The following is a 72,089-nucleotide window of genomic DNA, read 5'->3' as shown; positions in this document are numbered from 1 at the left end:
CTCAAGTCGATGCTGCAAATAACAAGAAAGGAGGAGGTACCAATCGTAAGGATTTTGTGCTAAGAACAAGAGTGGCGGAATGCTCGAAAATACGGATGCGCCGTTGCAACGCAAGTGCACGGTTAAGAAAAATTACAAGTAGGTAAGTGAGCTAAATGTGCAAAAGGACCAATAGTGGATGGGAAGATATGGGAATGTCGACAAGAATGATGATATCGACAGAAAATGAAAGGAAAACTTATGGTAAGAAGTTCTGATCTATTATGCACAGAATCGGAAAGAAAGATGAGGAATGGAGGATAATCAAGGATGAGAGTATTCGAAGATCGTGACATATAAGGAACCCCTTGAAAAGGGGGGAGGGAGAATATATTATATTAGGCCTCAAGTCCAAGGAGGAAATCTATTAGCTCGGAACCAGAGTTTAAAACATATTGGCATATAAAGAGAATACATGAAAGGAGTAGAAACGAATTGATAATGAGTGTGCCGTGAGGTCGACATGAAGGAAAAGGATGGAAGACCCCTTAAGAGAATGTCTCACGTCAACATGAGTTATGGTAGGTTTAGAACAAGGTCTGGGACCCTCATATCGGACAAATTTGCGTCGTACCTAAGTACGCAGCAACATATTCTGAAAGGTAATAAAAGAGTAAGAAAATGCCTACAAGCTAAGCTTACGAAGAATAATGGAGAGAATGATAAGACTCAAAGGATATTTCGGGTGACAACGACTATTGTACCTATATTTGGCTTGGGATTTCTTGAAAGAAAGAAAGAACACATCGTTGTGAAAGGGCGAAAAGGATTCGTCGGTTACTAGAAGATAGTTCATGGCCCAGTGACTGTGTGAAATATGAGAAAATACGCTATGAAAGTATATGAATCATCGACGTGAAATGATACTCAATCATATTTGTAAAGAATCCACATTGGAGAGTCAACAAAGAATAACTATAAAAAGGACCCTCCCGAAGTATTATGACACCCCATAAGGTCAGTTGAACAATCGAGGATGAATGTTTTAAAGGGGGGAGGATGTTATATCCCGCATTTTGTGCATTCAGATAATTCAAGACAATTGCAGGAGGTTGAGAGAGAGCTTATATTTTTAAACCTTGATTAGCACACAAGTTGTTTATAAGAGTTATGGATGCAGAAATATCGAGGAAGGTTAGGGGCAAAATTAGAATTTTGGAAAATGGTTTCATGAATTACAAGAATTAGTCACAAAATAATTGGGCTTGAAAATAAAAAGAAACAAAAAGGCCCAACCATTGGGGTGGCCGGCCATGGCCCAAAACAAAGGACCCAAGCCTATGTAATTCATCCATGTGATGAATAAAGAAATAAAAGGCCACATAATTATTAGAACATTCAAGAGAAATTAGTGAAGGAGAGAACAAAAGAAGAAGAGCAAGAAAAGAAAGGTCATTCGGCCAAGACCCCCAAAAATTAGGTCCTTGAAATCTTGTTCTAAAAATTATTTTCTTTGGGTATTTCCACTAATTCAAGGGTCCTCTACAACGTGGTGTAGTTATTTCGGAAGATAAGTCGCTTGTTTCGTCGATTTAGCACCTTGGTCAAGTGAAGAAGCTAGGGAGAAAAGGTAAGATTTAATTCCTTTTTATATGTTATGAAGGTTTTGTTTATGTTGTGGAATGTAGAAAGGGGTAGAATTCATGGAAATATGGAAGTTTGCATGATGAATATATATATATATATATATATATGTGTGTGTGTGTGTGTGTGTGTGGCCGTGTGCATGTGTTGTTGTGTAGGCAAAGATGAGTTAATTTTATGTAGTATTTTAGTTGTGGTTGTTGTGAACTCTATATTGGAAATGAAAGTTTAATGGTTTTGGTTGAAGTTGGAAATGTTGGAAGGTGGCCGAATGTATATGTGTGGTGTGACATATGAACTAAGTTCTATGCAATGATTTAGTTGTTTTTTATATGCATTCTATGATGCAAACGAGAATATGATGATTCTAATGAAGTTGTAATCTTGTTTTGGAAAGTTGTTATAAAAAGCTAATGCGACTTGTATATAGTCTTTTGCATTGATGGGAGGTAGTGTGATTAGTATGTGAAAGTTAATGTAAATTATGAAATTGGAAGATGAAAATGTGTTGTGAATGTTTATGTCGAAGATTGAAGGTCTTGGGCGAATTATGGTTTTGGTGGAACTTTTGTATATTTTATAGAATAATGTGAAATGCTTTCGAATTGTATTTGAATGGTCTTGAATTTAGTAAATGAATATGAAAATGTTGATATTAGTTTGAAAGTGTGAAGTTGGAATAGAAACTGTTGCACTATGTAGAAAGGAAGACTATTTATGCTAGAATGTGTTTTGTAGTGATTGTTGATGTTGTTGGTATTGTTGTGGGTGTTGTTGTTGATATTTTGGCCGAGTTAATTCTCAGGGATGTTGAATTTATAGGGGAGATGCTGCCCAAATTTCTGTAGACAAGTATGGGTTTAAGATTTAATTCCTAAAGGCTTATAATTGATATTTGGTAATTATGACAAATTGTAGATTTTGTGAAGCGTGGAACTTGAGTTTGGATTGGCGTAAGGAGCAAGTAAGGTATGTAAGGCTTTACCTTTCCTTCTTTTGGCATGTCTTAGACATAATAGGTTTGGATACGAGCCTCGGGGACAACTCTATTTCTAGAAATCCGAGTTTGAATTTGACCCTTTTTCATTCAATAGAATTGAATTAAGTACTTCGTGTCTTGTTGAGACAATTGCCTAAACATCTATAATTTGCCCCAAATGGAACCGGATTACACTAAAACTTTCATAAGTGGCTCCATAAAGCTTTATGTACGTAATTTGTGTGAGCCACCTCAGTTGACCCGAGGTGGGCCCACTATTTCCAAATCCTCTCCTATTGTGCTATTGATTTGTTTTCAAGCAAAATTTAAAGGAAATCTTTAGTTATTGTTCCGTCTACTAAAGCACAATTGTTTTAACTATTCCGTTGAGCCCTGTGATCTATCTTGATATGTATAAACGATCTCAGAAGCTTTGCTTGACATAATTTGTCGTAACATCCGAAAAGTACGTACTATGACTATCGTTTGGTTCCTTCTCTAAATGATTTACCGTTTGGATTATTTTATCGAATCATTGTAAATATTTTATGATGTATATGGTTTCGCACTACTCTGCTCGTGCGTACCCCTATTATGTCGTTTGCCAAGTCCCGGCCGTTATGTTATTATTCGTACTATGTTAAGTTTGGCCCTAATATGTATGTTATGAATAAGTATATTATATGTATGGATCGTGCTGCACCTTCCGCAGCAGTATATAATATTATGGATCGGGCTGCACGTTCCGCAGCAGTATATTATATGTATGGATCGGGCCGAACGTTCCTCGGCAGTATATATTATATTATGGATCGGGCCGAACGTTCCTCGGCAGTATATTATATGTATGGATCGGGCCTAACGTTCCTCGGCAGTATATATTATATTATAGATCGGGCCGAACGTTCCTCGGCAGTATATATTATATTATGGATCGGGCCGAACGTTCCTCGGCAGTATATTATATGTATGGATCGGGCCGAACGTTCCTCGGCAGTATATATTATATTATGGATCGGGCCGAACATTCCTCAGCAGTATATATTATATTATGGATCGGGCCAAACGTTCCTCGGCAGTATATATTATATTATGGATCGGGCCGAACGTTCCTCGGCAGTATATGTTATATGTATATATGGATCGGGCCGTACGTTCCTCGACACTGCTATGTTATATATGGATCGGTTATATGTATATGCGTAGGGTGACGTATGATGTCAGCACGTATGATCTGTGTTTGAAAAGTAAGTATTTTGGTACTCTGGATGATTTGCTCATTTTCGGTACTTTAGCTGACATGAGACATCGGTAAGCATGATTTACATTTGGTAAATAAGCACCTTGGTATTCTGACTAATGTACTTACTTTCTTGTACCGTTGTTCCGGTTATGTTTCTATTTTCTGTATTCCATGCTTTACATACTCAGTACATATTCCGTACTGACCCCCTTTCTTCGGGGGCTGCGTTTCATGCCATGCAGGTACACCCAGTTGATGTGAAGTTATTATAGAGGATGTTCCAGCAGAGTTGGCAAGCTCCATTTGCTCCTGGAGTGCTGCCGAGTCAGAGTTTATATGTATGCTTCTTCTGGATTGATGTTAGAGACTTTGCAGACAGAGTCGTGGGTATAGTATGTCAGTTGTGTATGCGGCTTCATCAGCCGATATGTCATTCTGTATTATGTGTAAAATTTTGTATGATCATAGATTCTGTTTGATTTGGAAAGCATCGAACAAGAATATTTTGAGAGTTTATTATGTATTTTATCTTTATTTGATCTAAAAAAGTCTATTAAGATTATGTGTGTCCTAAAGGTCTGTGGGTTCGCTCGGCTTCGGATGTGGGGACGGGTGCCCATCACACCTTAGCGGAATTAAGGTGTGACAGAAACCAGACTCGATGAACTTTATTTTAGGCTTTTGAAACACCTTAAAACTCCTCATATACTAGGAGATATGCCTCCAACAATATGGGCTAAAAATCTGGTTCGAGATTTTACTGAAGTTGTTCCGATTCATTTCGTTTAGATTCGTTTAACATCTAATCCTCTTCCAACCCTCATGTTACCTCTTATACATATATGTACATACTCATATACATCCATAACAATCCATACACGTGTCTCGAAGGGTCCGTAGAATCACAATAAACTTAAACATAACTAGAGAACTCACAAAGCATCAACGAAACTCCAATCGCAAAAGTATATTCATATCTTTTTTCCATCTTCTATATCATTACTAATAATCTCAAATACTTTAAAAGGGCACTCACATTACCTCGTATACGTACTCACAACACGATTTCAAATCCTTTAGGTTGCCATGTCACCTCGGGATACTTAAGGCAACCATATATATATAACGATATTCTTACTAACTCGATTAAATTTCCTTGAACTTTCTTAGATCGTTCATTTTGTCTTAATTCAAGTAGCACGGACTCTTACGAGGTGTAACATTGACCCTTTATAGGTGGGTAAAGTCGATGACACTGTAGCAGTTACTGTAGCAGCGCGGCTACTGTAGCGCGCGTTTCTACTCTGTTAGCCTAACTTGTAACGTCCATAATTCTCTACTTCGATGTTGTATCGATGAGCGGTTTGTTGCGTTGGAAACTAGACTCGACGAACTTCATTTTAAACTTTTGAAATACCTTAAAACTCCTAATATACTAGGAGATATAGCCCTCCAAAGTTTACCCAAAATTCTGTCAACTGTTTTTCCCAAATTTTTGACAAACTTATTTTCTTCGATTTTCTTGATCCCGAATCCTTTGGATACTTGCTTAACACTTATTAAGAGAATTCATTAGCCTTATAAGGTTTCCATGACCTCTCCGAGCTTACGTTAGTTTACTTACAACGCAAACAATGCAAAAAACAAATAAGGTGTTACATTATGGACCTCATGAGTCCCCCATGGGTCACGTGGAACCTACTACAGAAGAATGTGTATACTAGTGCATATTGGCCATTGTATTTCATATCACTTTCATTCCATACCATTCACACTTGATTGTATTGTCTTATTGAAATTCTTATATGAATATTTGGAAAGAAATAAAATTTATGACTCAATTGAATTGTGGATTTTCTTATGTTAAATGTTTATAAACTGTAAAACTTAATACTAATGAAGTGTGGAGGTGAGTATCAGAAGGACCAACCCTCGTCATCGTTCAATTTAGGGTCAATCAACGATGTTGTTGAGTACACGTATTTCCTCGTACTCATTCTACACTTGCTGCACCTTTTGAGTGCAAGTTCTGACCTAAGTTTGAGTAGAGGATGAGATATAGCTAATTGTTGAGGCGTGCTTTGGAGTTTAGGGAGAGTTGTTGGCTGCTCCGCAGCACTGGACTCCATTTCTATCTTTTATCTTGTCTTTATCTTCCAGACAGTATTACCCGCTTGGTCGTTACAATCCTTCAAGCATTTTTTGACCTTTCCTCGATCTTGTTAGCTCAGTTTTGACCCGAGGGTACTTTTGACACACTTCACCAGGTGTTCGGATTTGATTTGGGTGACTTTTTGGGAAAATTTGGCTTTAAGCGAAAAAGAGTTGACTCAAAGTTGACTTTTGGGTAAACGGAACTTTTTCAGCAATCCATCGATTTTGAGAGGTCTGGATGATCTTTTAGAACTTGTGTGCATATCTGGTTCGGGTCTCAGTGCACACAGGTGCATTTTGGAACTTGGGTTAGGAAGTTGGAATTGAGGCATCGGGGGTTGACTCGGTCAACGAGACCTCCGTTGGAAATTTTGAGGCCACGAGTGCATTCGTAGCATGTTTTGTATGTGTCTGTCTATGTGGTTTGTGAGCAAATAGCCTCGGGTATTAGTCAGTATTTCGGATTGAGATTATGATCATTTTGGGGGGAAATCTGGTGCTCGTGCCCGATTTAGCGGTATTGCCATTGGGGTTAGATGGGCCGTCACAACGGCCAAAGGAATTTTGGGCTGACCGTCATGACGGTCTGAGGGTCCATCGAGGCATGACAGCTGCAGCTGTCTCGCTACCGCAGAAGCAGTATCCGGCTGGTTATTTCATTAATTGTGTATTAAAAGCCCTAAGTCCCTCATTCTTTATTATTTCTGTTACACCTCGGAAAACAAAATCCTCCATTGTTGTCCAAGTGAATGGACCCGCGAGGAGTACGAGTATCCGATGTTTTCATGAGTAAGAAAAAACATTTGACGACCCTAAGTAAGATTCCGAAGGAAATTGCAATAAAAGATAGGTTATGCTCCATAATGAATAATTATAGGTTTTGGAAATGTGAAAAAGTTGCAGGTTTGCATTCTGGACAGTTGGTTGTAAAGTGAAATACGGACCGTAAAGTGGTATACGGTCCGTAAACTGCCATGTCATATTTTGTCTTCCAAAAATTCAACTTTCTGCCAAATGATCAAATGGCTAAAAACGACCTGGAATACGGACCGTAAAGTGGTTTACGGCCCGTAAACTGAGACCGTAAATCACTATGTCTTCAGCCTGCCTTTTTGGATTTTGATATGCTTAAATACGGTCACAAAATATGGTCCGTAAATTGGAATACGGACCGTAAACCCAGTTTACGACCACTGTACTATTTATTCCGAATCAGATTTGAGTCATTAAATAAGGGATCCAAGTTTATTATTTCATTTCCACATTTCATCACTTCTCTCTAAAAACATCTCTCTACATTTATTTCCACAAGTTTTCAAGGTTTTTTAGTGATCAACAACATAAACCAAGTGAATCAAGTGTAAGAAAACCCATTAAAATCATTCAAGTCAAGAAAAATCATCAAAGGGAAAACTAGGGTTTTTGCTCAAGTGGAGTATTTTGACCAAGGCTCGTTCCTACGACATCTAAGGTAATATTTATGGTATTTATATGTTATTTAAGGTATTTGAGAGTTAAAATTCTTGGACATTAGGTGAGTATAGGAAAATGGGTCATGAATGATGAATAGTGACGTTTTGAGAAATAGTTTGAATTGATTTGTGGTTCTGGTGGTGTTGTGATATGAATGTGTTATAGTGATTTTAAGATCATGAAAATGGGCATTGTATATGAATGGACGAAGTCGGGTGATATGACCATGAATATGGATGAATTGGGAGCGAATTGAGAAATCTAGATAATGTGGTTAATGTAAATGATTAATGGTCATTGTTATGGTATTGTGAATGTATTGTTGACGTTTGGGAGTTGAATTACGATATGGAGGAATGTTACATAAATAAAGGAGATGCTGTCCGATTTTCTCTAGCTTTAGCCATGTGTGCTAGTTGTCGATTCTAATGATAGCATGATTTTAATGAAGGTAGACACATAGGCTTCGGAGGAGAACAAGCAAGTATAGAATAATTGATCGGAAAGGTACGTAAGGGTAACCCTTCTTTCATAAGGCATGTTTCTTTGGCCAAACGTCTAAATCTTCTATGAGACTATGATATCTCTCAAATGATTTGATCTTCCGAGCTTGTAAGCTCACGATTCTTGATTTGCTACGATTGTACTAAATCCCTCATATGACGAGTAAGCCTATAGAGATAGATGTGGTGAATGACGATAATAGTGATAATGATATTGATGATAATGGTAATAACGATGACGATAATGATGACGGTTATGATAATGATGTTAATAGTAAAGAGGCTTATGAGCCATGATGTATATATATCTATGTACGACTATTATGGAACCCCAAGCTTATGAGGCCGGGTATGATATGTAAATAAGTATGTATATGATTACGTAACGCGTGCACACCTCTGCATATGGTACGGACAACCCTGACGCCTTGGTAGAGCCAGGTAGATGTAACCCTGAAGCCTTGGTAGGGCCAGGTATGAGTAACCTTGAGCCTTGGTTGGCCAAGTATGTATGAAACACCGATCCTACGTGGTCGGGTATGCTATGTAAATGCTATGTATATGATATGATTATGTATATGACGTGAATATGAATATGATACGACTATGTATATGATTGTGAATAAGGGCATGTATTCGAATACGAGCACAATTATGGTACGGGTACTATTATGGAATACGGATAATGATGTATGTACACAAATACGTATTTGTAATGGAAAGTTCCTATGAAAGACAAGTAAGTGCATATGACGATGATATTGCCATCTCCCATTCTATGATATTTCTTATGTTGCTACTTATGCTTCTATATTGATATTGATCATGTTTTACATACTCAGCACATTCTTTGTACTAACGTCCTTTTGTTTGTGGACGCTGCGTCATGCCCGCAGGTGCACAGGGAGACAGGCTCGATCCATAGCTGTATTCTCAAAGACCACATAGCAGAGCTCCATTTCATTTGGAGCCATAGCTTTTGGGTACTTATTCTTTTGTGTACATAATTATGGGCATAGCGGGTTCTGTCCCGCTTATGTGATATGTTATACTCTTCTTAGAGGCTCGTAGAAATGTGTATGTGGTTAGATGTGTTTGGCCTTGTCGGCCTATATTTTGTATACCATTTTGTTGGCCTCGTCGGCCCATGTACATTGATATGGCATAGATGCTTATGCTGATATAAAGGCATTGTTGTCCAAAGGGACCAGTATGATTGATGGATAGAAATGTATGTTTTACTATGTGGCTCACCTAGATGTAAGCATAAGTGTAAGTTAAGGGGCGCCCGGGTGGGCTAGCACCGGGTGCTCGTCGCGGCCCTCTAGACGGGTCGTGATAAAAGTGGTATCAGAGCAGTTCAGTCCTAGGGTGTGTCTACGAGCCGTGTCTAGTAGAGTCTTGGTTATGGGTGTGTTGCGCGCCACACTTATGAATAAGAAGCTGCGGACATTTTAGGAATGAATGACCTTCTTTCTTCATAAGAATCGTACGATAGAGCTATGATATAAGAAATTCTTGTTTCTTAACCCTGTGTTATGTATTTCAGAAATGCCTACCAAGAGAAAGGCTACAGCAGCCCAAAAGGGCAAGACGGTGGCTGAAAAGCGGGCTGAAAGAGCACCGCCACCGGTAGTAGAGGAAAGTGAGTCCTAGAATGTAGCTCAATCCCAGTCCTCCCAGACAGTGCCTATTACTGAGGAGCGTGAGGGAGCCTCAGCCCCAGCTCCAGCACCTCCGGCTCCTCCACCGGATGCTTCAGGCCACGACGTAGAAGAGGCCATACATTTGCTTACTTAGTTGGTTGCTACTCAGACTCAGCGGCAGAGTACAGAGCAAGGTGATAGGGCTGTTAGTGCGAGGGCCCGTGATTTTATTACTTTGAACCCTCCGGAATTCTTTGGGTCAAAGCCAAAGGAGGACCCTCAGGACTTCATTGATGGTATGTTGAGGACGCTTCATTTGATACATGCTTCAGACACCGGGTCGGTAGAGCTGGCGTTATATAGATTGAGAGATGTCTCGATCCAATGGTATACGGTTTGGATAGCTTCACGGGGAGCCAATGGACCTCCCCCGGTATGGCAAAAGTTTGTTGATGCTTTTCTCCGACATTACATGCCTCCAGAAGTTCGGCGAGCTAGAGCCGATAAGTTCTTAAATTTGAGGCAAGGTAGCATGAGTGCTCTAGAGTATAGTCTCCACTTCAATTTCTTGGTGACCGGGTACACCGATTTGTGAAAGGCCTGGGGCCACATTTGATGGATAGATGCTTGACTGCGTCCCTTCAGGACGGTATGGATATTGCGCGCATTCAAGCCCTTGCTCAGAACTTAGAAGAAAGCTTGCAACAGCAAAGAAATGAACGCGAGCAAGATAGGGGCCATAGCAAGAGGGCCAGATCTTCAGGTCCGATGAGTGAGTTTAGAAGCGGGCACAGGCAGGAGATGTCCAGGCACTCAGGCTATTCTATGTCTAGCGCGCCTCCACGGTCTTTAGGCCATAGATTCGACAAATCTACTCATTCCGAGCCGAGTCAGAGTTATTCGGGGTCTCAGTTTAGAGATGATTCGGGTCAGGCAAGGCCACCCGTACTATGATGTTCCCAGTGTGGAAGGGTCAATGCCGATTGGGTTCGGATGTTTGCTATTCATGTGGTCAACCACGTCATATCATGCGTGATTGCCCTCAGTTCATGGTAGAGGTAAGACCCAGCCTTCAGGGTTGATAGCTGGATCTTCAGCATCTGTACGCCCTATGGGGCCAGGTTCACATGTGCCCGTCGGCCATGGTAGAGGTAGGGGGAGAGCTCCCAGTTCCAGCGGTCCTCAGCACCGTGTTTATGCTTTGGCTAGACGCCAAGACCTTGAGTATTCCCCTGACGTGGTTACAGGTATAATATCGGTATTCTCTCATGATGTATATGCTTTGATTGATCTGGGCTCCACCTTGTCATATGTTACTCCGTATGTTGCGGGTCGATTTAGAGTCTAACCGGAGTCGATTAAACCTTTTGAGGTGTCTACACCCGTGGGTGAATCGGTAATAGCTAGCCGAGTATATAAAAATTGTGTAATTATGATTTGTGATCATCGTATCATGATTGATTTGCATGAGCTAGAAATGGTGGATTTTGATGTTATCATGGGCATGGATTGGTTGGCTTCCTGCTATGCCAAAGTTGATTTTAGAACGAAAATTGTTCGTTTCCAATTTCCGGGAGAACCAGTTTTAGAATGGAAGGGGAATACAGCGTCACCAAAAGGTAGATTTATTTCCTATCTAAAGGCAAGGAAAATGATCACGAAAGGTTGCATCTATCATTTAGTTCGGGTTCAAGATGTAGAAGCTGAATCGCCGACTCATCGAACAGTTCCCGAAGTAAACAAATTTCCGGATGTGTTCTCGGAAGAGCTTCCAGGCCTTCCTCCCGAGCGGGAGATTGATTTTTCTATTGATGTGTTGCCAGGCACTAAGCCGATATCTATCCTCCTTATAGAATGGCTCCCGCAGAATTGAAGGAGTTGAATGAGCAATTGAAAGACGTGCTCGATAAAGGCTTCATTAGGCCTAGTTCATCCCCGTGGGGAGCACTCGTACTGTTCATCCGAAAGAAAGATGGATCCTTGAGAATATGCATTGATTATCGGCAATTGAACAAGGTGACGATTAAGAATAAATATCCTCTTCCAAGGATTGATGACTTATTTGATCAATTGCAAGGTGCCAAGTGGTTTTCAAAGATTGATTTGAGGTCCGGGTATCATCAAGTGAGAGTTAGGGAGAAAGATATCCCTAAGACGGCCTTCAGGACAAGATATGGTCATTTTGAGTTCCGGGTAATGTCGTTTGGACTAACAAATGCGCCGGCAGTGTTTATGGATTTGATGAACGACGTGTTCAGGCCCTTTCTGGATTTGTTTGTGATTGTATTTATCGATGATATCTTGGTGTATTCTAGATCCGAGGCAGAACATGCGGATCATTTGCGTACTGTCCTTGGAGTTCTTCGAACTCAAGAGTTGTTTGCAAAGTTTTCCAAATGCGAGTTTTGGTTGAACTCAGTGGCATTTCTGGGGCATATCGTTGCACCCGATGGTATTCGAGTGGATAGTCAAAATATTGAGGCCGTGTAAACTTGGCCAAGGCCCACAACTCCTACGGAGGTTCGTAGTTTTCTTGGCTTAGCAGGTTACTACAGGAGATTCGTTGAAGGTTTTTCTTCTATTTCTGCACCACTCACAAAGTTGACCCTGAAATCGGCAAAGTTTCAACGGACAAATGCTTGTGAACGTAGCTTCCAAGAGTTGAAAAGTAGGTTGACTTCCGCCCCCGTCTTGACACTTCCAAAGGGATTGGAAGGATACGTTGTTTATTGCGATGCTTCTGGGGTTGGGTTAGGCTGTGTATTGATGCAACATGGTAAAGTGATTGTGTATGCCTCAAGGCAATTACAGAAAAGTTGACTTATGAAGAAGTGCCCATTGCCATACTAGATAGGAAAGTACAGAGGCTTAGAAACAAAGAAGTGGCCTCAGTTAAGGTTTTATGGAGAAGTAGTAAACGAGAAGAAATGACATGGGAAGCGGAAGAAAGTATGCGATCCAAATACCCTCATTTATTTCAGCCCTTGGGAAAGATTCAAGATGAAACATTAGCGGTATGAGGTATGTATGATTTCCTTTTCATGTTTTTGGTCGTGTGTGGCCATAGATATGTTGATATTGTGACGTATCCCTAAGAGGCGATGATATTTTGGGTTGTTGTGACAGGATGGTAGTGCCATATTATAGGGGAGACTCTAGCGAAATTTTTATAGAATCCCCGAAGACTTTAAACATTCGAGGACGAATGTTCTTAAGGGGGGGAGAATGTTACACCTCGGAAAAAAAATCCTCCATTGTTGTCCAAGTGAATGGACCCGCGAGGAGTACGAGTATTCAATGTTTTCATGAGTAATAAATAACATTTGATGACCCTAAGTAAGATTCCGAAGGCAATTGCAATAAGACATAGGTTATGCTCCATAATGAATAATTATAGGTTTTGGAAATGTGAAAAAGTTGCAAGTTTGCATTCTAGCCAGTTGGTCGTAAAGTGAAATACGGACCGTAAAGTGGTATACGGTCCGTAAACTGCCATGTCGTATTTTGTCTTCAAAAAAATCAACTTTCTGCCAAATGATCAAATGGCTAAAAATGACCTGGAATACGGACCGTAAAGTGGTTTACGGCCCGTAAACTGAGACCGTAAATTACTATGTCTTCAGCCTGCCTTTCTGGATTTTGATATGCTTAAATACGGTCACAAAATATGGTCCGTAAATTGGAATACGGACCGTAAACCCAGTTTACGACCACTGTATCGTTTATTCCGAATCAGATTTGAGTCATTAAATAAGGGATCCAAGTTTATTATTTCATTTCCACATTTCATCCCTTCTCTCTAAAAACATCTCTCTACATTTATTTCCACAAGTTTTCAAGGGTTTTTAGTGACCAACAACATAAACCAAGTGAATCAAGTGTAAGAAAACCCATTAAAATCATTCAAGTCAAGAAAAATCATCAAAGGGAAAACTAGGGTTTTTGCTCAAGTGGAGTATTTTGACCAAGGCTCGTTCCTACGACATCTAAGGTAAGATTTATGGTATTTATATGTTATTTAAGGTATTTGAGAGTTAAAATTCTTTGACATTAGGTGAGTATAGGAAAATGGGTCATGAATGATGAATAGTGACGTTTTGAGAAATAGTTTGAATTGAATTGTGATTCTGGTGGTGTTGTGATATGAATGTGTTATAGTGATGTTAAGATCATGAAAATGGGCATTGTATATGAATGGACGAAGTCGGGTGATATGACCATGAATATGGGTGAATTGGGAGCGAATTGAGAAATCTAGATAATGTGGTTAATGTAAATGATTAATGGCCATTGTTATGGTATTGTAAATGTATTGTTGACGTTTGGGAGTTGAATTACGATATGGAGGAATGTTGCATAAATAAAGGAGATGCTGTCCGATTTTCTCTAGCTTTAGCCATGTGTGCTAGTTGTCGATTCTAATGATAGCATGATTTTAATGAAGGTAGACACATAAGCTTCGGAGGAGAACAACCAAGTATAGAATAATTGATCGGAGAGGTATATAAGGTTAACCCTTCTTTCATAAGGCATGTTTCTTTGGCCAAACGTCTAAATCTTCTATGAGACTATGATATCTCTCAAATGATTTGATCTTCCGAGCTTGTAAGCTCACGATTCTTGATTCGCTACGATTGTACTAAATCCCTCGTATGACGAGTAAGCCTATAGAGATAGATGTGGTGAATGACGATAATAGTGATAATGATATCGATGATAATGGTAATAACGATGACGATAATGATGACGGTTATGATAATGATGTTAATAGTAAAGAGGCTTATGAGCCATGATGTATATATATCTATGTACGACTATTATGGAACCCTGAGCTTATGAGGCCGGGGATGATATGTAAATAAGTATGTATATGATTACGTAACGCGCGCACACCTCTGCAGATGGTACGGACAACCCTGACGCCTTGGTATGGCCAGGTAGATGTAACTCTGAAGCCTTGGTAGGGCCAGGTATGAGTAACCTTGAGCCTTGGTTGGCCAAGCATGTATGAAACACCGATCCTACGTGGTCGGGTATGCTATGTATATTATATGATTATGTATATGACGTGAATATGAATATGATACGACTATGTATATGAATGTGAATAAGGGCATGTATTCGAATACAAGCACAATTATGGTACGGGTACTATTATGGAATACGGATAATGATGTATGTACACAAATACGTATTAGCAATGGAAAGTTCCTATGAAAGACAAGTAAGTGCATATGACGATGATATTGCCATCTCCCATTCTATGTTATTTCTTATGTTGCTATTTATGCTTCTATATTGATATTGATCATGTTTTACATACTCAGTACATTCTTCGTACTGACGTCCTTTTGTTTGTGGACGCTGCGTCATGCCCGCAGGTGCACAGGGAGACAGGCTCGATCCATAGCTGAATTCTCAGAGACCACATAGCAGAGCTCCATTTCATTCAGAGCCATAGCTTTTGGGTACTTATTCTTTTATGTATATAATTATGGGCATAGCGGGTTCTGTCCCGCTTATGTGATATGTTATACTCTTCTTAGAGGCTCATAGACATGTGTATGTGGTTAGATGTGTTTGGCCTTGTCGGCCTATATTTTGTATACCATTTTGTTGGCCTCGTCGGCCCATGTACATTGATATGGCATAGATACCTATGATGATATAAAGGCATTGTTGTCCAAATGGACCAGTATGATTGGTGGATAGAAATGTATGTTTTACTATGTGGCTCACCTAGATGTAAGCATAAGTGTATGTTAAGGGGCACCCGGGTGGGCTATCACCGGGTGCTCGTCGCAGCCCTCTAGACGGGTCGTGACAATTTCGACTTAAGAGTTCTTGGGAGCTGTTCAAGGATATTCTTGGTGGTAAGTTCTTCTAATTCCATTACTATTCCATTGTCCTTAATCACCTTAGAATCCCGTTATCTTGTTAGTTTATTAAGTGGTTGAAGATTTAAAAGAGGATTCCATGAGTTCTTCTTTCTAGGCTTCTAAATCATGATTTCTTGGTTGGGTTAGCTCTATTAAGCATTGAATTGATGACTAGAACCTATAATTGCATGGCTTAATTTATGAAATTTGAAGTTAGGATTTAGACCCAAATTTGGAGGTTTTGCCTAGAATTCAAAGTTGAGTAAATTGTTAGTTATTCTAGCTTGGTAATAATGGGAATTGATCACCTAGAGCTTTAATTTCATGTTGGAACCTCTAGATTCCTAATTTCACCCTTCTAGTTCATAAACTCTATTCCATAGGTTGGAGAATTAGGTCTTGAATAGAAGTAGGGTTCGTTTGATGTTCTTCTTGATTCAAATGTGCCTAGACTTTCTTTATCTTGAGGCTTAAAGGAAAGGGAAGTCTAATGAGTGATTGTTGGTGATATTGTTTTTCGGCCTTCCAGGTAGGTTACAGTTTACCCTATGGTGAGACTTCGTTTAGCGAAGCATATATTTAGACGATATTGTCAGAGAAAGAATGTAAACCTTCGGGTATGAAGTTGGGTTGGCTATTGTCTTAGGTTGGGCCCCGTTGTGTGATTAGGTTTAGCCACCCCGTTGTGCTATGAATTATCTTGTTCTATTGTTGTTGGCTTGATGCCACATGGAGATAGTAGATATTGGAGACTATTGATATATCTTGATCATGATATTGTAGTATCTTACTTGTTGACATTTGATACGAGGATACAGTTCTATTATGGCTTATTGTGTAGCCTTTTCATGATATTGTTGGTGTGCCCATGCGTGGTACTTGTGATATTGATTTGATTATTGACATTGAACTCATACATTGCACGCATTCTTATCCTTCATGATATACTGTTGATACATTGATGATACTTGAGGAAACACTGTTATAAGCTAGGCTCAGTTGGATGAGAGTGACGTGAAGACTGATGTTCGATAGTTGTCCCAGAATCGAGGATGTGTGTAGCTATTGCCGAGGTTGTTGCGAGAACCATAAGGTACATGGACTTCATGGGTCCCCCATGGGTTGTGCTACCGAGATGTGATGTCCCATCATCGGAGTACATGTGTACATAGCATATGCATTGCATTCACATTTCATACATTATTGCATTGCATTGCACTATGGCTTCTATTGTGATATTCGTGTGATGTACTTGTGATATACGGATTCTAATTGAGTATTTTGAGACTTGGCACAATTAGGTTTAGATGCTAAACATAGGTGATGACGCGTACTTGGATTTTGGCTCGTGTTTGACTTATACTTTGTTGATTTACCTGTTTGTCTTACTTTATTGACTTGATATGTGTTAGCTAAACTTAGTTGGCTTATGATACCTACCAGTACTTGTTGTTTGTACTAACCTGCACTTGCTGCATTCTTTTACAAATGCAGAGTTCCAGTTAGGATCGACCTTTGCTTCTCGTGGCTGATAGTGGTACGAGAGTGTTACGCCTCTCGTTTTCGTCATAGTAGAACTTATGGTTTCTAGTTGGGTATGCCTTCAGAATAGAGACCCGTGCCCGAGTTTTAGAGATAGAAAGTACCTTACCTCGTGTACAAAGGTACTAGCAGGTATTCCTGGTAATTTTTAGGATTAGAAGCTGAACGAATCGAATCGACGCAATCTAAACTGATTCAGGGAAATCTGTAGATATCAGTCAGCGTCGACGGGCCGTCAACATGTCGACGGACCGTCATTGCGCGTTGTCAATAGGTCTCTGCAGCTTCTGATCTGCAAGCGCAGATTGACGGACCGTCGACACGTCGACGGGTCATCGACCCGCTCGTCAAACCGCATTGCTCGAAGGTTCTAGTTCCAATAATAAATATAAGATCCCACGACTCATTTCCCATTTTCCTCATAATCATACCACAGAAAACCCTTAAATATTCCTTTTAATACTTTCTATTGATTTAGTAAGATCCGAGCCTGTGAACCCGAGCTTGTGAATAAGAAGGTTGTTCCTAGGGTTTTTGTCACGACCCAACAAGGGGCCGTGACGGGTACCCGGGGCTAACCACCAAGCACCCCTCGTTCTACTACTTATCATGCTCATAAAACGTTCTTTTATCAAAATCAAACTCAAATTATAAGAAAATCATCTTTCATTCGGAAACATAAATACTTTTATATGCATAAGCCTTTTGGTCATTAAAATAATATATATATATATATATACATAGTAGCAACCTCGTGAGAGCATACCACCCACACTGCGTATCTACGAGCCTCTACTGGAGTGCTAAACATATGGACGGGACAAGACCCTGTCGTGCCCAAATATACATGTACATATTTACCAAAAGTATAATCAATGGCACCTTCGGAAAATGGAGTGCTCTTCAAATCAGCTAACAGCTCCTACGAATCTGGATCAAGATCACCTCCCTGTCTACCTGTAGGCATGAACACAGCGTCCAAAGAAAACGGACGTCAGTACGAACATTGTACTGAGTATGAGAGGCATAAACAGTAATGATACGTCAATGAAATAAATGAAGCATCAATAAGGAACATCTGTATCTGACTGTCAAATATAAAGGAAATGATGCATGCTGGCTTACTCATAATCATCATTATATCATACATGAAAAATGTATAAGCTGCCCGTCCGTATCGATCGGTGTGATAATCATTAGCCTGCGTCCAAGCCTCCCGCATCCGGGGTATCATCTCATGCCGCCCACTAGTGGTGTCTGCCCATGCCATCTAGCCATGGTGTATACGCTACCCGCCTTAGCGGTGACTGCCCGGCCATATAGGCGCGGTGTTATATCATCATCATAATATGCTCATCATAGTGCATGCATAAAGACTCAAGGATAACTATACTTTATCGGGGTGACGTAAGGTCGTGATCCCCCGATTTCATTATGGAGCACTCATTAACATTCTGCCTCACCTTGAAGGGAATAGTATATGAGGTGAGTGTAAGCAATAAATGACATCATTAACGTTTTAGGAACATCATATCATGAACATCTAGAATCTCTATACTTTAACACATCATCATCATTATTGAGCTCATAACATAACTCTTACCTTGTGTAGCTATTCATGAACACAGGCTCATAGTTTTCCGGAATTTAAGAGATTCATGAAGAGGAAGGAAAGTCATGCTATAGGATTCATGACATAAAAATAAAGGACTAGCCTCACATACCTTTGTCTTTTAACTATTCTATCGCTTGGTCGTCCTCCTTCGTTGCTCGCGTTTCTACCTTCAAGAGGATTCGCATTAACATTAGTTACTCGGCTATAAGAACATTTTACTATTTTTAGGGAAAATTGGGCAGCATTCCCTTTGTTCCTACTACTTTTCACACATTCTATATCAACTCCCAAACGTTCGTAACAATATTCACAATATCGCAACAACAATCATCAATCATCCACATTTCCCACAATTCATCATATTACTTCAATTTCTCCACAATTATGGTTATAGCTCACTATCGTGTTTTCTCATATACAATAGTTATTCTGTGGTCTAAGTGTCATTAATAGCATATTCACAATCACGGCATGCCAATATTCATAACTCACCCCAAATACTACTCAACAATGACACTATTCACTCATATTTATGACCCATTTTCTACCTCCTTCTACAATCCAAGTGTTTCAACTTTTCAACACCTTAAACAACATGTAAATACCATAAAACTCACCTTGGATGATGGATGAAAAACCTTTGAGTGGAACTTCTCTTCTTGCACTTTTACTAGGTTTCCTTGGTTTCACACACTTAATTTCATGAGTTTCCTTGGGTTTCCTTGGTTTTACGATTTCATAACTTCTCTTCTCTTGAGTTTCCTTGGCTTAGATGAACTTTTACTAGGTTCCACACACATAATTTCATGGTTTTGGTGTAGTTGATCATGGATTTCCTTTGCTTTCTTGTGGGTGAATGATGGAGAAGGTTCTAGAGGTTTCTTGAAGAGAGGAGAGTGGAATGAAATGAAATAAAATGAGGGAATGGTCATTATATTAAATCATGAAATCAGTCTCGACCGAGATATACGGTACGATCGATGAAGCGTCGATCGGATCGACGAAGTCATTAAATTTCCAGTGAGTAATCTGTCGTTTCATTTCATTCTACGGTGAGAAGGACGGTCTGTCGAACTGATCGATGGAGTGTCGACCCGTTCGTCGAATGGTCTTCGCTCTAGCTCAATTCTACGGCACAATCGACGAAGCGTCGACTTGTCCGACAGTACAAAGAACGACCGTCGAATCCCCCTTTCGCAGAACTGCGGTGGAGTTTCATTTGACGAACTTCTCTCCCTTGCGTCTAACTTCTTTTGAATCTTAATTAGAATTATTAAACATCCCTTCTGACTTGTATAGACATCATGTACACCTTAACTTACGTTAGTCCATTCGCCGCTCAGCAACCCAAAGTTCCGAGGTGTAACATTCTTCCCCCCTTTTTGGAACATTCGTCCTCGAATGTTAAGTACTCGGGAATTCTACAAAAATTTCGCCAGAGTTTCCCCTGTAATATGGCGCTACCATCCTGTCACAACAACCTATAATAATTCTGCCTCACAGGGCTACAACACAATAAAACTATAAATTGGCCACACACGACCAAAAGCACAAAAAGTAAGCATACATACCTCAAAATCTTGGTGTTTCATCATGAATATCTTCTGGGGGTTTGAATAAGTGCGAGTACTTGAAATTCATACTCTCTTCTGCTTCCCAAGTCATTTCTTCCCGGTTTTTGTTTCGCCACAAGACTTTGACTGAAGGTACTTCCTTATTTCGAAGTCTTCGTACTTGCCTGTCTAGGATGGAAATGGACTCTTCTTCATATGCTAGCTTTTCTGTCACTTGCACATCAACTATTGGGACAATTTTCATGGGATCTCCAATACACTTGCGGAGCATTGAGACATAGAAGACTGGATGAACCGACTCAAGCTCTAAAGGCAAGTCCAATTCATAGGCTACATGACCCACCGTGCGGATAATTTTATAAGGTCCAATGTATCGAGGACTTAACTTCCCTTTCTTGCCAAATCTCATCAACCCTTTCAGTGAAGACACCTTCAAAAATACCTAATCATCAACCTGAAATTCCAAGTCTCGCCGGCGGTTTTCCGCATAAGACTTTTGCCAACTTTGGGCTGTCAGCAATCGATCTCGGATCACTTTGAATTTTTCTACTGCTTGCTGAACCAATTCGGGGCCTATTAACTGTACTTCCCCTATTTTGAACCATCCAATTGGGGACCTACACTTTCTTCCATATAAAGCTTCATACAGGGCCATTTGAATACTGGAATGGTAGCTATTGTTATATGAAAACTCAATAAGGGGTAGGTGATCATCCCAACTACCACCGAAATCCAGCACACATGCTCGGAGCATATCTTCCAAGGTCTGAATAGTACGCTCGGCTTGGCCATCAGTTTGCGGATGGAATGCTATACTAAGCTTCACCTGGGTACCTAGACCTTCTTGAAAGGACTTCCAGAACTTGGTTGTAAACTGTGCTCCTCTATCTGTAATAATGGATAGTGGAACACCATGAAGTCGCATAATTTCCTTGATATACAACCTTGCATAATCTTCAGCTGAGTATGTAGTTCTAACTGGAAGAAAATAAGATGCCTTTGTTAATCTGTCCACAATTACCCATATAGAATCACACTTGCCTCAGGAACGGGGTAATCCTACAATAAAATCCATATTGATAATTTCCTATTTCCATGTAGGAATTTCGATCGCTTGCAATAAACCTCCTGGCTTCTGATGTTCGATCTTTACTTGTTGGCAATTTGAACATTGAGCTACAAATTCTGTTATGTCTCTCTTCATGCCATCCCACCAATATATCGATTTGAGATCGTGGTACATTTTTGTTGCACCTGGGTGAATAGAATACCGAGAATAATGGTGGAACTGACATATTATCAACACACGCTCTCTTCTCTCTCCTCCCATGCAAACCCTAGCTTGAAACCTTAACAATACTATGGCCACTCCAACCACTGGCCAGCCACCGCATCTGGTGGTTGGTTAGGCTTTCTCTCCTCAAGATTTCCCTCCCCTCCCTTCTTCCTCCTTCGTCCAGCACTGCTCAGCAGTTATAAACAGTCCCAACGTCCACAACACAGAATTATCGTCAAACTTTAATGCATGAAACTGGTAAAGATCCCATGCACACGTGTGAATCCATTCCTATGAAGATGGTTGAGATTATAGATGGTAAACACGTTGTAAGATGGTCATCGTCTGAAGTACTACGAATGGAAAGGATTGAAAATCTATAATATGCCATTGTTGGTAAGTTTTCGTATGGATGGCCTGAACTAGAAGAGTTGCGATCTATTATACCTCTTCAGTGTGGCGTAAAGGGTAACGTTCGTGTAGGCTTTTTGAGAGATAGGCATGTATTTATAAGATGTGATCTGAAGGAAGATTTTATTAATATATCTTCAAAGAGCTTCTTTTGGTTGAAGGCAAAAGATGGACATTCTTATCAAATGAGGCCATTAATATATGATTCTAAATTCAGTGTGGAAAAGGAGACTTCAATTGCTATGGCTTGGATTTCGTTTCCAAACCTTCTCCCTACTTTTTTTGTCAAGGAATCCTTGTTTGCATTGGCTTCTGCTATGGGCAAGCCAATCCAGCTAGATGCTGGTATAATCAACAAGACCAGACCAAACTGTGCAAGAGTGAAAGTGCAGGTTGATTTGCTTGCAGATTTGCCTAAGTTTGTGTGGATGGAGATTGAAGATGATATTACAAAGGATATCAAGTCGATTAAAGTTAATATTCAATATGACTACTTACCAAATTATTGCACAAAGTGTTGTTTACAAAGTCACTCTAATGAGGAATGTTGGGTGCTACACCCAGAACTGTTGGAAAAGGAGGTGATATATATTGGGGAAGGGACTCAGAACAAAGGAAAGGCTGCAGTTGTAGTAAATGAGCCTGGAACAAGTAAGCAAGGGCAAATCCAACAAGCAGGATATAGAAGGAATAGGGGGTGGAAAAAACCAGTGCAACAATACTTACCAAAGGTATTATCCAGTGGTACTGTGGTAACTTATCCTGGAAACAAAGGGCATGTCAAGAACAAAGTGAATACAAATGGGCGGAATGATGGAAACAAAGAAGTTATGGTATCAAACAAATTTGAGTTACTTAATCAAGGAGTAGAGGATGTTGATATTAGTAGGCTCAGTAACAATCAAGATGAGCATTATATAGAACAAGGGGTTGCAGCTGACTATATAGATGACAAGAAGAATCATAGCAAGGAGTGTGCTGGTGTAGATGCTGCAAATTTGGGTATGGATGAACATCAGGCTACAAATGGAACCAAATCTATAGAAGAGGGTGAAGTCTATGATAATGATACTGCTAAGGTGCACAAAAGTGAAGCTGTTAATTACAGTGTAATAGCTATTGGTAGTCCACAGCTGGATGGTAATGCAGATTCTATGGAGGTTGAAGAGGTTTATGGTTCAAAGAAGTCTAATAGCTATCAGGACGATGAGAATACTGAATTATCTGCAGATGATCAAAAGGCTGAAATGGGGCAGAAAAGAAATGAGGAAGATAATCACCAACAAGGAGTTGAAAATACTGGAAGTAGGGATGCAGATGCAGATGCTCAATAAAGAATTAATAGTAACATGAGTCAAGATGGATATGTGGCCTATGAAAGTTCTTTTGAAAATCAGATGTCTGAAAGTACTCAAGCAGGTGATCTGTATTTGAATGAAGGTTGTGTTTAAAATATGCAAGACATGGATGTTTCCATAGATCAGAAGGAGTCTACTCAAGCAGTAATTCTGAAGGATGTTACTGATGAGGAGGTACATAGCTCTAACTGTAACTTGCAGCTGATTGGTTATTATCCTGAGAAAGTTGTTGATGCTGAGCAAAGGAATTTAGCCTTGGCCATTATTCCTGATATTAGAGATATGCAGCCTCTGAATGTTGCTATAAGGGTATCACCTAACAAGGTGTTACATGATGTAATCTCTCACAAGGTACAGGATGAACATGATAAGGTGAATTTGATCACCAATAAGAAGGAAGATGTTGAGGGTGATGCTATTGATATGAAACTACAGCAGATATGTGTAGAGGTAGGAGTATCTCCAAAATCACAAGGCAAAGGTCCAAAGAAAGGAAGAAAGCAAAACTCAGAGGTTCCTCAAACTTGGAATGCCTTATTCTAATTCCAACTGTAATGGAAAAATCTGGTTCTTTGTGCAAGATAATGTTGATGTTGAGGTTCTATTGGATACTGAGCAGGCTATTACTGTAAAGCTGCAGTTTCAAGATTTCAATAAAGAAATAGTGGTTACAATGGTGTATGCTAAATGTTCAGATATGGAGAGAATGCAGTTGTGGGATAGTTTATACCTCTTGGCTAATAATATGACAGCTGCTTGGCTGGTTGGAGGTGATTTCAATGTTATACTGAATGAAGAAGAGAAAATAGGAGGTCTACCAGTTTTGCCACAAGAATATGAAGACTTTGCCTTTTGTCTGAATTCCTGTGAGTTGCATGAGATGCCTTTCAAAGGGAGTCTTTTCACATGGTGGAATGGTAGGGCTGCTAATGACTGTATATTTAAGAGATTGGACAGGATTATATATAATGATGCATATCAGAATTGGTTTGGACAATTAGAAGTGGAACATCTGTCAAGGACTGGTTTTGACCATGCACCATTACTTGTATCATGTGGAGATCAAAGGGAAAAGTTTATCAAACCATTTAGATTTCTCAAATTCTGGGTGGAACATGATACTTTTCTTGATTTTGTTAAACAGCAATGGGAAACAGCCTTAACAGATGATGTATTTCTGTCATTTAAGCTCAAAATGAAGAAACTGAAAATAGCTTTAAGCACATGGAGTAAGAATACTTTTGGGGACTTTTTTAAACAACTTGTTATTAGAGAGGAAATAGTTAAGATTAAAGAGCAATTGTTTGAAGAAACTCCATCAGCAGAAAATAGAATGGTCATGCAAAGGGAACAAGCTGAACTTAAATTGTATCTTCACTATGAGGAGGAATTCTCGAGGCAAAAAGCCAGGATGGATTGTTTTTCAGAAGGTGATAGGAATACCAAATATTTCCATAGTCTGGTAAAAGGAAGAAGAAAAAGAATCCAGATTAGGAGGATTAAAGATGATGCTGGAAATTGGATTGAGGATGTTGATAGTGTTGCTGCTCAAGCTATCAACTTTTTCCATAACCAATTTACTCATGAGGGGGTTAGTGACAGCTCACAGTCTACATAAATCCTAGGCAGATAATCGGCGATGCAAGTTGGAGTTTGAGGTAGGCGATTGGGTTTTCCTAAAAGTTTCACCTAAGAAAGGAGTGATGAGGTTTGGTAAGAAGGGTAAGTTGAGCCCTCGATATATTGAGCCATATAAGATCATTCGTACCATGGGGTAAGGTGGCATATGAGCATGAATTGCCTTCTGAGTTGGGGTCTGTACATCAGGCATTTCATGTGTCCATGCTTCGTAAATGCATCAGAGATCCTTCAAGAGTTGTACCAGTAGATGATATCCAGGTGACCGAGTAGTTATCATACGAAGAGGTTCCAGTGGCTATATTGGACAGACAGGTTCGTCGATTGAGAACTAAGGATGTAGCGTCTGTTAAAGTTTTCTGGAAGAATAACAATGTTGACGAAGTGACTTGGGAAGCGGAAGAGGCAATGAAGATTAAGTACCCGTATTTGTATCCGGAATTTCAGGAGGTTCAGTCTGAGGCATCATCTCCCCCAAGTATTATTTCATTTTCAGTTACCCTGATCAGTCGTGTAAGGCCACGGTATTGTATATTGTAGTATGTGGCCCTGTGTGGATCTATTTTGGGTTGCTGTGTGCAGGTTAGATTGGTATATTTACAAGGAAAACTCCGCCGAATTTTTATAGCCCATGATTGTTTGAACATTCAAGGACGAATGTTTCTGACGAGGGGAGAATGTTATGCCTCTCGTTTTCATCATAGTAGAACTTATAGTTTCCTAGTTGGGTATGCCTTTGGAATAGAGACCCGTGCCTAATTTTTGAAGATATAAAGTGTCTTACCCCGTGTACAAAAGTACCAGTAGGTATTCCTAGTAATTTTCAAGATTAGAAGCTGAACAAATCGAATCCACGCAATCTGAAATGATTCAGCGAAATCTGCAGATATCAGTCAGCGTCGACGGGCCATTGAAATGTCGATAGACCGTCATTGTGCGTCGTCAATAGGTCTCTGTAGCTTCTGATCTACAGGCGTAGATCGACGGAGCAAGTCGTCGACCCGCTCGTCAAACCGCATCGCTGGAACTTTCTAATTCCAATTATAAATATAAGATCCCACAACACATTCCTCATTTTCCTTATTATCAGACCATAGAAAACCCTTAAATCTTACTTTTAATACTTTCCATTGATTTAGTGAAGATTTAGAAAGATCCGAGCCCGTGAACCCGAGCTTGTGAAGAAGAATGTTGTTCCGAGGGTTTCATTAAAGTTGTGAAGCTTGGGGAGTTGGAGTTGAAGTTGATCCTTGGAATCTAAAACCCCTCAAGGTATATAAATGATTTCTACCTTTGTACTTAAGTTAATCACTAAGAGTTTTAGTGGTTTTAGGTAAAGAGAAGATAAATATGAAAGTGGTAAGTTGGTAGAGGGTAAGATGGTGATTTGGGGCTGTTTTAAGAGATGATTGGGAATGGATTTGATTACATCTTGATATGTAAGTGTTATCATTATTGTTATTGATATTGTGGTTGAGGTTGGATTGAATTGGAAGTGGAAGGATTGTTAGGTTTACAAAGGAAATGTTGTCCACAATTGGTTAAGCACTTTTTGTAATTAAAATGGTCAGTAAATGAGGTAAATAGTCTAATTAAGTCCTATGTTATCTTGATTGTAGACTTACGAGTTCGAGAAGTAGAAGTTGGACGATTAGATACACTTCAAGGTATGTTAAGGCTATTCTTTCTTCACTTTGGCAGGATCCAATGTTATGAGCCAACAAGCGATTGAACGAGCTTCCATATTACTCTACTCTTAGACGCACTAGGAGTACTTCAGCCTTTGATGTTCCAATACCCGGTATAATTGTTCCTTCTGTTAATGGGTCTACAGGTTTCTTATGTTGATAATGTTAGCTCAAAGGTTGTCCATCAGAGGTAATATGACCTTGTGTAACTCCGATAGTTCTATGTATACACTTTAGCTATGCATTGCATTCATTTACATATGCATATTGACTCATGACCAGGAGGTGTTACATACGCGTGTATTATATGTATATGGGGTATGGGGAAAGGGATAGGCGTTATATACGCACGACCACCTGATCATTTGGTGCACCTTGATGATGATATATGGATTGGACCGTACGTTCCTCGGCATTATTATATGATATATGGATCGGGACGTATGTTCCTCGGCACTATTAAATGGGATATGGATCGGGCTGAACTTTCCTCAGCACTATGACCTATATTTATGTATATGAGCATGATTATCATTGAGAGCATGCATATGATGCACCCACAGAGGCATAGTCAGTTATACAGATTTATGCAAATACTTACAGGCACTCGTTCATACAAATGCATGCAGAGTTGCATAGATATGATCATATATTCAGCCATACACATGCAGTCAGATGGTCATTTCAGCTTATGAGTTTCAGATTTCATTCATGATGCTTATTTATATGTTACTCTTATGCTTTACATACTCAGTACATTATCCGTACTGACTCTTCTATTGTTCAGGGGGCTGCGTTCATACCTACAGGTTTAGGTAGACAGACAGGCGGTCTATCTTAGTAGGACCTCTATCCAGCGGTGGTCGGTGCGCTCCATTTGATCCGGAGCTGTAGTCTATTTTAGGTATGCTATTCTTTTGAGATGTATATGTATATGGGTATGACGGGGCCCTGTCCCGTCCTTTCTACAGCTTTTATTCCGGTAGAGGTCTGTAGATAGTTGTATGTATTTGTCAGATGATGTAGCCTTGTCGGCTTCTATTCTTTTGTGTACAGTATATGTAGCGGCATAGTTTCCTTACACTGTCCTTTCTGTATGTATATGTATATACAGATTATGCAGAGTTTATGATATCACCCCCTCCATGAGGCAGTATGAGATCAGTTTAGGTCACTTATAGGCCCTTGATGTTCAGTATGGTTCAGATATGTGTATAGGGGTGTTTGGTCAGTAGAGGTCAGACATTCGTCACGACTCATCGGTTTGGGTCGTGACAGAGAGTTGCTGCCTATTGTCTTACAGGGTAAGCACGAAGACGTCCGCCGTCTAGGAGATTCTTCATTTATTTTATGTCTTACTTGATATTCCGAGACATATTCAGACTATTGATGTATTATTAATATTTCCAGACTCGTACATTCTAGTTAGTTGCTCTTATATGACTAAACATATTTCTGGGGCAGTTTTGATATATTTTCGCATATTCTATCTATTATTATGTCAGACTTACGTGTTTCTATCTCTTCTGCTTATTTATTTATTATTTCATGTCTTTGAGATTGTTGGGATAAGGGTTCGCCTACCGAGGTGGGAAGGGTAGGTGACCGCACGACTTAGCTAAATTGGTTCGTGACAGTTGCTGGTTGTTCCGCAGCACTGGACTCATTTCTATCTTTTATCTTGTCTTTATCTTCCAGACAGTATTTGTAGTATTGTAGGCTTGAGTTTCGAATTTGGTATCTCTTATACTTATGACTTTCATGTTTTGGGGAGATGTATATATGACTTAGAATTAATTCATAGAAGGTATCACGATCGCAAAGCTCTGGCTTCGGTGGGCTTGCATTCGCGAAGGGCAAATAGGGACTGGGCCAGGTCATGCTAGCACATCGCGATCGTGATGGCCACATCGCGATCGTGATGGCCATATCATGTTCATGATGGGATGGGTCGGGTTGGGTCACTGTCGCGAGCAGGGTCTCGCGAACGCGAAGTGTATTTTACCTGCACAGAATAAAAAATTCCATTCCGAACTTCATTTTTTTAAAATCAATTTTAGGAGCTAGAGAGCTCAGATTTAGGTGATTTCAAATGCATTCTTCAAGATTCGACTTGGGGGGTATTATTCTAACCTTAATCTAAGTATTTCCCCATGTTTCCATCCATCAACTAGTGATTTCTTCCATGATTCAGACTTAGAAATAAGGGTTTTTCCATGGGAATGAGTTTAGTGTAAATGATCAAATTGAAGGTCCAATTGTGATTCGATTTCAATGATTTTTAGAATTCTTACTTTATACTATGGATAAAATGAATTTACATTGAAATTACAATTTTGACCTACGGGATTGCATTCTTATGTAGATACTGTATTTGAGTAGAATGGTCTTGTTCGGAAGCTCAAAGGAAGGGCAAAGCCGTGGATTGACTTTTCATGCTCCAGAGTTAAGACAAGTTGAGACTTTCTAGACTCTTTATTCAACTTTTGTGTTGGATAATCTAATTAAGGGGTGTAATGGGGAGTTGAGGTCCCGTACTCATGAGTTGACAAGCACTTTTGCGGGCACCAGTGTATTTGTTATGGATAATTAATTAAAAATGGAATATTCTTTTGAAGGGGATAAATGTTGAGCCTAAGGGTATTGGTGGTAGTGTTAAATCTATTGTCTTGGTATGGTTGTTGATTATGAGGGATTATAATATCCATGTTTGTTTAATACTTGTGAATATTGATTCATTGTGCATTCAACACTCCACATCTCGTCTAAAATTATGAAAAAGGAAATATATTTGACATTGAATTGATATTATGCAATTACATGTACGCATATCCATTTCATACATTTATGATATTATTGGCATGGTATTGATGCATCATAAGGAATGGTCTGTAGACACCCGATTGGATATGGTACATGATTGGAGTGATGATGACATGATATCCTATTGGTTTTACCTGATGTGATTTGGAGGATCTAGCATTCCAGGTGTGTATATGATATGATAGTCTATTTGTTTATACATGATGTGATCTTGAGGATCTGGGATTATGGGTGAGTATATGGACCTCATGAGTCCCCCATGGTTCATGTGAAACCTACTGCGGGAGCGTGTGTATACTGGTGCATATTGTCTATTGCATTGCATATCACTTGCATTTCATAGCATTCACACTTGATTGTATTGTCTTATTGAAATCCTTATATGAATATTTGTAAAGGAATAAGCTTTATGAATTGATTGAATTTTGGATTTTCCTATCTTAAATATTTAGATGATTATAAATTGTAAAGCTTAATGCTAACAAAGTATGGAAGTGAGTATCGGACGGACCAACCCTCGTCATCACTTCAGTTTAGGGTCAGCCAACAATAATGTTGAGTATATGTGCTTCCCCGTACTCACTCTACACTTGCTGCACCTTTTATGTGCAGGTTCTGACCTGAGTTCGAGTAGAGGACGAGATCCACCAGATTGTTGAGGCATGCTTTGGAGTTTAGGGTGAGTTGTTGGTTGTTCCATAGCACTGGACTCCATTTCTATCTTTTTATCCTGCCTTTATCTTCCAGACAATATTTGTAGTATTTCAAGCTTGTATTCCGGATTTAGTAGCTCTTGTACTAATGACTTCTAGGTTTTGGAGAGATATATGACTTAGAGCCCGTTTGGATGGGCTTATGGTTTTTGACTTATAAGCTAAAAGCCACAAGTTAGGAATTCTAACTTATTGCTTTGGGCTTATTTTTGTTATTTTGGCTTAGAAACATATGCTTATAATCACTTTTTTATTTTATCCATACACTTCAAAAGTTCATAAAAGCTATTTTGACTTGAAAGCACCTAAAATAAGCCAACCCAAATAGGCTCTTAGACTTATTTTTTGTTATGAGTCATGAGACTTATTATGGTTTGTTTTCTACTAAATTCTGCATTTAATATATGTTGTAAGACTTACCTATTATTTAGGACTTTATAAGAGCTCTAGGTTTAATGGTCTCATAAGTACAAGAGCAATGTCTAGTAGAGTCTAGCGTATCGGTACGATGGCGTCCCTACCTATCTTCGAGAGACTACAGGGCATTTAGGAAATTTCACTTCTTTCAATCTTATCGTGCATTCTTGACTTTATTGAATTCTAAGTTTCTTATTTTACTGTTTCTCACAGATAGTGAGGAATAGAGCGACCGCAGTTGAAGAGTAAGACCCTGCACTGGGGCTCACTTCTAGGCCTATTGTACAGGGCGGCGGTAGAGTTCGAGTTGCAGCACCCGCCCGAGGCTGGATGTGCTTGGGCGGTATCTCTTGAGTAGGATGTGATTGAGGAGGATAAGTCAGTTCAGGTTGAGAAGGTTGGACCAGGACAGGCACCTCCAGGTTTCATTGCTACACCTGTACTTTAGGATACCTGCATTCGCATATTGGGTTTTCTCGAGAGTATGGAACATGCGAGTATTCTACCGGCTACTTCTGATGGTTCTCAGATAGAGTTGGAGGACAGACTCTCGATGATATGGCTACTCTCGAATTTCAGACACTAGGGGCTAGGCCAGCACCTGTTATAGCTCCCCGTTTCTTGGGTGTGTCGTGCCTTGCTTTGCTTCACCCCCAGCTACTCAGCCCACGATGACTATGGAGGAACAGAAGATCTTTGACCAATTCAGGAAGATGGATCCTTCTAAATATATGGAGACCCATAGGATTATGCTTATGAGTTATTGATCAGATGTCATGAGAGGTTGCACAACGTCAAGTTAGTGGAGTCTCGTGGAGTGGACTACTCCACTTTTTAGATGATTGGAGACGCTAAGAAGTGGTGGATGTCGTTTGTTAAGACCAGGCCAGCAGGGTCCCTGTTACACCTCGAAAATTTTCCCGTTAGCGTACAGTGAATAGGCTAACAAAGGACATAGTATGTGCGATGTTTTGATGAGTAATGACGTCTCTTAGATTGGTATCGAAGTGTTGAACAATTGTTAAGAAGGTTCCATAAGGATCGGAGAGTTAATGAAGTGACAAAAATAATATTCAGTTAACTGGTGGATTATACAGTCGATTATACGGACCGTATAATGGTTTTACGGCCGTATAATGAACCGTAGAAGTGTCACAGAACGAAGTTGAGAAAAGGTGGGTTTTACGGTAGATTATACGGACCGTATAAAATTATACGGCCCGTAAAATGAACCGTCAAGTTGACACAGAAAAGGGAAGTCACTGGAGCAGTTTTACGGTCGATTATACGAACTGTAAAAATTTATACGGTCCGTATAATGGACCGTATAATGATATCGGGACAGATTTCAACTTTTAAATAAGGACCTAAGCTCATTTTAATTTATTTCACTCTCTCTCTCCACGACCCAACATCTCTCTAGAACCTTCCCAACTCTTCCAATACAAGAATCCAAGTGAAGAATTAAGATCAACTTCACCAATCCACCAAACCAAGTGTAAGGAACACATCAAGGATCATTTAAGTCAAGAAATTTCCATAAAAGGTGAAACTAGGGTTTTGTGCAAGTGAAGCATTTCAACTCAAGACTTGTTCAACTATCATCCAAGGTAAGTTTCATGACTTTATCATGTTGTTTAAGGTATTAGAAGACTAAGAAGCTTGAATTGTAGAAAGACATGGGAAATGGGTCTTGAATGGGTGAATAGTGTCACCATTGAATGATAGTGGAATTGAATCATGAATGTTGATGTGTTGTGATTATGAATACATTATAAATGATGTTTATATCATGAAACAAGTATTAAATGTGCGAAAACACAAAAATGAGTTATAAGGATAAATGTGGGAAAATTGGAGGGAATTGGTGGAATGTGATAAACGTGTATAAATAATGGTTGTTGATTGTAATATTGTGAACGTTGGGGAGTTTATATAGACTATGGGAAAGGTAGTATAAATAAAGGAAATGCCGCTCAATTTTCTCTAGAAATAGTGACGCATTCCCTTAAGTCGATTAGCTACGTTAATAAGGATTCCTTCGTGAAGGTAGCGACGTGATGCTAAAGGGGAGCCAGTGGACGATAGCTTAGCTAAATGACAGAGGTATGTGAGGCTAGTCCTTTCCTTCTAATGGCATAAATCCCATAGCATGAATTCCTTTCCTCTTCATGAGTTCCTGTATTCCGGAAAGCTAAAAGTCTATATCCATAAGTGCCCATATAACATAAAGAGATATGGTATGATGATGCCATGTTGATAATGATGTTATTTATTGCTCACACTCACCTTATGTAGTATTTATTTCAAGGTGAGGCAGAATGTTAATAATTGGTCCATAATGAAATCGGGGGATCACGACCTTATGTCACCCCGATAGAGTATAGTTGATCATGAGTCTTATGCATGTATGATGACAAGTATATTTGGATAAGCATATTATTATAAGTATTTTATGATGAGCATGTCATGATTTCATCACACCGGGCCTAGTTGGCCGGGCAGTCACCGCCAAGGCGGGCAGCTATACAGATACACCATGACCCTTTTGGCATGGGCAGACACCACTAGTGGGCGGCATGAGATGGTACCCCGGACGCGGGAGTTCTGGACGCGGGCTAATGTTATTGATTATCACACCGTTCCGACATAGACGGGAAGCTTATATATTATGCATATATGACATGATAATGAGTATGAGTAAGACAGTATGCATTACTTCTCTTATGATTGTTATTCAGATCTGGATGCTTCATATTGCTGTTCCCATTATGCTATTACTGTCCTTCTTCATTGTTTATGCCTCTCATACTCAGTACAATATTCGTACTGACGTCCGTTTTCTTTGGACGTTGTGTTCATGCCCACAGGTAGACAGGGAGGTGAGCTTGGTCCAGATCCTTAGTAGCTGTCAGCCGATTGAGAGCACTCCATTGTTCGGAGGTGCTTATGATTATTCTTTTGATGTATATATATATATATATATATATATATATGCATATTTTGGGCACGATGGAGTCTTGTTCCGTCTATGTATACAATATGTCAGTAGAGGCTCGTAGATACGCAGTGTGGGTTAGATGGTCTCACAATATGTTATCATATGTATATAAAGCACTTATGTTTCTATATAAAATACGTTTTTCCTGTAATTGCATGTACAAAGTTGATAAAAAGGGGCATTAAATGAGTAAGATGAGTAGTAAACCAAGCGGTGTTCGGTGGCTAGCTCGGGATACCCGTCGTGGCCCCTTGCTGGGTCGTGACAGAAGTTGTATCAGAGTAGTTCATCCTAGGAAGTGTCTACGAGTCGTGTCTAGTAGAGTCTTGTTTATGGTGTATTGCGCGCCACATCAATAAATAAGAGGCTACAGGGCATTTAGGAAAATGACCATCCTTCCTCTTAGGAAATCATGCGGTAGAGCCATGTATAAGGTCTTATCCTTCCTAATAGTGTGTTGTGATTTCAAAAAATGCCGCCGAAGGGAAAAGCTACAGCCGCCCAGAAGGGCAAAGCTACGACGAAAAGGCGGGCAGAACGAGATCTTCCGATGAATGTAGGGGAAGGTGGATCACAAAATGAGGCCTCACCCGATGTAGAAGAGCAAGAAGGAGCCTCTGCTCCGATCCCTCCACCGGACGCTTCGGGTCAGCAAGTGACCGAGGCCATACACTTATTGACACAATTGGTTGCCGCCCAGGCACAATGACAGAATGCGGGCCCAAGCGATCGTTCAGGTAGTATGAGAGCCCGTGATTTTATGACCTTAAATCCTCCGGAATTCTTTGGGTCAAAGCCGGATGAAGATCCGCAAAATTTTATTGATGAAATGTTGAGGACCTTAAAGATTATTCATGCCTCCGAGACCGAATCCGTGGAGTTGGCCTCTTATAGACTCCGCGATGTGGCGGTATTATGGTACAACAATTGGATGGCGTCAAGAGGAGAGAATGTGCCTCCTCCGGTATGGCAAGAATTCGTGGATGCCTTTATTCGTCACTACTTGCCACCCGAGGTCCGCCGAGCTAGAGCGGACAGGTTCTTTAATCTAAAGCAAGGAAGCATGAGTGCCCGAGAGTATGGTATGAAATTAAATTCTTTGGCTAGATATGCTCCAACTATGGTAGCCGATATGGGAGACCGGGTCCACAGGTTTGTGAGTGGTTTGGGGCCACACTTATTTAGAGATTGTTTGACGGCCTCTTTGCAAGACGGGATGGATATTTCCCGAATACAGGCTCATGCTCAGAATCTTGAGGAACGACAACAGCCGCAAAGAAGTGATCGTGATAATGATCGGAGACAAGGTAAGAGGGCTAGATCTATAGGAGCGAGCAGTGAATATAGAAGGGGAACGAGACAGATGCATTCTAGGCACTCAGGTCAGTCAGCGACCAGTGCGCCTCCTAGATTCTCAGAGAGGAGGTTTGATCGTTCTTTTCAGTCAGGACAGGGCCAGAGTTCGAGGGCCTTAGATTCTCAGTTTAGGGGAGATTTTAGTCAACAGAGACCTCTAGTACCGCAGTGTAGCCAGTGCGGTAGGTTGCATTCCAGACAGTGTCGTCAGGGTTCAGATGCCTGTTATGCCTGCGGGCAGGTTGGCCATATGATGAGAGACTATCCGTCAGCGAGAGATAGAGTTGGGACTCAGCCCACAGGTTCAGCAGCAGGTTCTTCTTCGGTACGTCCGACAGCACAGATTTCCCAGACTTCGGCCGGTAGAGGGGGAGCATCTACTTCAGGTGCTGTTCAGCCCCGCGTATATGCTTTGGCTGGGCAACAGGATCTTGAGTCCTCCCCATATGTGGTTACAGGTACATTGACTATATTTTCCCGTGATGCATATGCCCTGATCGATCCGGGTTCTACTTTCTCATATATTACTCCGTATGTTGCTGATTGTATTAGGGTGAGACCCGAGCCAATTAAACCTTTCGAGGTATTTACTCCGGTTGGTGATCCCGTAATAGCAAGATAAGTATATAAGAATTGTGTAGTTATTATATGTGATCGCCAGACAAAAGCTGATTTGATTGAACTGGAAATGATTGATTTTGACGTAATTATGGGTATGAATTAGTTGGCCTCATGCTATGCCAATGTCGATTGCCGAACAAAAGTGGTTCGATTCCAATTTCCGGGAGAGCCTGTGCAGGAGTGGAAGGGTAATACAGCTTCTTCGAAAGGTAGGTTTATTTCCTACCTCAAGGCAAGAAAGATGATAGCTAAAGGCTATATTTATCACTTAGTTCGGGTTCATGACACCGAGGCAAGGCCACCAACTTTTCAATCAGTTCTGGTAGTGAATGAATTCCCCAAAGTGTTTCCAGAAGAACTTCCAGGTCTTCCTCCAGAAAGAGAGATTGATTTTGCCATCGATGTGTTACCGGACACCAAGCCTATTTCTATTCCTCCTTATCGAATGACTCCGGCAGAATTGAAAGAGCTGAAGGCACAGTTGAAAGACTTGCTCGAGATGGGTTTCATTAGGCCCAGTTCAGCACCGTGGGGAGCACCGGTCTTGTTCGTGAGAAAGAAAGACGGGTCGCTACGAATGTGTATTGACTATAGGCAGTTGAACAAAGTGACGGTGAAGAACAGATATCCTCTTCCAAGGATTGATGACTTATTCGATCAAACTGCAGGGTGCCAAATGGTTTTCCAAAATAGACCTAAGGTCGGGTTATCATCAAGTGAGAGTTAGAGAAGCAGATATTCCCAAAACAGCCTTCAGAACAAGATATGGACACTATGAATTCCGAGTAATGTCGTTTGGGTTGACTAATGCCCCGGCGGTGTTCATGAATTTAATGAATAACGTGTTTAGGCCATTTTTGGATCTCTTCGTGATAGTGTTTATTGATGATGTTTTGGTGTATTCTCGCACAGAACCAGAACACGTAGATCATCTAAGGATCGTTCTTGGCGTTCTTCGAGCTCGAGAATTATATGCGAAATTTTCAAATTGCGAGTTTTGGCTAAACTCTGTAACATTTCTGGGCCATGTTATTTCAGATGATGGCATTCGAGTCGACACACAGAAAATTGAAGCGGTGAAGACTTGGCCAAGGCCTACAACACCCACGGAAGTTCGTAGTTTTCTTGGACTGGCAGGCTACTATAGAAGATTTGTAGAGGGTTTTTCATCTATTTCAGCTCCATTGACGAAACTAACTCAAAAGTCGGCTAAGTTCCAGTGGAGTAATGCTTGTGAGCGTAGTTTCAAAGAGTTGAAAGACAGACTGACCTCAGCTCCAGTTTTAACACTTCCAGAAGGGTCGGATGGCTATGTGGTATATTGTGACGCTTCCGGTGTTGGATTGGGATGCGTATTGATGCAGCATGACAAAGTTATTGCATACACTTCGAGACAATTACGGAAACATGAAAGGAATTATCCAACTCATGATCTCGAATTGGTCGCGGCTATTCATGCCTTAAAAATATGGAGGCATTATTTGTATGGTGTGCACGTCGATATCTATACAGATCACAAAAGTCTTCAATACATTTCCAAGCAAAAGGAGTTGAACCTGCGGCACAGGCGGTGGTTAGAATTGTTAAAAGATTATGATGTGAATATTTTATACCACCCCGGAAAGGCAAATGTAGTAGCCGACGCGCTTAGCCGCCGATCAATGGGTAGCTTAAGCGAATTTCCCCGGAAAAGAAAAAGATGGCTCGTCAGCTCCACCAACTAGCTAATCTTGGAGTACGTGTGATGGATTCGGGTGATGCAGGGATTAGCATTGCTGATCCCACAGTTTCCTCTCTGAACACAGAAGTGAAAGAACGACAATATGAAGACCCTCAGCTGCGTCATTACAAAGACACGTCTCATGAAAAAGAGAAGTCCTTATTTGAAGTTTCTTTGGATGGGGTTCTTAGGTACCGAAGCAGATTATGTGTGCCGAATGTGGCAGAATTGCGTCGTCGAATATTAGAGGAAGCCCATTATTCCCGGTATTCTATTCATCCAAGTGCAACCAAGATGTATCATGATCTCAAGCTAATATATTGGTGGGATAGAATGAAGCGAGACATAGCAGAATTTGTAGCACAGTGCCCGAATTGCCAACAAGTGAAGGCCGAGCATCAAAAGCCAGGGGGCTTGTTACAAGCAATGGAAATTCCTACGTGGAAATGGGAAATAATTAACATGGATTTTATCGTGGGGTTACCCCGTTCACGAGGGAAGTATGATTCTATATGGGTGATCATGGACAGACTCACGAAAGTCGCCCATTTCCTCCCAGTTAGGACCACATATTCAGCGGAAGATTATGCCAGCTTGTATTTAAAGGAAATTGTGCGACTTCATGGAATTCCTTTGGCCATTATTACAGACAGGGGAGCACAGTTTACAGTCAAGTTTTGGAAGTCTTTTCAAGAAGGTCTAGGTACTCAGGTCAAGCTCAGCACGGCGTTTCATCCACAGACCAATGGACAGGACGAGCGTACTATACAGACCCTGGAAGATATGCTACGAGCATGTGTGCTGGATTTTGGTGGTAGTTGGGATGAGCATTTGCCCCTTATTGAATTTGCGTATAATAATAGCTATCATTCCAGCATTCAAATGGCTCCATACGAGGCTTTATATGGAAGGAAGTGTAGATCTCCAATTGGATGGTTCGAAACAGGGGAAGCACAATTGATAGGCCCCGAACTGATTCAACAAGCGGTGGAAAAAGTTAAGGTGATCCGAGATCGATTGCTAACAGCCCAAAGCCGCCAAAAGTCTTATGCAGACACTCGCCGACGAGACCTGGAATTTCAAGTGGGCAATTGGATGTTTCTGAAAATATCACCGATGAAAGGGGTGATGAGATTTGGAAAGAAATGGAAGCTAAGCCCTAGATATATCGGACCTTATGAAATCGTTAGTAAGGCGGGTCAGGTAGCCTATGAATTGAGTTTGCCTTCGGAGCTTGAATCAGTCCATCCAGTATTCCATGTTTCGATGCTCCGCAAGTGTATCGGAGATCCCACAAAGAGTGTCCCGATGGAGGATGTGCAAGTGACAGAGAAGCTAGCATACGAAGAAGTGCCTATTGCTATTTTAGATAGACAAGTGCGAAGGCTTCGGAATAAAGAGGTAGCATCATTCAAAGTCCTATGGCGGGACAACAATCGAGAAGAAATGACTTGGGAAGCGGAAGAGAAAATGAGATCCAAGTACCCCCATTTGTTCCAACCCCCGGAAGAGATTCAAGATGAAACATCGACGATATAAGGTATGTATGCTTTATTTTTATGCTTTTGGTCGTGTGTGGCCATAGATGTGTTGATATTGTGATGTAGCCCTGTGAGGCGATAATATTATGGGTTGTTGTGACAGGTTAGTAGTGCCAGATTACAGGGAAAACTCTGGCAAAATTTTTGTAGGATCACGTGTGTTTAACATTCGAGGACGAATGTTCCAAAAGGGAGGAAGAATGTTACACCTCGGAAATTTTCCTGTTAGCGTACAGTGAATAGGCTAACAAAGGACATAGCGTGTGCGATGTTTTGATGAGTAATGACGTCCCTTAGATTGGTATCGAAGTGTTGAACAATTGTTACGAAGGTTCCATAAGGATCGGAGAGTTAACGAAGTGACAAAAATAAGATTCAGTTAACTGGTGGATTATACGGTCGATTATACGGATCGTATAATGGTTTTACGGCCGTATAATGACCGTAGAAGTATCACAAAATGAAGTTGAGAAAAGGTGGGTTTTACGGTAGATTATACGGACCGTATAAAATTATACGGCCCGTAAAATGAACCGTCAAGTTGACACAGAAAAGGGAAGTCACTGGAGCAGTTTTACGATCGATTATACGGACCGTAAAAATTTATACGGTCCGTATAATGGACCGTATAATGATGTCGGGACAGATTTCAACTTTTAAATAAGGACCCAAGCTCATTTTAATTTATTTCACTCTCTCTCTCCACGACCCAACATCTCTCTAGAACCTTCCCAACTCTTCCAATACAAGAATCCAAGTGAAGAATTAAGATCAACTTCATCAATCCACCAAAACCAAGTGTAAGGAACACATCAAGGATCATTTAAGTCAAGAAATTTCCATAAAAGGTGGAACTAGGGTTTTGTGCAAGTGAAGCATTTCAACTCAAGACTTGTTCAACTATCATCCAAGGTAATTTTCATGACTTTATCATATTGTTTAAGGTATTAGAAGACTAAGAAGCTTGAATTGTAGAAAGACATGGGAAATGGGTCTTGAATGGGTGAATAGTGTCACCATTGAATGATAGTGGAATTGAATCATGAATGTTGATATGTTGTGATTATGAATACGTTATAAATGATGTTTATATCATGAAACAAGTATTAAATGTGTGAAAACACAAAAATGAGTTATAAGGATAAATGTGGGAAAATGGGAGGGAATTGGTGGAATGTGATAAACGTGTATAAATAATGGTTGTTGAGTGTAATATTGTGAACGTTGGGGAGTTGATATAGACTATGGTAAAGGTAGTATAAATAAAGTAAATGCTGCTCAATTTTCTCTAGAAATAGTGACGTATTCCCTTAAGTCTATTAGCTAACGTTAATACAGATTCCTTCGTGAAGGTAGCGACGTGACGCTAAAGGGGAGCCATTGGACGATAGCTTAGCTAAACAACAGAGGTATGTGAGGCTAGTCCTTTCCTTCTAATGGCATGAATCCCATAGCATGAATTCCTTTTCTCTTCATGAGTTCCTGTATTTCGGAAAGCTAAAAGCCTATATCCATAAGTGCCCATATAAGATAAAGAGATATGGTATGATGATGCCATGTTGATAATGATGTTATTTATTGCTCACACTCACCTTATGTAGTATTTCCTTCAAGGTGAGGCAGAATGTTAATAATTGCTCCATAATGAAATCGGGGGATCACGACCTTACGTCACCCCGATAGAGTATAGTTGATATTGAGTCTTATGCATGTATGATGACAAGTATATTTGGATAAGCATATTATTTTAAGTATTTTATGATGAGCATGTCATGATTTCATCACACCGGGCCTAGTTGGCCGGGCAGTCACCGCCAAGGCGGGCAGCTATACGGATACACCATGACCCTTTTGGCATGGGCAGACACCACTAGTGGGAGGCATGAGATGGTACCCCAGACGCGGGAGGCCTGGACGCGGGCTAATGTTATTGATTATCACACCGTTCCGACATGGACGGGCAGCTTATATATTATGCATACATGACATGATAATGAGTATGAGTAAGACAACATGCATTACTTCTCTTATGATTGTTATTCAGATCCAGATGCTTCATATTGTTGTTCCCATTATATTATTACTGTCCTTCTTCATTGTTTATGCCTCTCATACTCAGTACAATATTCGTACTGACGTCTGTTTTCTTTGGACGCTGTGTTTATGCCCATAGGTAGACAGGGAGGCGAGCTCGGTCCAGGTCCTTAGTAGCTGTCAGCCGATTGAGAGCACTCCATTGTTCGGAGGTGCTTATGATTATTCTTTTGATGTGTGTGTGTGTGTGTATATATATATATATATATATGCATATTTTGGGCACGATGGAGTCTTGTTCCGTCTATGTATACAGTATGTCAGTAGAGGCTCGTAGATACGCAGTGTGGGTTAGATGGTCTCACAATATGTTATCATATGTATATAAAGCACTTATGTTTCTATATAAAATACGTTTTTCCTGTAATTGCATGTACAAAGTTGATAAAAAGGGGCATTAAATGAGTAAGATGAGTAGTAGACCAAGCGGTGCTCGTTGGCTAGCTCCGGGTACCCGTCGCGGCCCCTAGCTGGGTCGTGACAGTCCCATCCTTTTACTTGAGCTTCATTTTCTCAAGAATTCTTGGAGAAGTTCATACCTTGTAGTGTGAAAGAGAAGAGGATGGCTCAGTTTGAGGGGCTACACTAGAGGCGCATGACTGTGACTGAGTACAAGGCACAGTTTCATGCATTGTCTCGCTATGATTTGATGATTCTTTCGGATAAGGCTAAGAGGGTGAGGAGATTCACCAATGGGTTGATTTGTCCTCTTTGTTTGATTGCAGCACAGATGACTGCCACAGGGTCTTCTTTCTAGCAGATAGTGGATGCGGTTTGAGAGGCCGAGTTTATTAGGCGTGAGGATTATGAGGAGCGGGTGGTCAACAAAATACGATTTAGCCCTTGTGTTGGTACCTCATCTGGAGGTAGGGTACACCTTGGTGGTAGTAATCACCTTCAGTCTAGCAGACCCGTTTACGCATCCATGCAAGTATCTGAAGGAGGTCAGTCTGGACGTACTTCTTATGGTTTGGGGAAATTGTCCCAGAACTCTTATAGGTCATCTAGTTGTGGTGGACTTTCAGACGCTGGTCTTTCTCAGCATTTGTGACTCCCAAAGGGTGTTATTAGTGTGTTGACCATGTGTATTTCAAGAGGGATTATCCCAAACTTACATCATCAGAATTCTCATACTCCGACACCTAGGGCAGCAGCACAGCCGGCTAGAGGTGGTTCATAGGGTAATAGAGTTCTCAGGTAGGTGGGGGTAGATTTTGACGCTATTCTTGGGATGGATTGGTTATCTCTGTATCATGCGATCTTGGACTGTAATGCCAAGACATTTACTTTAGCTATGCCGGGTATTCCACGGTTATAGTGGAAGGGTGCTCTTAGTCAGTGTCCAAAGAGAGTTATATTGTTCCTTAAGGCTCAACGGATGGTGGAGAAGAGGTATCTCTCCTATTTGCCTTGTATTTGAGATACTAGTTCAGAGACTCCCCCATTAAAGTCTAGTTCAGAGACTCCCCCATTAAAGTCGATTTTGATGGTGAGAGAGTTTCCGAAAGTGTTTGTGACAGATCTTCCAGGTGTTCCACCCGATCATGACATCGATTTATGTATTGACTTGGGGCCAAGCACTCAGCCAAGTTTTGTCCAGCCATATCTGATGGCGCCTGCCTAGTTGAATGAGTTGAGAGAACATGTTATACCCCGTATGTTCATACGTCAAATTATTCGCAAGCAAGTCGACCCAAGTTAAATGAAGAATCATTTTCGGACACGAAATAGAAATCTTTTAATCTGCAATTTTAATTAGAACATAAATTGTTTATAAATTTTATTTAGTGTAAAAATATTATTGGGGATTAGTAACTAATTAATTATGATTAGATTATTAAGTAAAGGATTAGTGATTAATTAATTAATTAATTTAATTATAATAAGTGGGGCCCACCCGAAAAATAATAATAAAAAAAAGGATAACACTTCATGAAAATAATTTTGGTGAGTCATTTAGTGGGGAGTACGTGTCACTCCATGAAGAAACACATATAAACATTTGGCTAAGGAACAATTCACATTTAGATTTCATTTTTGCAAAGCAAAACAAAGTTAAAAAAAAAAAAAAAAAAAAAAAAAAAAAAAAGATGTATAACTTCCATGGCTGCTCTCGGCCAGCCATGGTTGATGAGAAAAATAAATTTTGTTGCTTAATTGATCAAGTTCCAAGTGATATACAAGTTCAAGGAGGTGATAGCAACATTGGATATTGAATTGAGGAAGAAGAAATTGCGAAATTGGAGCAATTAAGATTAGAAATTCCTCCGAGAAAATTAAGGTAATATTTTCTTATTTTATGGTGTAATTATGTTAATATTATTGTAATGGAGTTATCAAAATTGAATTGGACGAAATTAGAATTAAGAAAATGCATGAAATCGATGTTATAGGAAATTGTGGGTTAAAATGGATTAAGAGAAGTTGTTGGCTTGTTAGAATTGTTACGGGCTGAATTGTGAAAATTTCTTATGTATATCTCTGTTGTTGGTATTTCTGTGTTAACAGGAGGATAATTGGAAATTCGGGTTAGGCAAATATATAGGGGAAATGCTGCCCGATTTTCGTTAAGCCCTTAACTAATGGAAAACCCTAAACGAGAATGTATAGGTTAAAGAACAAGTTCTATAAAGTGATGGGCTACGTATTTACGAACTAGAAAGTATAGTTACTGACGATAATGTTACCTTTATGTTAACTAGGCTAAAAGAGCGACAAAGCGAACGGTTTTGCGATTAGTCGTCAACAGGTATGTAAAGTTGTCCCTTCTTTCTTTTGGCATGTCTTAGATTTAAGTGATGAATGATATGAACTTTGGGGTAATCCTATTCATAAGTCTTGAGTGTGATTCATGATTCTTATTCACTTCTTGATGTTAGAACTCTTAAGTGATTGAGCTCCCCTCTTTAGTTTCCTATACGATGGCTAATAGTCGATATATATAAGCTCCTATTCTGTTCCGAAGGGAATACCCATAAGGTGCCAGTTGAGTTGTGTATACGCTTTTACTAATGATTTCGAGGAAATTAGTTTAATACTAAAGGAAACATAAAGTTTGATTTTCAAAACCACTCCGAAGGGGGTGCGAGATTTTACTATTTCATTTCATTTACTATTTATGTTTACATTCCATAGCATCATCTCTTTGTATGGGTATTTGTGGATTAAGTTGTGTTGACATGGTTGTGATATTAAGCCGGAAGCGGCTGCCCGAAGGGGCCATCATTATTAAGCCGGAAGCGGCTGCCCGAAGGGGCCATCATTATTAAGCTGGAAGCGGCTGCCCAAAGGGGCCATCATTATTATGCCGGAAGCGGCCGTCCGAAGGGACTATTGTGTTATTATGCCGGAAGCGGCCGTCCGAAGGGACTATTGTGTTATTATGCCGGAAGCGGCTGTCCGAAGGGACTATTGTGTTATTAGCCGGAAGCGGCTACGAGTAGGATATTCTATATTTATATTGTGTATGCTAGAATTTGTGTAAGGGACCACATGACATGGTTCAAAATGTTGTTCCAGGTTGCTCCCAGGTTGCTTTCTAAACTTGCTTATTGTTACGCTTTTCCTTGTTTTATGATTCAGTACTGCCTTACATATTCAGTACATATTCCGTACTGACCCCCCTTTCTTCGGGGGGCTGCGTTTCATGCCCGCAGGTACAGATAGTCGGTTTGGTGACCCTTCAGCATAGGACTTCTATTCAGCTGTCTTGGAGAGCTCCGTTGTTCCGGAGTTTAGACTTTTGGTACAGATCTTATGATATATATATATATATATATGTATGTTTATCCAGGGGTACGGCGAGGCCCTGTCCCGCCATATTTCTCCATTCGTACTCTTAGAGGTCTGTAGACATATGTGTGGGTTGTGTATAGGTTTGTTCAGCTGTGTTTATACGATGTGCTATGGATATTGATATGTTGTGGAAGCCTTGTCGGCTTGCGTATGATATTGATATGTAATGGCAGCCTTGTCGGCTTGCGTATCCTTTCATGATATGACTCGTTGTGACTATATATATATATATATATATATATATATATATATATATATATATATATATATATATATATATGACGACGTTATGAACCATTTGAGTGCTTTTGTAAGTTTTCATATAGTTCGTATTTCAGCTTGACTATATCTGATAGGTATGTATACGGGTGTACAGGTCGGGCACCAGTCATGGCCTACGGGGTTGGGTCGTGACAGAACAATTGCAGGATTTGTTGAGTAAAGGATTCATTTGACATAGTATTTCTCCCTGGGGTTCTCCCATGTTATTTGTGAAGAAGAAGGATGGATCTATGCATATGTATATTGACTATCGGCAGTTGAACAAGGTGACTATCAAGAATAAGTATTTGATACCTCGCATGTATGACTTGTTTGACTAGCTTCAGGATGCTTCTATCTTTTACAAGATCGATTTGCGATCTAGTGATCAACAGTTGAAGATATAGGCATTATAAGTTCTTGTAAATGTCATTTTTTTACTAATGCCCCCGCAGCCTTCATGGAATTGATGAATGCGGTATTCAGACCCAACTTGGATTCCTTTGTTATCGCCTACATTTTGATCAGGAATATGAGCGGAATTTGAGGATTGTGCTTGGGATTATGCAGGAAAAAACAGTTTTATGCCAAGTTTTTAAAGTGCGAGTTTTGGCTTAGTTTGGTGGAATTCTTGGGACATGTGGTAACTAAGGATGGTATTATGGTAGATCTCAAGAAGATTGAGGTGGTTAGGGATTGGATTAGACCCGCTCCAGTCACCGAGGTTCAAAGTTTCGTAGGTCTTACGAGTTACTATCGGTGTTTTGTAGAGGGGATTTCATCCATTGCATCCTTGGTGACTAAATTGACTGAGAAGGAAGTGGCACTTCATTGGTCTGATGAGTGTGAGGCAACCTTTCAAAAGCTCAAGACTTTGTTGACTACCGCTTTGATTCTGACCTTACCTATCTAGGGTGAGAGTTTTACGGTTTATTGTGATGCTTTAGGAGTGAGCCTGGGTTGTGTGTTGATGCAAAAACTAAAAATGGTAGCCTATGCTTCCATGCAATTGAAGATACATGAGAAGAACTACGCCACTCATGACTTGGAGTTGGCAGTGGTAGTGTTCACTTTGAAGATTTGGAGGCATTATTTGTATGGAGTGCATTGTGAGGTATTCACGGATCATCAAAATCTTCAGTACATATTCAATAAGAAGGACCTTAATTTCAGATAGCATAGGTGGTTGGAGTTGTTCGAGGATTATAACATGATTATTCTTTATCACTCGGACAAGACCAATGTAGTGGCGGATGCCTTGAGTCTGAAGGCGGTGAGTATGGGTAGTCTAGCATTGCTGCATGTAAGGGAACATCCTTTGGCTATGGATGTTCAGTCTTTGGCTAATCTTTTTGTGAGACTTGATATTTCAGATCCTGGTAAAGTTCTAGCTTGTGTGGAGGAACGGTCTTCCTTATTAGAGCAGATTAAGGCTCAGCAATTCGATGATGTGAGATTATGTAAGATTCGTGACAAGTTGTTACAAGGTAAGGCTAAGGAGGCAATTCTTGATGGTGATGGTTTTTCGAGGATCAAGGGTCATATTTGTGTTCCTAGAATGGTGACTTGACTTGATTGATCATGGAGAAAGCTCAAAGTTCGAAGTATTCCATTCACCCAGGGGATAAAATATGTATCGTGACTTGAAGCAACACTATTGGTGGTGTCGGATGAAGAGAGACATAGTGGAGTATATGTCTTGGTGTTTGAATTGTCAACAAGTGAAGTATGAGCACCAGAAGCCTAGTGGTGTGATTCAAGAGATGCACATACCCGAGTGAAAGTGGGAGTGCATTGTGGTGAACTTTGTGGTAGGATTGCCACAGACTTTGGCCAAGTTTGACGTTATTTGGGTCACTGTGGACAGGTTGACAAAATCTACACATTTCATTCCAGTTTAGACTACCTACAATTCTGAGAAGTTGGCCCAAATCTACATTCGGGAGATAGTATGTTTGCATGGAGTGCCCATTTCTCTCATTGTGAATCAAGGCACAAAGTTTACATCTCATTTCTGGTAGTCTATACAGAAGGAGTTGGGTACTAGAGTGGAACTTAGTACAGCTTTTCACCCTCAGACTAATGGCCAGTCCGAGTGGACTCTTTAGGTTTTCGAGGATATGTTGCGGGCTTGTGTGATTGACTTTGGTGGACATTGGGATCAGTTTCTACCCATGACAGAGTTTGCTTACAACAATAGTTATCATTCGAGTATTAAGATGGCACCATTTGAGGCATATATGGTAGGAGGTGTCGCTCTCCGATTGATAGCACCATTCACATTTGATTGTATTGTCTTATTGAAATTCGTATATGAATGTTTGGAAAGAAATAAGCTTTATGACTTGATTGAATTGTAGATTTTCTTATCTTAAATGTTTAACTATTTATAAACTGTAAAACTTAATACTAACGAAGTGTGGAGGTGAGCATCGGAAGTACTAACCCTCATCATCGCTTCAGCTTAGGGTCGATCAACGATGCTGCTGAGTATACCTGTTTCCCATTACCCACTCTACACTTGCTGCACCTTTTGTGTGCAGGTTCTGACCCGAGTTCGAGTAGAGGATGAGATCCTACCAATCGTTGAGGCGTGCTTTGGAATTTAGGGTGAGCTGTTGGCTCTTCCGTAGCACTGGATTCCATTTCTATCTTTTTATCTTGTCTTTATCTTCCTGACAGTATTTGTAGTATTTCAGGCTTGTCTTCCCGATTTAGTAGCTCAAGTAATTATGACTTCCAAGTTTTGGGGAGATCTATATATGACTTAGACTTATTTTATGTTTTGTGTTATGAGACTTATTATGATTCGTTTTCTTCTAAATTCCACATTTAACTTATGTTGTATGACTTAGCTGTTATTTGGAACTTTAGGTCAGACATATGCGAAAAGCTTTAAATTTGTAGCTTCTCCACAAATAATTAGTTGAAAGGCTCACTTCTCTTTTAACACCAAAACCGATTATATTATTGAGCACAACCTTTACATGAATATGAAATTAACACCGAATCTTAATTTTATAAGCAACTCATTCTAGAAGGCTTGTAAAGAAAATCATTGACCATAGCGACGTATGCTTCTTGCGTTTTGCTTAATGGTTGGCATTAATGAATAAAGAAGGAATATAAAAGATTGAAAATCCCCAACTGTCCCTTTGATTAATTACATTTCAGTTAGCTCCTTTTGAAAAAACTAATGCATGGCCTAACAAGTAACTAACCCTACCAAACACGATGGAAATTGATTGTCCAAAGTCAAATACGTGACAGCCATTTTCTCAGATTATCGAATAATTAAGAGAAATTGATTTACAAAATGTATAGTGTATTCATTATATTCACCTGCTCTGTGCATGATGATAACAAATTAGGATCAATACCTGGCTCGGCTTGTTATTAGATGGATGACTTCGTCTTAATTCATTTCTAAAGGAGTTATACCTTTTGAGGCGATGTGAAAATTTGCAAGTATCTTTTCTTAAGGTAACTCGAGTTGTCAACAAATATTGATTCATAATTAAAGTTGTATATCCAACACCATTGGTGCATAGCACTTTATGTGACGATTATGTACAGATAACTCTTTTACTTTCGTACCACCCATATAATATATCTATACATGAGTTGGGAAATCAGGAGCACGATTAGTTGACTATCTGAATTATCATTACTGATGGGGTTTGATTCAACACCTTGTAATCCCCTTCTCTTTTCCTATATATCAACGTTTTTTTAGTAGGACCATCGAACCTCGCTTAGGTATTAGGAAGATTAAAAAGGTCAAATTTTGCACTCCTTTGGATTCACCGCTAGTGAATACCTCTGATTAGGTATTAGGGAGGGAAAGACACCACTCGACAACTAAAATGGTGGAAAAAAAATTCACTGATCAGTTGTTAGTCAGAATCACGGTTTATGATTGATAACCTCTTCTTTGATATTCTTTTTTATCGTACGTGAATTATCATTTGAACTCAAAGAATGTTTAATTAGTACTGGTTGTCAGCTTATATACCTTACTCCCTTCAGACATTTTATCTATCGTTTAAGACGTTCATTAAAAGAAAAAATTTTGATAACAATCAGAATGGGTATTTGACAGACTAAATTATCTCTTTATATATTTCTTAAATAATAATTAAATGACTATATATGTCGTCTTGAAGTAGTAATAAGAGTAGAATCAGAGAAAAACGGTGAAAATAGTAAATCTACGTTACGGGGACTTAGATTAATACGTGCTTCTTTCTAAAATCTACGTTATGAACCTATATATCTATTATAAAAAAACTTATTTTTATAATAGTTTAAATCTCATTTTCTAAATGAAAAAGCATGAAAATAGTAATCAAGCATATAAATTAATGATGTAGAATAAAAAAAAAAGATAGAATAAAATTATTGTTTGTATTGATAAATAATAACCAAAACTCAAATATCTACGTACATAATTGAGAATAAAAGAGAGTGAGAACTTTATGAGCATATACTCAATTCAAGTAATGAGAAAAATATAACTATCAGAAATGGAAGCAGATTTTATAATAAATTTCTAAGAGATTATTTATTTATCGTTTAAACGAATTTTAAATTATGTGCTAGAATATATTTCATTAATGAAAATCAAAGTTCAAAATTCATATATACAACTGAGAATGAGAAAGAAAGCTGTTAAATAACTAAGCCCCCGTTTGGCCATAAGAATTATTCACTTTATTCCGGAATTTTTTTTCACTTTTTTCCGGAATCAGCGTTTGGCCATGAGAATTCCGAATACAACTTGAAATTGTATTCCGGAATACCAAAAACTCAAAAAACTTGTTTTTCAAAAAAATTTCACTTTTTCACCAAAAACTACAATTTCAAAAACTATGGCCAAACACAACTCCAACTCCAACTCCAAAATTCCAAAAAAAAAAAAAAATTGTATCTATGGACAAACGGGGCCTAAATGTTAGAGAAAGGGTGATCCGATTGAATCCCCTCGGTTGAAAATTGGAATGGGTAAATAGGGCTTAACAATTTTTTTTAGTCATATATAAACTGTTAAATAACTAAATGTTACGGAAAGGGGGTTCAAAACTATTTCTGCAGTTCCAATCTTAACGGTGAATATAATAAATATTTTCTTGTGTGAATTTCTTACTCTGCCTTTGAGAAAATGTAACTTAAATATATACTTAATATATTTATATTCAAATAACAATCACAAAAAATAGCATATAGAATTAAAATAAAAGCATAAAATGACTATTCTATATATTACTTTAATGAATTTAAGTAACAAAATATAATAAGGTATAACATAATTTAAAGTATAGGTAAAAAAGTAGAACATAGAGGGGGAGTTGAAAATGACAAGGGCAAATTGACATTGTCTAGTTAGAAGAAAAAAAATGTTAAAAGTCTTCTCTAACTTTCTAGTTTCTACCATTGTAAGTACTTTAGACCAATTATTATTTATTAAGGTGACATATAAAATGTACAGGAACAGGGGATGTTAATTGTTCATAGTTAGACGGAGAGTTTTGGTTTTTAAAGTAAAATTAAAGGCCGTAATTGATCATAGATCACCATTAATATAATGCCTAACCCATTGTGTGTCAGCTTATATTTCTTGCTCCCTCTGGTTCTTTTATCTGCCACATCCATTAAGAAAATAGTAATCAGAATGGGTATTTAACTAAACTATCCTTATCTTTTCCTTCAATAACAATTAAGTAACTATATGACTTAATTCTTGAAGTAGTAAGGTGAAATTAGAAGAAGAAAAATGTTTAAAATCTTCTTAACTTTCTACTTTCTACAATGACAAATACTCTAGACCAATTTTTATTTATAAAGGTGACATATAAAACGGACAGGAGGGAACATTATATAGATTAAATTGAGCCATTTTTAGCAACGATGAAGCCAAGCTGCAAAGCTTCAGCTCCAAGTCAAGAAGAAGAAAATTGTGTGTTGTTGATGGTGGTGGTTGGGGGGGGGGGGGGGGGGGGGGTGTTGTTATCAAATGCCACAAGTCAGATAAAGATTGGGGAAAGACATACAAAAATGTCCTAAGGCATTAGGTAGACATAGAAAACAGTAGCTAGCACCAAACTCTCCCCAGTCTAATATTATATGACAAGTGAAAAAACTTCAAACTAACGACTATTAATTATTTTTCTAATACGTAACTTCTTGCTTTTGAACTAAATGATTGTATACACATCCCTCTATATAAGTTGGGCTCACATCCATCATTTCCTAAACTTGTGTATTTCTTTCTTATCTCCAATACAAAGAAGAAAACGCTAATCATTTGAAGGCTAATTAATACAGAAAGAATTATAATGGCTATGGCTGCAGCAATTTTCCTAATTCTTCTTTTTGCTTCTCCAACGGCCTTTGCCAAGGATATTATTGTTGGAGGCAGCAATGGGTGGAGCCAATCTGTAGATTACTCCACTTGGGCATCTGGTCAAACTTTCAATGTTGGTGATAATCTTGGTAAGTTAATTTGCCTATCTTTGTTTCTTTTAGCACTACAAGGAATTACATACATTATTCCCTCCGTTTCATTTTGTTTGTTTTAGTGACTTAATACAGAGTTCAAGAAGTAAAAAACACTTTTAAATCTTGTGTTTTTAAACTAAAGATATGTGTAATGTACCAAAATACCTTTTAATCTTGTGGTCTTAAATATGCTATGTGAGATGTTGAAATTAAAGAGTTGTCAAATAAGAAAGAGGCTCTTTTTCAAACACAGTAAAAATAAAAAAAAATAAAAAAAAAAAAAAGGTAACACAAAAATTGAAACAGAGGGAGTGTATAATTTTTCTGTAGAAAATTGGAAAAAATCTACACATTTTCCTCAATTTAGAGGTGTTATATCCTTTGAGAAGGAGGTACTTCGGAGGGAGAAATTGTATTTTAACAGAATTTATGACTTTCAATTATTCGAACCCTACATATATGTGTAGAAAAACAAAGATCAAGCTAAATATTATTTTGAAAAACTTACCCTCTGAACTTATAATCCCCAAAGTCTGAACTCTTCATGATCCTCCACTAGTTTCATATGATTTACATAAAAGCATTAAAATTCATTTTTATTTGGAAAAAAAAAAAGCGAAATTTTAGTTAAAGATATAAGATAAATAGACAACGATATTTATTAAGATAATTAGTTCCTCTTTTTTTCTTTTTTTTTTTTTTTGGCTACAATGGAAAAGACTATATAAACTAGTTAAAATCTTTCAAAAGCAAGTCTGGGTCCATTTAAATGTCGTTTAAGGTTGTGTGCACCAATTAAAAAGGAAACATGTAATAGCATTTATACAAGTTATTTGACTAAATTATCCTTTCTCTCCTCAAAGTGAGTAACAGTGAGAGATCTTTAAAAATTATATAAATCATTTGCTGATCACCCGAAAAGTAATAATTAAATGCCTTTTTGTATTTCTTACACTTAACTTGTGGATATTTTTAGGAAATTAAACGATATTTAGTATTGCCTAGAATCATATTATATCAGAATAATAGTAGTTTTGATCTCTACGTTATTGCTAAATTCTACATTTGGTTCTAGTGATATATGATTCACCATATTTAACCTTGAATTATTAATAATGTCATTTTGGTCCCTATATACAAGAAATATATTATATTTGACTATTTAAAAATAAATTACCGTGACTATTGAGTAACAATACAAACTTAACAAAACATGTGACTAATTAAGTGGTGGAACGGTTAATAATTATGGCACATCTATGAACATTCATGAGTAAAGGAATCAAAAGTGCACAATTTAATTAATTGAAGGTTTTAATATGCTTGGTCAGACTCAGATATCATAGGAGCTAAAATAAGAATTTACCAATAATTAAGTGATAAAAAGTGCTATTACCATATTATGTATGATATGAGCGATTATGACAAACAATAGCAGTTTAGCAAGTCACCATCTTTTGAGTATCATTTTCATTTACTATACAAGATAGTTAAAAGGTTAATGTCCAAAAAGCTATTAGGAGTAGTTAGATAATTAGATCCCACATCTGGTGATTTCTCAAATGAGGCGAATCTCGATCATGGCTGACATACTGAAGGATGCATTATTGAAAATATCCATATTATAATATGGTTGTTAGAGTTTTACATCATAATATGACTCTAAAAAAGTCATATCTTACTCTACGTTCACCTAATACAATGAAGTAGACCAATTGAAAAAATATTTGTAGAGTCACCAGAATGTACGTTTTTCATAATTTTTCCGCTTTACCTTACGTTATTTTCATTGGAGATACATAATACTATTAGTTCATTCTATTTCGTTTATTATATAAAATACCTTTATTATTGGAGCATCATGTCATTTGTTTGTAAGGAATTGCCATCAGAATCACAAATACTCTTAAGTAAGCTGAACAAAAAGGCTCGGATGGCTCATCAATAGATTGGAGGAGGAGATTGATGTAATTGGAGATTGCACTTGCTAAAGCCTCGTGCCATGTTTTCGTTCTCTTCATATGATACATTCTTGGGCTAGAGGGTTAATAGCTTTTCTCCTTTATATATATATAGGCTTTGGAAAACTTCTAGAATGAAATTCCCATCATGCGATACAGTATACTATATTTATCACTGATACTAGCTATATTGCCAATTTGTCCTAGCTATATTCCCATCACTGATACCAGATTCATCTACTTGGCCTTTTCAGTCATACTATATTTATCCTTTCCCCTATAAATCCACCTTAGCTTCATACTCATCTTTCCCCTAATTGCTAGGAGCCTCACCCCCTTGGCTCAATCTTTTTCCCAATGCTTGTAAAGCCCTCTTGACATGACATGTCAAAAAGACCACAATTTATAGTGCATTCACTTTTTGCTTAAAAGACCCCCATCTTATATTATATGCTATAGGAAACAGACTGATTTTAGTTCGTTTTGCCTTTTTGTTCGAGTCTCTAACATGAGATGTATAATGTGCTCATACTCATTATTATGATGTTCTCTCTTCAAGACCTCTATCAATCTATGAATTGAGACCGCAACTTAAATTGTTTGATTATTATACTTCGAACCTTCATTCTTTTTCAAACAGAGGGTAACTCAATGCTATTATTTCTTTATGAGTTTATTTTCTTTCTAAACATTGTGCACTGATAATGTAAAATAAATATCAGATCACTTACAATGCAACTACAAATAAATAAGCAATCGTTGGTAACTTTAACTAAATTAGTAACTATTCCTAGTATCACAAGCAAAACCATATTAATAATGTAAAAGGAAATTTTACATTGTCACTGTATATAAGTTATACTAATACTACTATCGCTTAATTACCTTTGGGTTGGCTTAGACTAATAACAAAATTTCAATACATTTGACAGTGTTCAACTATGGTGGAAGCCATGGGGTGGACGTAGTAAGTAAAGATGACTATGACAATTGCAACACTGGAAATGCTCTCCAAGCTTTCACTGGTGGCAAGACTAGTATCCCCCTTTCAAGTGCTGGTGACATGTACTTCGTTTGTCCTACACTTAATCACTGTGACACTGGCATGAAATTGGCCATTAAAGTTCAAGGAAGTTCATCTGGTACAACACCAGCAACTCCCTCTGGAACCAAGTCCAACCCACCTAATGGTGTCTCTGGTGTTTTTGGCAACATGAGTAAATTGGTAGTTGGATTTTCAGTTGTGGTGGGTGCCTTGTTTGCATTCATGGGCTAGGGAAGAGGCAGTGCTATTTATGAATGAGTTCTGTACTTCCTACTTACGTCCTATTTCATTTGGGTTCATCAATTTGCCGGTTTATTTCCTTGTTATTTGTTCATGAGCAGTAATTTTGTGTTCATATTATTTTAAGGAATAAGTCATTTCTTTCTTCACCACTTGTGAGACCACACTGGGTATTATTCTTGAGTTTGCTTATTCTTTTATATATATCTCTAGTACTATTTGATTGTTTCTTTCGCATCGTTTATCTTCCTATCTTGTTGTTGTTGCTGTTACTGCTTGTTATTACTGCTTCCTTTTCATTTCCTCTTGAGCCGAGGGTTTTATCAGAAACAGTCTTCCTACCTTCACAAGGTAAGGGCAAGGTTTGTGTCACACTACATTCCCCAATTTTCTTAATCACGTTGCCAATTCTTTGAAAAATCAAATACTCCTAAGAAGAGGCCAAACGGCAGGGCGCGCACACAATGACATATATCTTTTAATGACACACACATACACATCAATTTCAAACATCTTAACAATTGCAAATCAAGTTCAAATAATTTAACATTAGAGGAGATTAATAAACTATTATCCGAACCTTATCATTCAGTTTCTTTATATTTAGTACATACTGTTCTTGCTAATCTTTAAAAAATAAAAATAAAAAATAAGACAGTCAAATAACTTTGATAATTGGAGGCAAAACCAGAAACTAAAATAAAATACTTTCTCCTTTTAAGTTTTATTTTATAACTCAAACACATTGTTCAATAATATGTGTGTTTTATATTTTATATCTATCTATCTATCTATATATATATATATATATATATATATATATTAAATTGTATACTCATTAACATTGAGTACACGCACAAAGCGCATGCCCAGAAACTAGTAGAACGGATAGTTTAATTCGAAAGGAGGTCCAATTAGACATACTTTCTTACAAGACAATTTTCACTTTAGTTTATCGTATTCCTCCTTTTGTCTTCTTCGAATGTGATATGTTCTAATTCTCTTATTGAAACTGTAATTTTCAGATGACGAATTAGTTAAGAATTCAGTTGGAAATGTCAAATGGACTACTAATCAATTATTTTGAGGGAGACTGACCATGTGAATGCATAGAACTTGAATTCCATTTATGTCAACATGGATTCAAAACTGGGTCATGACTCTTATTAAAAAGAAAAGAAAGAAAAGGGGGTAAAGAGAATTTACATGGGTGGTGGATTACCATCTTCTCTTCATCTCAGACTTCCATCGAACCTCTTTAAGTTTGCCATCCGTTTCATAATCTCTTTCCATAACAAGGTTCACTCCTTCGTCTGAATACCACCCGACTCCTATACATAATGTGCCATCTTTGTTCACATCAACATAACTCGTAACGCCTCCTGGCAGCCAAAGAACAGTTGCATCCTGCATGTCTAACATTTCTTCTTCTCCAAAGTATACTGGATTTTCTGGAAGGCTTCTCTTCTTCAGGTTTTCGGTGCATAGGTAAACGTAGGGCACGCCGTCAATTCCTTCCATTGTGTTGTCCTCACCGTAGATAGGTGTTGCACTCATCTCAAACACTTTCCAGGATCCAGTCAGCTCTGATGGTTGGACTCTTCGTCTTTGAGAAAAGGGCTTCACGTCCAGCTCCATGTCACTATAATTCATAGGGGAGACACCAAAAGAAATGATTAGAAAATTTAATACTTGCTCCATATCATTTTATATTGGTGGTATTTGACTGAAATGGAATTTAAGTAAGACTTTCAATAAATACCAAACGCACTTACAATTTATGGTCTTAAACATGCCATGTCATCTCTGTGGCCATAAGAGCATGTTCTCTTTTATAAAGAAGAGCATTTTTTTATTGGCTATAAAAACATGTTTAAAGCTAAAAAGTTCCTAAATACGGAAAGGAGTCTATCATTTTGAAACAGACTAAAGCGTATTCTCATGCAGAATAAAGTGTCAAATGCAGGCTCTATCTCTGCAATATTAGTTAACAAACTACCTTTTATGTACATATTCAAGAGAGCTATAAGAAAATAAAAGAGTACGTCCCAGCACAAAAACTTCACTAACAGCATGAAAATTTAAGAAAAGAACTCTTACTCCACATCATCAAGGCAAATAAAAATGCTAAACTGGTAGGACTGCCAACGAAACCATCCCTTTGTGATAACCATCGTCTGGTTGTCGATGCCCTAAAGCTTTCTATATGTCCAACCAATATGTGCACATCTCCATATGGGAGTTAAAGAGACAAAAATATCTCCACTTCACAGTTGAAAGGAAACCATGGGAAGAAAGAACTATCAAGAATAAGTCTAACCAGGCTACAAGGAAATGAGTAGGTCTCCCGACATTTTTAGCCTGATTTCAGTATATATTACCATAAGTATCACTTATCACAACCCGTTGCAGAGAACAAGTACCACTCAACTGTTCTTACCTTAATACTATCATACAAGACCACCCCATTGATTTCATCTGAGTCTATCTTCGCCTCAACTTCACTACCATACTCACCACGATATTCAGTAAGTCACTCATCAAACTACCGATTAAACCATCATTAGCATTTTTGACCAAGACCATCGTTACCATTTCTGGATCAATTTCATCACATGGGTCATGATCACAAATCTAGCCATTCCATTACCGGATTATATCTCAATAAACCAGCATCAAATAGAAACATTAATATGACAAAGAACAAATATAAATTAGAAGACTACTACTTCAATATTCAGTCAAACTGTCGGTTCATTGCTATCCCCAGTAATTCTTTTTTAACGAGTGCTATTGCCTGTGTTCTCATTCTCACCTAAGGAAACTCCTTTTCCATTAGAGAACCTCTTGAACTACTACTGTAGACCGCTAACATTACTACCCACCCTTATCTTATCAATGCAAAATAGCTTCAACGTGGATTTTCTGTATCATTAACTACTAATAAGTACTCCCTCTGTCCCCATTTATGTGATACACTTTCCTTTTTAGTCTATCCCAAAAAGAATAATACTTTCTATATTTAGAAATAATTAAACTTAAAACTTACCCTTTTACCCTTAATGAAATGATTTACAACCACACAAATATCACAAATATCTCTGACCTGTTTTAGACCACAAGTTTCACAAGTCTTCCTTTCTTAACTCCATGCCTAGTCAAACTATATCACATAAATTGGGACGGAGGGAGTACTAAACAAGCTCTATAGATTTTACTAAGGCCCTGTTTGTGTTGCTTAAGATTAAGGCGTATAAATCTGAATATACATATAATATTAAGATTTGTGATTTGTATTATGACTAAGACGACTAAATCTGAATACACATCACAGTATTAAAAACTTTGTATTAAGATCTGAATACGAATAATTAAGACCATTTGTTTTCTCAATATGTGATTGTATACGTCGTCTTTATTGAAAATCAACAGATAGAAAAAAAAAAAAAAAAAAAAAACTAACTTATCTAATTCTATATCAGCAAAATATTATAAAAATAAATTTATATAGTGGTCGATGGTGGTGATGGCTAATAATGTGGCCGTGGGTGCTACTACTTGCAGTAGTTGGTACTGATGGTTGAAAGTAAGGGTTAATGGTGGTAGTTGACGGTGATAGTTGGTGGTAGCTTGGCACCTGATAATTGTAGTGGATGATGATGATGGTGCTAGATAATGGTGGTGGCAACTAATATCTGTGGGTGGCTGATTGTAGTGCTTGGTGGTGGTTGTGGTAATGGAAGTTGGTAGTTATGATTGTAAATGGTGGCTAGTAGTGGTGATGGCTGACGGTGGTGATGGCTGACGGTGGTGATTGGCTACCCTGGTGGTTGTGGTTGAGCATGGTTATTGTGGGTGATAGTGGTTGGCCGTGGTGGGCGACGAAGGCGGCAAATTTTGGTGAAAGTGGATAGAGTAGCAGTGAAATACCTTACTTGCAGAAATCCTAGCATGACATCTTAATATTATTAAAACTTTGTTATAGGTCTTAACCATTTACATCTATTTTTTTTTTTAAAAATGAATCATTCACATCTATTCACACTCATTAAGTGGTTGTAAAAGGAAAAAACAAATGCACTTAATGATTGAGGGTGTTGTTCGTAAGATGAGTAGGGGAAGAGCGACCGGGCTCGATGAGATTCCGGGGGAATTTTGGAAGACTGCAGGCAGGGCAGGTTAGAATGGTTGACTCGACTCTTTAATGTCATCTTTAAGAGACTAAGATGCCCGAAGAATGGCGATGCAGTACAATGATTCCATTGTATAAGAACAAGGGCGACATTCAAAGTTGCAACAACTACAAAGGGATCAAGCTGCTAAGTCACACTATGAAAGTGTGGGAAAGGGTGGTGGAGATGAGGGTGAGGAAAGGCGTGTCTATCTCAGAGAACCAGTTCGGATTCATGCCGGGGCGCTCAACTATAGAAGCTATTCATCTTGTACGGAGACTGGTGGAGCAATACAGGGAGAGGAAGAGGGACTTGCACATGGTATTCATCGACCTAGAAAAAGCATACGACAAAGTGCCGAGAGAGGTTCTATGGAGATGCTTGGAGGCTAGAGGTGTACCTGTGGCGTACATTAGGGTGATCAAGGACATGTATGATGGGGCCAAGGCCAGGGTGAGGACTTTGGGAGGAGACTCAGAGCACTTCCCAGTGGTGATGGGGCTGCATCAAGGATCAGCTCTTAGCCCATTTTTATTCTCCTTGGTGATCGATGGATTGACGTGGCAAATTCAAGGTGAGGTGCCATGGTGTATGTTATTTGCAGATGACATAGTCCTGATTGACGAGTCTCACAGCGGGGTTAACGCTAAGCTGGAGGTTTGGAGACAAACTCTGGAGTCTAAAGGGTTCAAGTTGAGTAGGACCAAAACAGAGTACTTGGAGTGCAAGTTCAGTGATATAGTACATGAGGCTGACGTGGAAGTGAAGCTTGGCACCCAGGTCATACAGAAGAAAGATAGTTTCAAGTATCTTGGGTCTATTATACAAGGAAATGGGGAGATTGATGATGACGTCACACATCGTATTGGTGCAGGATGGATGAAATGGAGGCTTGCCTCCGGAGTGTTGTGTGACAAGAAGGTACCACCGAAACTTAAAGGCAAGTTCTACAAAGTGGTGGTTAGACCAGCTATGTTGTATGGGGCGGAGTGTTGGCCAGTCAAGAAATCTCATGTTCAGAAGATGAAAGTGGCGGAAATGAGAATGCTGCGATGGATGTGTGGGCACACTAGGAGTGATAGGATTAGGAATGAAGTCATCCGAGACAAGGTTGGAATAGCCTCAGTGGAAGACAAGATGCGGGAAGCGAGGCTGAGATGGTTTGAGCATGTGATGCGGAGAGATGAAAATGCCCCAGTGCGGAGGTGCGAGAGGTTGGCCAGTGACTGCTTCAGAAGAGGTAGAGGTAGGCCGAAGAAGTATTGGGGGGAAGTGATTAGACAGGACATGGCGCATTTCCTGCTTACGGAGGACATGACCTTAGATAGGAGGGTATGGAGGACTCATATTAGGGTAGAAGGATAGTAGGTAGTCGCGTTTATCCTCCCTTGAGAGTAGTTATGTTGTTGTATAGTTTCTTGTCTCTTCATTTCTGCGAGTTTCTGCGAGTATCTGTTGGTTTATAATGGCTTATTTACCTTCATTGTTTTCATTTTCATAGTTATTTATAGCAGTTAATTCTCCTTTTACCATGACTTTCTTGCTTTGTTATTCCTTGCTTTCATATTGTTTTCGATACGCTTGATCATATCTAACCTTTTGTCTTGTCTTGTCTTTCTTTCTCTCCTCTCTTGAGCCGAGGGTCTTTCGGAAACAGCCGCCCTACCTTTCAAGGTGGGGGTTAGGTCTGCGTACATTTTACCCTCCCCAGACCCCACATAGTGGGATTATACTGGGCTTGTTGTTGTTGTTGTTGTTAATTGAGATATGAATGATTAAGATTCCGACCTGAAAAACAAATATGTTTAATGACTGATCTGAATGATCAAGATTAAGTTAAGACCTTCATTAAGCAAACAACTGAGGCCTAAGTCTGCTAAAACCTCATTTGATTGCACTTAATGAAGGTCTTAATCTTAATTATTCAAATCTCAGTCATTAAGTCTGTTTGTTTTTTAGGTCTGAATCTTAATCATTCAGATCTTAATCATTAAATGCGTTTGTTTTTTTAATTTTACGACCAATAGGTCTGAATAGATCTGAATAATTAAGATCTATAACAAAATCTTAATATCATTAAGATGTCTCTTCAAAGGTTTTACAAAGATGGTGCAATTCATCACTACTACATCCATTTTCATCGATAACCGTCGTCGTCGCCGCCCACCATTATCAACTACCACCACCTACAACCACAATCATCAGCCACCACCACGCTAATCACCAGAGTGTGCCATCACCACCATTTACAATCATCACCATTAATCAGCAATCACTAACGACAATCACCACAACCAGCCATCACTATAAATATCGCCAACCATTGTCATCATTCACTACCACCATTAGCTACCACTATCGTCCACCACAATTATTAGTTGCCACCGCCAACTACCACAATCAACAACCACTATTAATCACTACTATCAGCCACCATTACCACTAGCTACTACCAAGAACCATCACCATCACCCAACACAATCCCCAATTGACACCCACAACCACCATCGCTATCCATCATTACCTCCAACTGTCATAAGATTTTTTAAGAATATTTTATTGGTATAGGATCATATTAGTTTAGTATTTTATTTCAATTCTATATTTATTAATTTTTAAATAAAGATAAATTTTATATATTCAGATGTTCAGAAAATAAACAATCTTAATTATTCAGTGTTCAGATCTTAATACGACATCTTAATATCTTAATATTCATATGTGCATTAAGATTCAGACGTCTTAATCTTAATGAAAACAAATAAGGCCTAAGAGACGCGAGACAAAATAATTCCAAGGTATCCTAGGACATGGTATGTTGTTTCCCTATTTTTTCGGTTGCTTCTTTTTTTCTTTTTCTTTTTCTCTCTTTTTTTTTTTTTTTTTTTTTGCCACACTCGTTATTTCAGAAAAGAGGCGGTAGTTGCCTTCTATAATCTATGCTATAAAATAGAAACTTACAAGGCCAAGTACACAAACGGCCCCTCAAAGTTGGCTCCAATTTTCATTTTAACCCCTTAACTGACCCTTTTAACTCCAACCCTAACAAAAGTGTGTCTATTGAACACATTATACTAACATAGCAAAAGAAGTGTTCCTCACTTCCTTAGGCGCGTGAATTGAATCCCAAAAATATTTTCCTCTTTTTCTTTCTTTTGAAAAGCTCACATTTTCTCTCCCCACTGCCACCACCACCCTTCTGTAGTTGTCACCACCACCCTTCTGTAGTTGCCACCACCACCCTTCTCCTTCTTCAAGCAGCTGCTGCTCGCCACCCTTCTCCCTATTCCTCCTCCTATTCCCGCCACAACTCCTACTCTTGCCCTACCTCCTCCTCTCCCTGCAAGCACTGCCACCGCTGTCTTCTTCCTCACATCCTGTCTGCCACCACCCACTTTTTCTTCTCCTCAGCGTCTGTAATTAGAGAAAACAACCAAAGAAACCTTCCATAACCAACAACCCTAATCAAGCCTCTCTTCATCCAACAGAACCAGATTAAACAAAACGGGTGGCAGCAACCAGATAAGAAAATAGCCCACACCGGAAAAACCATCAAAAGATCTGTCTCCAAACAGTGAAATACAGTTGATCAAGGACAAATTATTCCAACCAGTTGGGACAACATATTTAAAGAAAGTTGTAATCTAACATGAATGGGGATGTAATTTAAAGAAAGTTGCATTCTACTCTGATAAACTCATGTTTGTTCTGGAATGAGAAGAATGGGGTTTAATAATGTTTTGGCATGAATGGGGATGTAATTTAAAGAAAGTTGTAATCTACTCTGATAAACTCATGTTGTTCTGGAATGAGAAGAATGAGGTTTTATTAATGTTGTGGCAGTTCACCTTCCTCATTCTAAAAGTCGAACTAAGTGAATCCAACAATAATTAAGTATCCAATACATTAATACGTTTCAAACTGAAAGGAAATGTTTCCATTACGATGTTGTTAAGTGCTTAATGGAGTGAGAAAATTATTGATTGGAGTATCCTCCTTCAGTCCAGAAAAATCTGCCTATTCTGATTCCACGAGTGGAGGTCGCTGGCAAAACAGCAAATCAGGAGTTGGGTGCCGGGAGGGAGCTTTGGAGTAGAAAGAGAGGGAGTTAGGATTTATTTCATGAGGTGTCTTTTCCTTTCTTTTTTTCTTGGCTCACATGTTTTTATTTTATTGGTCTCAATTGTTTCATCACACACCTGGGCTTATTTACACGCATTGAGTGAGGTGTCCAATCGGCACGTTTTTGTTGGGGTTGGAGTGTTCAACAGGTATATAAGGTGTCCAAATGGAAACGGGAGCAACCTTTGAGGGGCCGCCTATGTATTTGGCTAACTCACAACAACAGATATAACCCACGTCAGACATAATAACCTAGGATTAAGCATAAGTTAGCAGATTAACATGTCAGAATTACAACCTATAGCATCAAATATAAGATACTGATACCTTTGGTCAGCTAGATTAGCAGTACTAACCCACTGCTCTTCATATACAGCAACCCTCAATATTTGGATGTCTGAACCCCCATTACTGAACTCTATTGTGTGCACCAAGCGGAGTCTCTTGTGACAACCTTTTACCAGACACTGTATAGGGAAATAAAGGAGGAGACATTAAATTTCCTCAAAGGGACGTATAAACCAAACAAAGAATATTACACTACGATATTGTTGTTAGTGGAAACAGATAAGATAGGAGATTTTGTACATAGTAACGCTAAGGAAGGGACACTGATAAATAGGATTGCTTTTGACATCTCCCTCAAAGAAAAATTCAAAACAGAACACCAAGGTACGAAATGGTGCTAGTGTTGCTTCCAAGAGTCAATTTGAGTTGAGGGAAGTAGGGAACCAACGAGCTCAATCAGCTAGTCCAAAAAGCAGATCATGACAATAGCTGTTGTTTAAAGCACTGCTTTAGGTCACTGAAGTTGACTTCAAGAACGCATATTGAATGCATCTCCCTCAACCCCTCCCCCAACCCAAGAAGAAGAGTAAGAGAGAGAGGTAGATAGAGCGAGATTTAAGATACACTAATGGTAGTAATACAGCTTTCAAGAGTTAATTAAAATCAAAACAGCACTAAATGAAATGACGCCATTCATCAAATCCTAGGAAGAAGTTAAAGAGGTGAACTGAAGTTAATAGAGGATATGGATATAAGAGCTAGTGATATTACCGAGATTGAACTAACTTCAAGTGAACAGATTGGAAGCAACTAAATTCCAAAGCGCAACTAAAGCGTGTTTTCAAAAACTACGAACACAAACAGCAATTATTTGAACAAATAATTGAAATAGTTATCATTACATAAGTATATAAAGTAGAATTCATGGTAATCAAGTTTAGCCATTCCAAAGTTCTGACTAGATGCAAAGAAAATGTTCAAGTTTCTCCTTAGACTCTGTCACTAGCTTTTGATATAAAATTTATAACTTCCTATTCATTATCACCAAATATTCATTAATAACAATTTGCTTACAATCGGTATATCACTTTCCAATAATGTTTATTGATTTTACTCTCTTAAAGACAAAGTACATGGACAATGAGACACATGACTTGAGGCCTTCGTGCTTCCTCCAAATTCCACCTAAACAAGGCAAAGCGCCTAACCTGCACTTCACCTAGCTTAAACAATTAACCACATATTAAGCGAGTCTTTAACAAGATTGTTTTGGACAATTTGTGCACACAAAAAGAAACATATCTTAAACCTAGCTCCTTATTCCCAAAATCAAGATACTATGAAACAAGACATTTTTTGTTGGGATAAAATTAAAGTTTATTGATGTGAGGGGGGTAAAAACCAGTATATAAGTTAAATATAGAGATAAAGATTCTTTTTGAACTTCCATCCCATTAACACATCTCTAATAGATCCTAGCACTAGCCATTCAACTATTAACACATTCCACAAATTAACTGTAGCCTTCTTTCAAGCAGACACTGATCCGCAAATGACCGACATCCTCGCATTCTTATACGTTTTTTAACTTCCATCCGAATAACACATCTCTAATAGATCCTAGCACTGCCCATTCAACTTTGAACATATTCCACAAATTCCCTGCAGCGTCAAGCGGACATTCAATCAGCAAATAACTGACATCCTCACCTTCTTATACATGAAGCATTGATAATGTAGGTTGTCCTTTTCTTCAAGCTCTCAACCGTCACAATGGCTCGCAAGGCTGTTATCCAAATAAAAAATCAAGTTTTCCTCAATGTCCTAACTCATACCTATATTGAGGAATGATAAAAAATTCCTTTCTCCCTTTTTGTCAGCCTACTATAGAAAGAAATTCACTATAAACATACCATCGTTCAACCTTTCCAATTCCTATTGTGTCCATGGATTTGTTTAACAATCTTACCAAACAATTGAACTCTCTTATCTGCCCGCAAATTCCTTTGATTTTGAGGTTCCATAGGATCCATCATCTGTGCTCTCTACATTATTTCTGGCTCCAAAAACTAATCCTAGTTCCATTGCCTGCTTTAAATGTAATATTCACAAAGACCCTTCCACCCTTCTATAATACGCTTACACAATAATACACAATATTACACCATACGGCTATGTTATCTGATTTGTCCTATGGTTTGTCCTCTAACCACTCTACCTGCACCCCAAATTTATCAATGATGACCCTCGTCTAGAGTGCTTGGCCCTTTATATCAAAGGTCCAGTTCCATTTCCCTATGAGAGCTCCGTTGTAAAATCCTTAGTTCCATCCTCCAATATCCCCACCTTCATCATAGTATGGTTCAATTTGATTGAGTGGCAATTTTCCACCTCCGCTAGCATCCCATAAAAATTATATCTGCATTTTTTGATCGTGCAACAATAAGGGCATATATAAAGGGTCCTCTTAATAAGAGTCACATACTCTCTTTTGATAAATATTGCTTTGCGACCTTGTGTCCTCTTTTCAACATTTTCGATCACTGGGTGCTATACCACATAGTCCTTTATGAGATATACCGAAAAATTCCAAGTAAGTTATCAATTTTATCACATCTTATAACTAAAAATACTTGCCAGCAACTCTATGTTATCTACTTAACCCATTGGAATAGTTTTACACATCTTTTGGAATGATTTTACACATCTTCAAATCGATTCTTAGTCCCTATACTGCTTGAAACCGTAAAGTTCTCACAGAAATAGTGCTGATTTTCCTCAACATCACATAATACAAGTGTATTATCTGCAAATAGCAAATGAGACACCTACTGCATTACCTGCTAGTTGTGAATTCCATCAAATAACCCACTGTTTTTACTCAATTGAACATCTTGCTGAGTGCCTCCATGACAAGTATAAACACTTGAGGAAATAAAGGATCCCTTTTTTCGCGATACCTTGAAGTTCCCAGGAAACCTGTGGCACTTTCATTAACCAAGACATAGAATATGTCCATAGACGCAAATGAATCTGCGCCTCACCCTCTCTCAGAACTCCATCTGTTCCATCACAAAATCCAAGAAAATCTCAATTGGTCTGTCATATGCCTTTTCCAATCTAATTTTCACTATAATCCTATCTCCTTATTTTTCCTCCTGGAGGCCACAAACTCATTTGCAAGCACAGTTGCATCTAATATATGTGTTCCTTCGGCGAATGCATTTTGGGACGTCAACAACATACCATCTAGGACTTTCTTAAGTCTAAAAGAAATCACTTCTCCAAAAATCTTGTAAATGCTTCTTAGTAGACTTATATGTCAAAGATCCTTCATATCTAATTTGCCATCACTTTCTGGAATCAAGGTGATAAAAGATGCATTGAGGCTCTTCTCGAATTTTCCTATAGAATGGAAGTGACATACTACATAATGTCTTTGGTTATTGAGTCCCACCATTATGAATGAAAGCCATCTAAGTTAAATAATAATCATACTTATTTTTATTTTATTTTATTTTAAATACTATTCATATCAAAGTAGATACTAAGGATTTAAGGTAAATACTTGTCTCCTCAACATCCCAATTAAATCAAAACTCAAAAGTGTCTAACCTCAGCCATCTATGGAACTCGTTCACTTGTTGCTACTAAATGGGAATATTTTTGGGACTTCATGGACAGAAGATCCAGATTGATAATGATGCAGCTAAAGGGGATCCTTTCACTCATCATCACACAGTATTACACTTAATGCTTGATCAAGAAAAATATATCTTTTTCAGCAACCAACAGTAATTACATACCCTGACAAGAGATATTTGTACTTCAGTATAGACATAGAGAAATATGATTTGCAGAAAAAAAATCAGCTCGTCAACTATGTTGCTCGGACTCTTCAAAAATATCACCGGGTGCGTGTAGGATCCTCCAAAAGCTATGTATTTTTTAAGGACCCGACACAGGTGCGACAACATTTTTGGAGAGTCCGAGCAACATAGCTCATCAATATAGCAGGTCACTAACCCAATCATATTTTGGTAATGCTCTTTGGATAAGTAGAAGTATTTTGATCTCTTTTTCTAACAGTTATGCCTATCCGGTACCATCGCAAAAGTACTCTGATTCCTCTTCTTTTCTACCAGTTCCTCTTCTTTTTCTACCAGTTACCATCGTAAAAAAAAAAATATATATATATATATATATATTTAACCAAGATAACATGTGAAACGTACTTGCTCAAACTTAAAAGTTGGTGACAGGTAATATTTAGACTCATCAGATTCACCAACTGGGATATCAACTGGGCCTCTGGAGTAAGATCCATCCTGCAAATAGATAAAACCTTTTACCATCCTGCAAATAGATAAAATCTTTTACTGAAACTCTCCTTAGTAATGAACTAGTATGGAGTTGACCAAAAGCACTAGAAGCCATAATCACCATTAATGGCATAACAAAAAATAACACAGTAGAGAACCAATGTCATAAGCACCAAGCTAGCTTTACCTCAAAGAAAACAAGACCAGGTTCCATTCCCATAATGTCTTCCTCCATAATATCAGTCTTTCCAAAGTCAAAAGATTCAAACTTTGGCAAATTTCTTGATTTTCTATCAGGTGATTCAAGCATATGGAATGACGATGCTGCATCTGTGGGCTTCTCTAAGCTTCTGTCGTCACCCCCATTCAGTTCTGGAACTTCACCATGTGGATTCACTGTTACCCAATTTATTTTCCTTCGGATTAGAGATCTTTGACTGACAGAAGGAGATGGCACGACATCAATACGAGAAAGAGTATAGCAGTCAAAGAGGTGTTCATTCTTGTTGCCAATCTCAATAGGTTCCATCTCTGCCGTGATGGGAGAAAAAACAGCTCCAACTCCCTTCCATATCCCACTGACACTACTAACAAATGTATTCCACGAAGGTAGGATAACAGGTTCCTGAAATGAAACATACGTCTATGAATTTGGGAAGAGAGAGAAGAAAAAAAAATAACAGTTAAACAGACATAATTTTGCTTGTACGCTCATGAATAATCCATCAACAGGAAAGTCAGGTAGGGCCAACTGGAAGTAGCTGTGACGTATCTACGTCCAGGCAAAATGAGAACTCCTATATAATATGTTTGAAATCACAATGTTCACTGTGTCATCTCAGGCTATGCTTAACCTTTCTAAACTTCATCACACTCCCTAAATTTCTCACAACCTACCAGTCATTGACTTGAAAGGCTTTAAATAGCAGGTGTCTTGAAAATAAAAACTGTAGCTGTATTTTAATATTAGAAATTATATACTAACTGTAGCTGTATTTTACAATTAGAAGTTCTATACTAACTTTGTACTTCCAGCACAATTTGAAAAGGTATCAACAGTATGATCTCACGGAAAATATTCATCACTTTAATGTTCAAAATCAGCTGAATGGAAACACTATAAGTAGATCTTAAAGGTATAATCAACTCAAAGACCTTGCTCCTCTTCTACCAGTCGAAACCACCATTTACTATGGTAAGCTAGCAAGCTAATTTCAATAGCAGAACTGATTATTTAGGCACATCCATGCTCTCATCATTCCATGACTTGTCATGTGTTTCTTTCTGTTATATCTAATTGGATATAAGATAGACAACTTGTGCATATGTCATTTTGCACATGTAGTCACTCCAACAGCTGCCAGAAACGCCAACCCTTCGCCAATTTAACAGCTCACACGACATGTTAATAGCAAATGGGCCAATTTCCATATGACCTGCTGCAACATGTGCAAGCGTACAGACACCTTTGGTTGCTAAATGCTGGAAGCATGCTCATGTTTGAGTCAAATAATCATAAACATAGGAGTTTGTCCCAAATTTCAAAAATAATTTAAGCAGACTGCATGTCAAGAGTACCACAGCACATAATTACATTGGGATTAAAAAACAACCAAAAGAAAAATAAATGGAGGTCCTATGGACATATACTCTACTCTTTCCGAGTTGCATCCTATTAACAAACACATTTTAATAGCCGTTGTTGTGTGCCTGACATGTCATAACTTAGTTGACAACCTGTCTGTCCTCCTGGCCAATGCACAAGAAAAATACAGTATTCAAATATAGGAGGAAGTGAGAATTAGAGTATCTATCTGACGCTTGAATTCAAAAAAAGACACAATATATGGAACCGGATTATGTACATTTACTAAGAATTCACTCCCATTACAAAATTCAATCAGCTACACCTCAATCCCAAATTGGATCAACTTTGCTCTATCCAAGTCAATTCACCACTTCCATTACACATTATACATAAAATTGATGAAATCTTTAACATACACATAACACACTCAATTATATTTTTCTCCCCCCTTCCCAAAATAAGTGTCGGTTTAGCAAAATAAAATTGTACCCTTATATTGAAGAAACTACTTTTTCTTAATAGTGCTCAATTTTCAAGAAACATCCAGTGTTTAATGTTTTTCTTAAACATTGAAACAAACTATTTACTTTCTTAATAAAATTGTACCCTTATATTGAAGAAACTACAGTTACCCAAAATAGGGGTAACTAAGTAAACCTTACCTTGTGTTTAATGTTTTTCTTAATGGGCGTGAATTGAGCTAAAGCGACACTTAATTTGGGAGAGAGCATATTTCCTTTGTTTCAATTTCTTTGTCTTACTTCCTTTTTAGTTTGTTTAAAGAAAATGTCTTTTTCCTATTTTGGCAACTCTTTAATTCGAATATTCAACATGGCATGTTTAAGACAACAAGATTAAAACGTATTTTAGTACATTTTACATATCTTTAATTTAAGACACAAGATTCAAAAGTATTCTTTACTTTCTTAAACTCTATGTCTAAGGTATTTGCATAAAAAAAAAAATACCTGAGTCTGTAAAACAGTTTGGACATCCATTAACATAGCAGCAGACATCATAACTCTATCACCTTTACTACTTTTCCTAGTAACATTTCTCCTGATCCTCTTTCCACCACCTATTTTTCTCATCCTTCCCCTCGGCTTCTCTCTTTCCTTCTCCTTCTTTGCCATTTCATTGTTATCAAGGCTCCACACATTTTCCTTCCCCTTCACTTTACTATCAAACTTTCTATCTCCACTGCAGGAAACGCGAGGGTAGCAATAATTGGGCTTACGGTAACTGCTAAAACCCAGGAATTGGAATTTGCAAGCGCCTAGAGATAGAGGTTGCATGCTTGTGTTCATCACGCCACAAAATTAAACGTTTTGGTTATGAATTGTTAACAAGGGTTTTGGTATCACTTAGTAACAGAAGGACGGATGAACGGTTCGAGAGAGTACGGGTGCCTTTTGCTGCTCAAAGAACGGCAAGCATTTGGAGGGGGGGTTAGATTTTGGAGGATGAGCTGACACGTCAGCAATGGATTAAAATGAGAAAACTCCATCTCAGTCCCTAAACTTCTAGAATGTTTACATATAGCTTATGTACCTGGATTAAACTGTAGTTATTATAGACAGGTACGTACGTTAGCGGGATAGTGGAACCTAAGGGTAGGCTTGTGCACGAGTCGGTTTGGTTCGGTTTTGGCCATCATCGAGTTGAAATTTCGAATTTCGACTTTATAAAATTCTCACCCAAACTCGATTCATTCTATGTTCAATTCGATTTGTTTTTATTATTTTGGTTCGGTTACACAAATCGATTTGTTCGGTTTATTCGAAATTTAAACAAGTAACTATTTCATTTCAGTTTTAGGGTAAACATAACAAAAAATAGTGAGATCCTAAATTTGCAACCTTATAACCAAGAAAAAACCATAAACTTGCAAGCATAATAGCATATAAATAGCAAAACAAGAGCTTGACAACTTGTGCAAGCATACAAATTCGCCAACACCAAATTACATATACCAAATTAGTCATATTAGTCACTAGTGACATATAAATTCGGTTTGTTCGGATCGGATCGGTTCGGTTGATAATTGAAGCCAACCGTATCCGAACCGTTAAACCGTAATATTTTACAATTGCACTTGTAAATCGATATCGAATTGTATTATCCAAATTGAATTATCCAAATTGTTTCGAATCGGTTTGGAAATTCGGATTGAACCGATTTGTGCACAGGCCTACCTAAGGGTCCGTTTGGACATGATGATCTGAAATCAGAGTGATTTTATTTGGATATGCAATTTTAATTTTTTTAATTATTTTTATTCATAAACATGAAACCCTATCATTTGTGAAAACTACCATAATTTCCCCAACACTTAAACAATATTATGAAATGAGCAAAACATATTCATATAAATAAGGTATCGGAATATTCTAAGGCGCTATTTTAATAAATTATGTATCAGCATATTCTTTTTACAAATAAATACTCGTGATTATATGTTATTACAAACTTTCAAATATACATAATTTTACAAAGATTCACTTTCAAAAAATCAACAATAATGGGTAAAAATGAACTGAAATGATGGCCCCAAAAAAATTGTATCATTTCCACCTGTAGTGCAAGAAACCATTTTTTTGCGCAGATTGCCCTTCTTTTGAGATGGCCTTTAGTTTTTCCCCTCAAATTGGTGGTCTTTAATATTTGTCTTTCGCTTAACACCCAGAGGTCCTGAGTTCGAACCCAAGCTCAGTCAAAAAAAAAATCGCAACCCATAAGTTGGATTCGCAGGGCAGAAGTTGGGATTCGCAAGGCATAAGTTGGGTCCAACTTATGTCTTAAGGCAAACTTTTACCCAAAATTAGGCCTTAAGGTAGAGGTTTACAAAATTCCAACAAAATCATTTTTTTTTTTTGTCCTTAAGGTGGAGTTTGAAACCCAACTTATGC

At 38.6% G+C, this 72,089-nt stretch overlaps 2 protein-coding genes across 2 annotated transcripts; one reads left to right on the top strand and one right to left on the bottom strand.

The window, feature by feature from the left end:
• The first annotated feature begins 51,174 nt into the window (after positions 1-51,174).
• LOC132636728 (uclacyanin-3-like) lies at positions 51,175-54,925 on the top strand. Its single transcript, XM_060353732.1, has 2 exons — positions 51,175-51,436; positions 54,336-54,925. The coding sequence occupies exons 1-2, from the start codon at positions 51,280-51,282 to the stop codon at positions 54,677-54,679; spliced, it is 501 nt and encodes a 166-aa protein (XP_060209715.1). The 5' UTR covers positions 51,175-51,279; the 3' UTR covers positions 54,680-54,925.
• Positions 54,926-55,737: 812 nt separating this feature from the next.
• On the bottom strand, positions 55,738-70,665 carry LOC132636726 (uncharacterized). Its single transcript, XM_060353728.1, has 5 exons — positions 70,149-70,665; positions 67,780-68,217; positions 67,506-67,598; positions 63,310-63,449; positions 55,738-56,330 (listed from the first exon to the last, which is right to left on the bottom strand). The coding sequence occupies exons 1-5, from the start codon at positions 70,485-70,487 to the stop codon at positions 55,907-55,909; spliced, it is 1,434 nt and encodes a 477-aa protein (XP_060209711.1). The 5' UTR covers positions 70,488-70,665; the 3' UTR covers positions 55,738-55,906.
• Between the last annotated feature and the right edge of the window lie 1,424 nt (positions 70,666-72,089).

Source organism: Lycium barbarum, chromosome 1 (genome assembly GCF_019175385.1).
Source record: "Lycium barbarum isolate Lr01 chromosome 1, ASM1917538v2, whole genome shotgun sequence".
Taxonomy (NCBI): Eukaryota; Viridiplantae; Streptophyta; class Magnoliopsida; order Solanales; family Solanaceae; genus Lycium; species Lycium barbarum.
Note: the sequence above shows the minus strand (reverse complement) of the source record. Positions and strands in the feature narration are given on the sequence as shown.

Bases quoted from the DNA above. Each gene is read 5' to 3' on its own strand.
- LOC132636726 (XM_060353728.1), bottom strand. From the start codon at position 70,487: ATGAACACAAGCATGCAACCTCTATCTCTAGGCGCTTGCAAATTCCAA. The intron at 67,599-67,779 runs GTAAAGCTAGCT...ATCTATTTGCAG, and splicing joins CTGGTCTTGTTTTCTTTGAG to GATGGATCTTACTCCAGAGG. The intron at 56,331-63,309 runs GTATCAGTATCT...TATGAATTATAG, and splicing joins GCTAATCTAGCTGACCAAAG to TGACATGGAGCTGGACGTGA.
- LOC132636728 (XM_060353732.1), top strand. From the start codon at position 51,280: ATGGCTATGGCTGCAGCAATTTTCCTAATTCTTCTTTTTGCTTCTCCA. The intron at 51,437-54,335 runs GTAAGTTAATTT...TACATTTGACAG, and splicing joins CAATGTTGGTGATAATCTTG to TGTTCAACTATGGTGGAAGC.